This window comes from Zootermopsis nevadensis, unplaced genomic scaffold (assembly GCF_977971745.1).
Source record: "Zootermopsis nevadensis isolate Lab colony 2312 unplaced genomic scaffold, Znev_1.0 Znev_ptg000006l, whole genome shotgun sequence".
NCBI classification, from domain to species: Eukaryota; Metazoa; Arthropoda; class Insecta; order Blattodea; family Termopsidae; genus Zootermopsis; species Zootermopsis nevadensis.
The window spans coordinates 4,924,529-4,996,617 of NW_028259138.1; the positions used below are offsets into that span (position 1 = coordinate 4,924,529).

Sequence of the window (72,089 nt, forward strand, 5' to 3'; positions counted from 1 at the left end):
TTGCAAGCACACGTAGACATTTGTGTTCAATGCATTTTCGATTTCTTGTGGTATTTCGAAGATCATTGCGGACAAATATCCATGGCTTGAGTGGGATTCGAACCTACGTTCCCAACGACCTAGCGGCAGAGGCCCACTCCTCAGACAGCACGGCCAGTAAGGACCCCATTTCTAATATTATAATAATAAAAATTAATTTTATCTAATTCATTTGACTACAGGTTAGCGACAATCTGTGCCACTATACGCAAGATCCACACAAAGTATAACTCAACGGGCAATCTCAAAACACGGAAGGAGCAGAACGAGCTGCAAAGTTCACGAGATGTCGCCGTCAAAGACGAACGCAGTCCTCTGAAGGGAACGGTAAAAGAGCTAGATTTGAAAATGCAGTACACTCAAGAAACCCAAGGGTAGAACAATATTCATTTAGAAGATTAACTTTCTAGAATTTTTCCTTCCTCTTTAGCAGAAACTTTCTAGATTCATCACCGAAAAAAATTACAAGAGACATGAAGTTTTGGATCTGCAGCTTTCAAAAACTACCGAAACGTCTGAAATGTTCGAGGAATTCAGAACACAGATCATAATCTTAGGTGATCAGCTACTAGCTGAAATAATGCCGATCGAAATAAAGTTCATTCAAGCAAATAATTAGCGTTCGGAAATGAAAGACTAAATGACAATTTATGAAGAAGGTAAATAGAAATAAGAAATTACTATTAATAGTCAGATTTCAGAAAACCACAGTCTAAAAGCCGAAGTGCAGGACCTGGAGAGGAAGCTCGATGTTGACTACGCTGCCATGATTAAGGAGCAATTTGCAGGCATGAAGGAGCAGTTGCTGGGTCAAACAATGGACATTCAGTTTCATTACGTCAGTGTGAACAACGACTGTCTTCAATTGCGAGACGAAATCAGCATTTACGAAGGAGCCAAACGTCAGTTGGAACATGAAATTTAAAACCAGATTGAAAACCTCACTGATCAGAGTCAAAGCTTAATTTTCGAGTTCCCATTTACGTGCCTTCGAAAAGGAAATCAGACAACGTACTGATAACTTTGAACAGCCAATTTGATTTGATATAGATCTCGTGGAGAACACGTTCAGTTGTGTAAATCGTGAGCTGCAGTTTCTGGTCCATAAGATTTCATACGAAGAGTACATTTAGCTACTTGCGATGTGGAAGAACGGCTTGGCATGTTATCTTCAGTTTTGACCGTGAAACACCGACGAGGCAGGAAGTGGCTGAATTTTTATAACGTCAGAAAACTATTTCAGTATAATCTCTCCTCGCCCACTTTGCTAAGGTGCGTTTTAAATATTTTTGTTTTAACATTACACTTTGTCAGACGGATCCTTAATCAGTGTTATGTTCCTGTAATTCTAAATGACAACTTCGTCATCTACGGCTAATCTGTTAGAAGTTGGAGTTCTTATCACAGAATATCTGCAATTACCTACGTGTCAGTAGGATGGCGATACAGTATTAAAATTCAGAATTTCAAGGGTGTGTTTGGCGTTGGGGGTGTCAGTCGCTAGAAGGTGTAATTTTGCACAGTGATTGCAAGTATTTGTGCTTAGAATTCATTATCTCACCAGGTTATTTAATCGTACCACAGACACATGGATCAAACAGAAGCAAAAATAAGTGTACTGGTCCACACTTATTTGCGGATCAGAATGTCACTTTGTGACGAAAACATTTATTAACTATGATGTAAACAAAATACTCAGGTCTATCAATGTATTGGGACTGCAATATTTATCAACTAGATCGTACCCAATAGGTAATAAAGTATGGACATAGCAAAGTTTTCCAGCTATTTCAGATATTTTAGCTCAGTCTTGAACTGAAAACATTGAATTTCACTGTCCTCAAGTGCCCCACCGGCCGGTTTGACGTAAATTCTTTTACTTTAATAATCGTGTGAACAAACAAAGAGATATGAAAATTTACATCGGCTGAAATATTAGTAAACGTTGCTTATTGATCAATTTAACTGATTTATAACACACGACCAGTAACTAATAACTTTGCCTCCCTGTGATTGTCTTATGAACGCCAGAATATAGAGGGGCCTATAACTCCCGTTCCTTACTTATGGGTTAGTGTGGCGTCTCTCAACCCCTGTTAAGCGTACAATTGGTGGTACGCTAGCCAATGTTGAGTAGTACACGAACTAATTAAGAAAATCAAAAGATAACACTATCATAACTTATTTTCACACGAACACATTTGATCAGTGATACATTTAATGTGTTAAATTAGAATTAGTGGTATGCCAGACACAAAGGGTGCCAACACCTTTGTTAGTCAATATCGTGTTCGATTAACGACTCTATTTTTCATGTCGCTTTGTGTGTGTCATGCGGCCGATAGTTCATAATTTTAAAGATTACGAGGTGAAAGGTATGTTATTGTACGGTTCATTGGCTTTACCAACTTAGACACTTCATGCTTCAAATCATAACTACTTTTTAATCTAAGGATTCTGAATATTGCAAATTCTTTTATATACTTAGCTTATATGTTGTGTAATTGTTTTCAGGGAAAGGAAATATACGATGAATGTTTAATCACGTTAGTCGATGTGATAAGTGTTGGAACAGCCTTTCTACCGGTGAGAAAGAGTTGCTGTTAACTATGGCAGAAGAGTTGCAGAGCGCATTGGAAGAAGGGAAGAAAGAACTACCTCAATTGGAGGTGTTTCATATGATTAACGAATGAAGTGGTGCCCACTGCTTGCAAACATTCCAGAATGTCCCCGTGCGTGCCTCAAGGTCGATCGACGAAGAACTCTGTGGCTCCCGGAGAAGAAGTTACTGAGGACAATTTCCATCTCGCAAAAGCAAAGCTGTCCCACTATACGCCGTGTAGGTCGTATTGGGGTGGGGGAGGTGGTATATAACTCCTACTCATTCGTAAACTGTATACTAGATGGTGGTGAGTGATCAGCGTCACGCCCTGGCCGCTATTTACCACTGGCATAAAATCCCCCGCTTCCCATGGGAATGGAGGCTGGTTCGTACTCCAGAACCGGTCTCTACGGTACAGGAAAAATCATCTACCCCCGTCGGAGATCGAACAACGGGTGTCCAATCACTGATGTAATGAGCTACGCCGGCTCATTATATCCATTAATGATAAACAGACATTCGGTTTTAAGAGGCAATGTAGATTCAATGTTTTAAATTAAATTTTAATTGTAATTCGGGAAGAAATTAACATGCCTAAAACTACACACTCGGATGGTCATTATTATGAAGCCTGAACTTCTAATTCAATTCCATAAATCCGTTCAGTATTACCGTCTTAGTTCAGCTACGATTGTGATTAATTTACTGTCTGATTATCCATATTTTATTTTTATTCATATTTATTAACTTACATTTTGTTGCCTCCTTCATTTCCACTCACTTCAAGAGTCATAAATTCTAGGTTTTCACGATGAGGATTTTGAAGTTAGCCTCCTAAATGTCTGCCGACGTTTCAGTAGATCCGACTTTCTTCAGAAAAATAGGCGTTGACGGAATGAAAGTGAGGGGGTGGTTAGGGCGAGGGAGGGACCGCAGCACTGTTCAATGCGGTAATGATGGGCCGGGGATTGGACAGGTCCTTTATTGTTATGCTTTTCTTTTCATTATTTACAAAGATTTTTATAATCATAATAGCGCAACACCAGTTACTAATTTGAATGTAAGTGGTCTAACGATACAAATTATATGTTTTGCTAAGATAATTTGACCATACGATATATTTTGTTATTATTTTGTTAATTTGAATTTATTTTAGTTTCTCTTCAAAATTGTGACGGCGTAGCTCAGCCAGTATACTTACTGGCTGCGGACTGATCATCCGGGGTTCGATCACAGACAGGGATAGGGGAATTTTCCTAAAACCTCTGCGCCTATACCGGGTCTAGGGTCCACACATCCTCTTATTGGGTATCGGTGTCCTTTCCCAGGGGTAAAGCGCGGCCGTAGCGTGATGCTTACCACTAACCCAAGCCTAGTGTCTAGGTGAAAAATGAGTAGGAGCTATACCACCTCTCCCCCCAAGCAACTACATGGCGCATAGTGGGACAGCTTTACTTCACCTTACTTTACTTTACTTCATATTTGTTACATTGTGTTTGGTTTGGAGCGTGTTACTGGGACGGACAGTTCTATTTCATGGCATAGAAAGAGTAGGAGCGATACCTCCACTCCTCCCAAGTGTCTGCATTGGCGTGTAGCGGGACGCTTTACTCACTTACCCAATTGTTTAAGGGACACAGAAGTGCGAGGTCCTTCAGTGCCTGATAGTCTTTGTTTTGACACTGATTTGAAATGACTTGCTGTGAAGTGGATGTAGTCCCACCTGTCGCACTTAGACTTTTGCCTAAATTCAGTTTGAACATTATGGTTCAAGGTCGATCAGCAACGAATTTTACTGGACCATGCATTTAAAGGAATGCGATTGAGACAATTTGAATTAGACATTTAGAGTCAAGAGCTGTATGTAACTGGCTACGTCAGTGGTTTGAATGTAGGTTTGACACTGCAACATACAATATGTCGAGACTGACGCATAATCATATTCTTGTCCGCAACAAATTATAAATTTCAAATATATTCATCTTCTTGATACTGGAGTAAGGCAAAATTTGTGGAGTGTTTCTCAGTGTATTCGAAATCTAATTAAGTAAATGATCACAATTCTGCACGCCAATCATTACTCAGAAATAACGGCACTCTCTATTTGTCGGTTTCTACATGCTGTTTTTACCCTAAGAAGAATCAAGTGCTTACCTAGGAGTTATTATCACTGAGCGGCTGTAGTGGACTACCAAAATTCCGATTATTTTTACAAAAAAATTTATATCATTAAATAACTGAAATTAAACTATAACATGTACAATAAAAGAATTGCGTGTATTTTTCATTCCTCATTCTCACTGAACTTATTGAGAGCAAGCGTTCCAAAAGAGTGTCTTTTATGACATTCCTCATCATCAATACCATCAGTCAGTTTTATTTGATGTACAATAAGAATAATTATAATTATTAATATAAATCAGAGGATGTTATATTTAAAAATCCAAAAACCTTCATACATACAATTAAATAAATTTCTTTGAATATAAATCTAGAGTGGAAATGTGACAAAACTTTAAGCACATAGGGGAGACCAGGTCAGAACGGGGAACTTAATCTTTTTGAGGGATGTGGAAGGGACAATAATAAAAATAAACACGTTGAGGAACCTTGTGTGTTTTCAATGTTTATTTAGTTTATAATGATTCATTGGTTTAGTTCCAAGAGTTACAGGTTTTATAATTATTAATTTTTTTTTACAAGAATATAACTTACACAATTTTGCGCCGTGCCCGGGGCAAGAAGGGTATGGTTGATATATGTTTGAAAAGATGTAAGAAGACACAGAGAATCCAATAATTATGACATAGGATATAAAAATGATTTAGTATACAAAGTAAAATGTCGAAATTTTACACATTTCAAATCTAATTAGGCCTAACACAGTCGGCTCACATGTTCACCTCTTCATCATCGTGACTATCAACACCTGCACATGAGTTATGGGCCCATTTCAAGCAAGACGAATACTTGTCCACTATTCAACAGACTGTGAATTGACATCTCCACAGTATAGGCACTTGTCATTTCATCCTCTTCTTTGGATACCCCATTCTGTCCTTTCCCATTCTTCTCTACCCCATCTTGCCCCGAGCTGTGATTTAGCTGCATTTTTATAGGAGATGAGGGAATTTGAAGGTGTGCAGTTAGGTTGATATTTCAGAACAAAGTCCTATATAGGTGCTCCTCTAACCGTTTCTTGAGCAAAAGTATTAGAGTATTTCACAGGTTGTGTTACTTTGCAAGAAGGGATCGGGGGCCGAGGTATATATCACTCCTGGGATCGTCCTGACAGATCTTGAATTTGGCTGTTGTAGGTGGTGGCCAATTTTGTGTGTAGCCTATTCGCTAAACCTTCAATTTTATTTTTGATCAGTGGCATCCGGTCTGTTCGTTCAGGGTACTACTTAGAGTAACAATTCGCAATTTGGTTAATATTCTGAGGACTTTGTTCTGAAATATCTGAAGTTTGTGTAAATACGTTTTGGTAGCGTAGCCCCAGGCGGGGGATGCATACGTCAGTATAGACCAGAGGAGTGATTTATAAATTATTAACGATAAATTTACATCCATTCTACAGGATTTATTTAGTAAAGGAAATAGCTGCCTCAGTCTCAATTTTGCTGTACGGAAAATGGATGATATGTGGGCCTTTATTGTCAATTTGGAAACTCGTATGATACCCAGATATTTGGTTTCCGTGGTAAAAAATAAGGTTTATCTTTATTTTGGGAACAGTGAGGCGATGTTCGCGTAAAAGTTTGGAAAACACCATCGTGGTACACTTGTCTGTGTTGATCTTAATTTTACATCTCAGAAACAAGGGTTCGAGAAGGCCTATTGCTCTGTTTAATTTCGCTATTGCTATGTCTATCTTTCCTGAGAGAACACTGATATTTGTGTCGCCTGCATAGATTCTGATGGATATGTTCAAATCAAACCCAGTAAAGCAGAAGCTCGTAATTTTTTAAGAATTCAGTCTGTACCGCAAAGAAAATATCTCTTCACCATTTCGATGAATAACTAAAATTCTATTCGCACCTCCATAATTAAATTTCTCGCTGGTTTGCGTCACAGTAGAAAGATGTGTTTGAAAAATATGAACATCTAGAACGTACCTTCTCTTCGTATAAGATGAAGCTTACGGTGAATTTCTGTAAATTTATCACGTCTTCTTTACGTTTGGCAATATTAGCCCTCATAAGCGCTGTTATTTTTATTTCAAAAATAAAATAAAAACTACAATATGATGCCAGAATAAATTCCTTGCGGTTTGGGGTTCTACGCTGCGGCTAGTAAACATATCGCCCTGAAGATGGCGACAGCATGCAACACTGAAACGTCGACAAATTTCTGACAGACAACACGGAGTTTCAAGCTAGAAGACAGTCGTCTTCAGAATGGATTCTTTTGATTCTGTTATGTGTTGTTCTGGTTTTTATTATTGTATTACCGTATTAGACATTAGATATAAATGATAAATGAACAGAGTTGGTGTACTGCATCTTTTCGCTGGTTCAGCACAAACTCTCCATCATGCAAATAGTGAAAGAAATCTACATTTTATGGGAAGAATCGGTTTAGATGAAAAAAGGACATACAGGACACGCTATTTGATATGCAGATTTGGTGTTTATAAACACGGGAAGATTAATATTAATGATCGAGTCGACGATTTTGTTGGCTGAAAATTGTATTGACGACCGAACTCCGAAAATTCACGGGAATATCCGTGCATGGTTTCCCACTCTAAGATTTGAGAGCGTATGTTAAATAGGGTTAAAATTACCCCGAAACTAGAATTGGCATTGAGAAAAATCCACTGAACATTCATTTCTGAACCTTCGTCATATTACGAGGGTGAGTCAAATGAAAACAGTATTTTTTTTAAATTTAATTTATTGAGTGAAAGCGGTACACAACTATATCATTTTTCTACATAGTCTACATTTCGTTCAATACAGGCCCTCCAGCGTTTACGAAGTGTATGGATTCCTCTAGAAAAAAGTTCTGTGGTTGTCTGCGCAATCACTCATCCTCCGCCTGCTGTACCTCTTCATCGGAACGGAACTTCTTTCCTCCCATCGCCTCTTTGAGTGACCCAAACATGTGGTAATCACTTGGGGCTAGGTCTGGTGAGTATGACGAATGTGGAAGACACTCAAAGTGCAAGTCTTGGATTGTTGCAACTGTTGCACCGGCAGTGTGGGTCCGAGCATTATCATGTTGCAAAAGGACACCTCTAGTCAAACGTCCACGTCGCTTTGATCTGACTGCAGGTCGAAGATGATTCTTCAAGATTCTTTACTGATCAAAAAACGAATTACAGAACGTTGTTCTTCTTTCGTGCATGTAACTAGTGGAGCAGCCATCTTCAAACTGGCACTGTGATGGCGTTCTGTTTGTCTGCACTATACTGTCACCTATAGGACACTCTTTATAGCTTTGGTAACATGTCTGCCAACTTATAGGACAATGGCGCGATATTTCGAATTTTTATCTCAGTTTTACGGTTTTCATTTGACTCACCCTCGTACGAGAATTAAATGTCGTGTGGAAACTGTGATTACATGACAGTAGTTTTATAAATCTGTTGGAACTTGTCCGTGTTCAATACAATAAAAAAGAAACCATCTCCAAAACCCCAGGGTATACAATTCCTAATTATATTAGCTAAAATGAAAATACATTGGAAGTTTGGGTTTTCGTTCCTGTATGTAAAATGTTGGTTATGACGCCTTGCGCCGCTGGACATACAGATTCGTCAAAATCCCTCTGGAATAAGTAAACGGCGTGTGCCATCTTTATACGAATCCTTAAGTCATGAACGACGAACTGGGAAGAAATCATAGAGCGACCACAGAGAACTATCACAGCATTATGGAGTCAAAGAGAAACAAACTGGGAAGATGCTACGATATTATCAGAAATAGGACAAGATTGTCTCCTCTCGAATCCATAATATCCCAAACACAATCATTCTGAAAAAGCAACAAAGTCGTTAAAAACCCAAGGATCAACAACTGGACAAAATTCAAAAACCGAGATCAGCAAGTCATGGAAACAAACTCTCCCCATCACACAACGTCATTTGTCGTTATATTTTCTGACATGGTAACAGGGGAGAAGCGGTCTAGTTCTTACAAACTTCAATTACTATTTGTTGCACATTTATACTTAAAATTTGCAAAGTTAGTAATTATGGCTTCAGTTACTACTACTACTATACGGATATGCTAACAACATTTTTTAAAGGCCTATTTATTATTGATTCACCACAAATCTTGTTTATTTAAGAGAATGCGTTTTGTAACAATGAGCCCTGTTATGGTGCTAGTTGGTACAGTGAAGGGAAAAATTATTAAAACACATTGTATTAGTAAACAGAAGGAACAAATCAGACCTTTATTAAGGAATTAATTATAGACAATATACCAATTAAAAAGTAGTTACTGTAATTAACATCAAACGTATGAAATGTTTCATCATACATTAACAGTTTGCCCTAACGAGATTCCTCCAGAGGAGACTTTATCGGCTGCTAAATTAAACGTTTCCAAACTTGTATCATCTCTATTAGTAGCTCCTTTTGTATGTTCGTACCATTTTTCATGATAAAAAGTGATAGTGGAACCACGGTCCCGGAGAATTTGACGTAAATACGTCTTTGTATTTAAATTATATTTAGGCAATAAATACGAGGGTCGCTCATTAAGTAATGCCCCACATTTTTTTTCTCAGCCAATAATGAAGATAGAAAAGTATACTTTTACATGCTTGAGATTTGATGTTTCCCGCGTTCGTGTACGGAGTTTCAAATGATTCCAACCGATAGCGGAGCTGTAGTGAACTGTTAAAATGGCGTCTGTGAACGACTCTCGTTACAAGCAACGAGCTGTAATTGAATTCCTTGTTGCTGAAAAAGAAACGGTGGTGAACATTCATAAACGTTTGTGTGCTGTGTATGGAAGCTGTGCAGTCGATAGGAGCACCGTTGGTCGCTGGGCTAAGAGAGTTAAAGCTTCAGGAAGTGAAGAAACCGAGCTCCGTGATCTGCCGCGCTCTGGGCGTCCTGCCACAGCCACCACTCCAGACATGTTGAACCGCGCGGATGCCATTATTCGTGAGGATCGGCGCATCACAACTCGACAATTGGCCCAACAGCTTTCAGTCAGCAATGGAAGTGTGATTGCAATTATCCAGGCTCTCGCATATTCGAAGGTGTGCGCAAGATGGGTTCCACGAAGTCTCACAGCAGACCACAGGATTCAAAGGAAAACGATTTCTTCTGAATTGTTGGAGCGTTTTGATGCTGAGGGAGAGGTCTTTCTGTCCCGGATCATTACTGGTGACGAAACCTGGATACACCACTTTGAGCCAGAGACAAAAAGGCAGTCAATGGAGTGGCATCATCCTCAATCACCGAGAAAGAAGAAATTCAAGACAACTCCCTCCGCCGGAAAAGTCATGATGACTGTCTTTTGGGACAGTGATGGGGTCATTCTTGTGGATGTGATGCCAAGAGGAGCGACCATCAATTCAGACGCGTACATCAGGACCCTGAAAACCCTCAAGAAGCGTTTTCGACGAGTTCGGCCTCACAAGCATCCAGCAGAAATTTTGCTCCTGCACGACAATGCACGCCCTCACACAAGTCTGAGAACCCGGGAAGAAATCACCAAATTTGGTTGAACGGTGCTGCCCCATCCACCCTCCGACTCCATCTCTTTGGGCCACTTAAAGATGCTATCCGCGGAACAAGATTTGAAGATGACGAGAGCGTTATTCAAGCAGTGAGGACATGGCTACGTGCACAGGACAAGAGCTGGTACCGGCAAGGCATGCATGCACTTGTTCCACGCTGGCGTAAAACCGTACAAGTTGATGGGGACTATGTGGAAAAATAGTATGTGTAAAGGAAACATTGATTTATATTGTCACTAAATTTGAGCCATCTTGAATAAATATGTTCTGAGGAAAAAAATGTGGGGCATTACTTAATGAGCGACCCTCGTACAATGAAAGGAAGTTTACGTATTAGCTTTATTCTAAATATTCCCTTTTTACATGCTTTACAATTGAGTAAATAGTTTGATTAAGACATTGCTTCTTTAACTTGAATTAGTTACGCTTAAGATGGGTCTGTGGTAGCTGAAATATGTTATAAAATTTGTGCACATTAGAGTATCAACATTTCGTGCAAACACCATATCTATACAAGATTTTGATACATTGAGGATTTGACATCAACATTAAGCCAAACGTTTCTTCCATGAATGTGACAAAGCTTTGATTTTCCTCTTTCTTTAAATCAATATTAAAATATTATCGGCATTGTATTAGGATCCTCTGTGGCCACAACTGAAAATATCTTTGTATAATTTCTTAAATTACTCAAAATAAGTTTCTTACAATCATCAATAGGTTTGTGGTTACAAATATACAGAGTCACAATTAAAACTTTTTCACCATTGACCATACACTCTGCCGCACAGATATCACCTCTGTTTTCAGCTGCAGCTATTCAGTTATCTGCTCCATCCTCCTTAGGTAACCATCAACAGATGTGGGGAAGCCCTGGTAGTTGCTCCATGTTTCTCGTACATAGCCACTTTTTGTTCGTCTCGCATAAATTGCGTGATGCATTTATAACCTTCCAAATTCACAGTTTCATTTTTGTGCATCCACGTTTCGGTGAGCGCCAGGATATCGGTATCAGTTATCACTGTATCCGTCGCTATGTCTTGCACATGAGTTTTTAAACTCTGTACGTTTAGAGTAGTCATTTTTAGATCACGAATACCAGCACTCCTTATGAATGCTCTCACCGAAGCAGTCAACGTGGGCAATAAATGTATTTCTAACCGCCTCAGCTCAGTGCGCAAGTCCTCTACCTTCGGGTTGTTTGTTTCTTTGGCATGATAAAACACGAAGTCGTTCTTTATGCTTGTGATGTACAAACCGTCCAACGACGTAACGGGAGAAAGGGCAACGTACACCAACTGATGATTAGACTCTTGTTGCAGTTGAATACAATTTGTTGAAACGTACCACCCTGCGACTTATGAACCGTTAGAGCTCCAGCTTCAACTAACGCTGTTTTTGCCGAATGACCCTTCCGTATAGACGTATTTACGTCAAAAGAAGATAAGTCTAATTCTCTTACAGGAGTTCACAAATGCAGATCAAAACATTAAATGATATGAACAACAATAATATATAGGAATCCCATACCTCAAACTTTGTTCAAATGTAAGAGACCACGATGTCCACCGGCGACGATCAATTTAATCAACACTAAAATGGAGAGAGTGGAGGGCAGTATCACAGATTTCTTAATATTTCTTATATAAGATAAGTACTTGTGATATTCTAAAACGTTTCTAGCAGCACAAAATTATCTACTCTACGACGCACTTCTTCTATAAGCGATTAACAGCAAAGCTCTTTCCGCAATATCGAAAGCAGATTGATGACGGCAGTAGTGAAACACATCATTGTTGAACAAACAGATGACATAACAATTTACACATTGTTGGTATGGATCTTACACATCTTCCTAAAGCTGTTTTTGCCGAATGAAACTTCCGTATAGACGTATTTACGTCAAAAAATAAAATATAGACATTTTCCGACGTAGGTTATTGCAAAAGAAATGGGTCACGCTGGTACACTGTAACAAGGTGCCCATTGTCCAGTGTATAAACTGGCCCCACAGTACGCCATTTTGATTAAACTGTCAAAGCTGTGTGAATATTCGACTAAAGTGAAGAACGAAGTACACGCATTGCTCTTAACATAAAGAGGTTTAGGTAAGAAAATTTTCATCACACGGCTGTGGAAGTGGGTTTAAAGTCAGAAGAGAAATTTTACTTTTTTATTGGTAGAAACATATCCCACGTAATAAACAAGCTACAAGTACCAGATCTTGGTTAGAACTGCGCACAAGGGAGACGAAATAGATAAGAGACTCGTGAGACGCTACTGCAAATGAGTGATTTTTAAACTAAAATATAACTATTTCCCCCTGTAACAACTAGCACCCTTCATCCTATCAAATCAAAATAGGCAACAACACGGATATGTGATTACACTTGGTAGGATTTTAGATTCTCACGGAGACGAGTATGAAGAAAGGCGTCTTCGGGGAAGTTGAGACCTGGTGATTGATGCAGGAAGCACTTCTGAAACGTCGGCATACTTCTATCAGACTGCGCGGCGCAGCAAACCAGAATCTGCTCAGTCATCTTGTGTGGTCACATTTCGTGTAATGTTGTTTTGATGCGTGTTTTGCTATAGAGTGTTTCCTCATTCAAGACATACAGATACGTGTCTAAAGGATGGGTTTATTTCATAAGTTTGTCTTATTCCACAATGAAGACCTAATACGTATTCAGTAACGTGTCCTTGGTTAAACTGGACATTTCTTTACTTGGATTCTGGAGCATTACAGCTCCCTGAAACTAATTTCTGTAATCAAGACACAGCCAGCCAGAGGTATAGAATATCCCAAGTTAAACAACAATAAAAAGGAAAGCCAACACTTCAGGCTAAAATACCCACGCTGCTATTCTGGGGTATATCGTTTCAGCCTTTGAGTTGGAGGCAACAAGTTCCTCCGATCCGTTGGAACCTACGACTATATAACTAATAAACATATCACCTTGATACAGAACCTTCGTTAGCGATCAATAATTAGTTTACATCGATGCTGGTCAAAAGTTCATCACTGCATTCACATAAGCCTAAAGTAGACACTAACATATTGATATGGTTAAATCTAATGCATGGAATCATAAATTGTTTCAATATTTCAATATTTTCCTTCCACTTATTCCCAGAGCTCAGACGATCCGTTCTTCGATATTTGTAATTAAAATTGAAATTTTAACCTGCAGAATGTGCATTACTTGCCCGTCAGATGTAACTCTTTCTTGTGTAATTTAGCAAGCGCACACGACCGGTTTTTCTGCCGCAGCGGTAAACCTACCGCAACCGAATATTCTTCTTGCCTGCGCACACGGACGGTGAAATAAACGCATTGTCTGCGTTTTCTTTTCACTTCGGTGCTGGATTTTATGGAGACAGTTGGCGTGTGCTCTAGGCTGATAAATCGAGGAATGGATATTGTTGATACTGTCGTTGTGTGTGTTTGTTGATAAGGGCAAGGGCAAAGCTAAGAAATAAATTTTGGTTCCTTCCACTCGTAAGGCAAAAATTGTTGAAAGCCCAATTTCACAAATTATATGAAGACCTGTGTATGTATCCAAAAGAATTATTCACATAATTTCTTTTTGACTTAAATACGTCTATAAGGAAGGGTCATTCGGCAAAAATGTGTTATGAAAAAGGGAAACGAAAAAGGGAAACCAAAAAGTGTAAATTCATTGTTATGTTACCTAGGAAACGTCATCTGTTTACTCGGAATTATTGTTACCTAGGAAACGTCATCTGTTTACTTAGCATTGTTATTACCTATAATACATTATATTACCTTAGCTTACCTTACCTTACATTATACATTACAATACATTACTTTACAAGTACATTCAGCTACCACAGACCCATCTTAAGCGTAACTAATTCAAGTTAAATAATCAATGTCTTAATTAAACTTATCTCAATTGTAAAGCATGTATAAAGGAAATATTTAGAATAAAGCCAATATGTAAACTTCCTTTCCGTATAGACGTATTTACGTCAAATTCTCCGGAACCGTGGTTCCACTATCACTTTTTTTGTCAAGTTGGCTCCAATTCGGCATTAGAGCTTCACAGACTTCTATACACACTTTCTCTTTTGTTTTTATCATTGTTCTCCGATATACTCCGATATGGTCGAACTGTACAGTGCCGGCATTTTCTCCAAGATCGGGCAAACAATGGTCGCCGTGCAGCTGTTTCGCCGTTCGTGCGCTCACATACGTAGGGTTCCTTGTGTTTCATTGCCACCGCCAGCCGCTGTGCGGCCACTGCACCGTATCGAAAATGAATCATGTTGAGGCAGAAGAACCGCAGCGGTAAAACTACCGCACGTGCGCATCGCGTCTTTCTGAAAGATTGCGTTCCATCAATGCGGCAGAAAAACCGCTGCGGCCCAAACCGCTCGTGCGCGCAAGGTCTAAAAGTAATTTCAGGAGTTCCTGTTAACGTTGTTCCTTAGTGGCGGTCAATGTAGACGTGCTGTTTACTGATAAATTTAACGTTGCCAATCCACAGCATTTGCAACCGAAAAACTTGATCGAATCTACCGAAACATTTCTTCGACTTCCCCTAATTTAAAACATTTATCTCCAGTGTTCTGCTGAAGTCCCCTCATGAGAATTATAATTCAGATGCTAGATTAAAATACTTAACTGAACGGTCTGCAGCCAAATTTCCTGAAATTGTAAAGGCAAATGCGAGTCCTGTATCTGACCTTCCCTCGTCTCGTAAAACACAGTAAATACTTCTACAAGTGGAAATTTAAATGGTCCATCGCTTTGACGATGGAGGCAGCATGGACCTCTGAAACCAGACTACAAGGCGGTACAACCCAAAAGACAGCCATCCTCGCACCGTCGTTATAAACTGTAATCCTATTGGGCATATAACACGTTCCTATTATCTCCCATCTGAAGTGAATAGTGAGTTCCACATTTATTTAAAGCAACTGTGAAACCCAGGCTTCTAGGACAAATATCACATGCCTTAAAGAAAGAAACGATGCAACAGACTTTCATAAGCATCTGCAGTGAAATGTGTCCACTAGTTGATCAGCTCTTATCTGGCTCAATACAAATCACGAGTTCTTGATGCTTCCTTTAATTAATGAAAATGAGTTATCACCAGGCCCAAAACACTTTTGGTCTGTGATAATGCTTGGAACCTAATCGTGTTCAAGTAATATTTGTTCTCTCGCACTTTCGCCGTTTTGTTACTTTTCATTATATGTCTATGTTGAAATATTAATATTACACCAGACAGGTAGAGGGACGGACTTGGACAGCCCTATTTCTCCGTATATCATTTGCATTGTTCAAATGACACGCAACAAATAAACGTTTAGTTATTTACTCGATGCTATTGTAACTTTGTTTATTGTCAGATTTCAATCGGTTGCTCGGTTAAGCACAAGATCAGTAGTGATACTCGAAATTTGAGTGTCCTTAATATGGATAACGTCGAAGCAAACAGAAATCAAAGTAAAGAAAAACGCGAAAAAAACACAATGATATGGAGATGGGTTCAGCACAGTTATTTAAGAGAAATCAGTGTCAATGTGATTGCAAATTTGTTTGCGTTTGTGTTTGCGTATTGGTGTGTGTTTGATCATGTGTTTGTGTTTTCGTGTTTTCGCGTGTGTGTGTGTGTGTTAGTGTGTCGTGCCGTGTGTACGATTTTCAGTGAATGTAAGTGGGTGTCCCGATAACAATGAATGCAGTTAATCAATTATTGCTACAATTAAGACTCGATAAAATGGCGATGAAATGGACCTTACGCACACCTAATGCAAAGGAAATAGAAGTTACAGAACACACCGATTTAACCACACCATAAGTTCTCAGGACAAGATGCCAGTGATGCGAATTGCGGATGGTAAGTCACAAATCCCCATCGCGACTAATGTCAAAACGAGCGAATATTTGTGTTTAAAACGGCAAAGACGACTGCATTTCATCTTTATCTTTATTTGGAAAATCAGTGTGTTGCTACGAAACTTCGTAACAATGCTTTGTTCATTGCCTCCGCAGGAATTTTATCATATTTTTGCGTCTCTATACCCTAATTTGAAAAAACCTGCATTCATTCTACTCGATCTTTATTCAAGATACATTTCAATATTATTCTCCCGTCTCTATACTGAAGCTTTGTGTAGATTACTCGTCATCTGAATAAGCATTATGAATGTCCTAGCTAAGTCATTTCAATTTATTTAATCTCCCTAATAATATTTGGTGACGAGAGAAAATTGGAAACTTCCGTTTCTTGTAGTTGGATTTCTAATTGTCCAGCTTTATTCACTTTTTCTATTATGTTCGTTATCCTCTCTTGTATTCGTCACTAATTGAGCATTTACGAAGGAACCAAGCGTCAGTTAGAAACCAGATTTAAAAAGTTCTGCTCAGAATCAAAGCTTAAATGCCATGTTCCGTAATATGGGTGGGCGAAATCTTCCCAAATTACTTGCCTTCGAGAAGAAAATCAGACAACGTACTGATGGTCTTGAACAGCAAATTCTATTTGATATAGGTCTCGCAGAGAAGAGTTTCAGTTGTGAAAATCGGAGCTGCATGTGTTGGTCCAAACGCTTTCAGACAAAGAGAACATTTATTTATTTGGGATTTGGAAGAACGGGTTGCCATATTATCTTCAGTTTCGAAAGAGAAACACCGACAGGGCATGAAGTGGCTGAAGTTCTATTCCGTCAGAAAAAAAATGTGAGTATAATCTCTCCTCACCCCCATGGTCAAAATGCGTTTTAAATAATTTTGTGTTGGCATGACGCCTTTTCAGACGGATTCATGAATCAGCGTTATGTTCCTGTACTTCTAAATGATAACTGCTTCCTCTACGGCTAATTTGTTAGAAGTTGGCTTTATTGTTACAGAATGTCTGTAGAAGTGTACTGAGTCACACTTATTTGCGGATCAGTATGTCACTTTGTGTAAAACAGTTATTTACTGTGGTATAAACAAAATACTCAGGTCTAATAATGTGTTGGGACTGCAATATTTATCAACTAGATCGAACCCCATATGTCATAAAATATGGGCATAACAAAGTTTTCCAGGCAATTCAGGTCTTTTAGCTCAGTCATCAGCTGAAAAACTGAATATCAGTGTCCACTAGTCGCCCCTCCCCCACCGGCCGGTTTAACCTAAATTCTTCTATTTTTCCGGTTGTGTGATCATTCAAAGAGATTTGAAATTTTACATCATTTGAAACATTAGTAAATGTTGCTTATTGAGTCATTTTACTGTTTTATAACACATGACCGGTAACTAATTACCGTGCCTAACTGTAATTGTCTTAAGAACGCCAGAATATAGGTTGACCCATAACTCCCGTACGTTACTTATGGCTTAGTCGAGCGTTATTCAACTTCTGACACGCGTAAAATTAGTGGTACCCTAGCCAATGTTGAATGGTACGCAAACTAAGTAAGAAAATCAAAATATGATATTAACATAAATTAGTTTCTCCCAAACATATTTGGTCAGTGATACATTTAATGTGTTAAATTAGAATTGGTGGTATGCCAGACACAAAGGGTGCCAACTCCTTGGTTAGTCAATATCGTGTTCGATTAACGACTCTATTTTTCATATCGCTTTGTGTGTGTCATGCGGCCGATAGTTCATAATTTTTAAGATTACGAGGTGAAAGGTATGTTATTGTACGGTTCATTGGCTTTACCAACTTAAACATTTCATGCTTCAAATCATAACTACTTTTTAATCTAAGGATTCTGAATATTGCAAATTCTTTTATATACTTAGCTAATATGTTGTGTAATTGTTTTCAGGGAAAGGAAATATACGATGAATGTTTAATGGCGTTAGTCGATGTGATAAGTGTTGGAACAGCCTTTCTACCGGTGAGAAAGAGATGCTGTTAACTATGGCGGAAGAGTTGCAGAGCGCATTGGAAGAAGGGAAGAAAGAACTACCTCAATTGGAGCTGTTTCATATGATTAACGAATGAAGTGGTGCCCACTGCTTTAAACATTCCAGAATGTCCCCGTGCGTGCCTCAAGGTCGATCGACGAAGAACTCTGTGGCTCCCGGAGAAGAAGTTACTGAGGACAATTTCCATCACGCAAAAGCAAAGCTGTCCCACTATACGCCGTGTAGGTCGCATTGGGGTTGGGAGGTGGTATATAGCTCCTACTCTTTCGTAAACTGTACACTAGATGGTGGTGAGTGATCAGCGTCACGCCCTGGCCGCGATTTACCACTGGCAAAAGACCCCGCTTCTCATGGGAATGGAGGCAGGTTCGTACCCCAGAACCGGTGTCTACGGTACAGGAAAAATCATCTACCCCCGTCGGAGATCGAACAATGGGTGTCCAGTCACTGATATAATGAGCTACGCCGGCTCATTATATCCATTGATGATAAATAGACATTCTCTTCTCAGAGGCAATGTAGATTCAATAAATTTTAAATTAATTATAATTGTAATTCCTATGGAAATTAGCATTCCTAAAACCACACACTCGGATGGTCATTATTCTGAAGCCTGAACAGCTAATTCAATTCCATAAATTCGTTCAGTATTACCTTTTTAGTTCAGCGACGATTGTGATTAGTTTTTTGTCTGACTATTCTATTTTATTTTATATATATCTATTGACTTACATTTTATTGCCTTATTCAGCTCCACTCACTTCAAGAGTAATAAATTTCAGGTTCTCACTGCGAGGATTATGAAGATAACTCTCTCCTGTGTTCTTGTTCCATATAACCTCCTAGAAGTCTGCCGACGTTTCAGTGGTCTCGTCTTTCTTTCGAAAAGTTGGCGATGACGGAATGAAAGTTACGGAGTAGTTAGGGCAAGGGTCTAACCACAGCTCGGTTAAATGTGTGAAGGGGTTAGGGACGGGGTCTTTATCATTAAGCTTTTTAATTCATAATTTATGAATGCTTTTATTATGATAAATAGCGAAACAAAACTTACAAATTTGACTGTAAGTGGTCTAACAATACAAATTAAATGTTTTTCTGAGATAAAATTGACCATACGATATATTTTGTTATTATTTCGTTAATTTGAATTTATTTAAGTTTCTCTTCAAAATTGTGACGGCGTAACTCAGCCAGTATACTTACTGGCTGCGGACTGATCGTCCGGGGTTCGATCACCGACGGGGGCTGGGGAATTTTCGTAAAACCTCTGCGCCTATACCGGGTCTAGGGTCCACACATCCTCTTATTGGGTATCGGTGTCCTTTCCCAGGGGTAAAGCGCGACCGTAGCGTGATGCTTACCACTAACCCCCGCCTAGTGCCTAGGTGAAAAATGAGTAGGAGCTATACCACCTCTCCCCCCAAGCAACTACATGGCGCATAGTGGGACAGCTTTACTTTGCGTTACTTTACTTCAAAATTGTAACTTTATGTGGTGTTTGGAGCGTATTACCCAAGTGTTTATCAGACACAATTGTGCGAGGAACTTCAGTGCCTGAAAATCTTTGTTTTGACACTGATTGGAAGTGACTTGCTGTGAAGTGGATGTAGTCCCACCTGTCGCAATTAGACTTTTGCTTAAAGTCAGTTTGAACATTATGGTTCAAGGTCGATCAGCAACGAATTTTACTGGAACATGCATTTTAAGGAATATAAATGAAAGAATTTTAAGTAGCCATTTAGAGTCAAGAGCTATATGTAACTGACTACGACACTAGTTTGAATGTCGGTTTGACTCTGCAACAATTTTTAATCAGTGACGTACACATAATCATGTTCTTGTCCGCTACAAATTATAAATATCAACTTTATTCATCTTCTTGATACTGGAGTCAGGCAAAAATCTTTGGAGTGTTTTTCAGTGTATTCGCAGTCTAATTAAGTAAATAAGCAACATTCAGCACGCCATCGATTATTCAGTAATAGCAGCATTCTCTAGTTTTCAGTAGCTACATGCCGTTAACACCCGAAGAAGAATCAAGTGCTTATCAAGGAGTTATTATCACTGAGCGGCTGTAGTGGACTACCATATATCCGATTATTTTTAAAAAATATATTATTGAGCGAATGTTTTTATATCATTAAATAACACGAATTAAACAATAAAATTTACAATAAGACAATTGCGTGTTCTTTTTATTCCATCTTCTTCACTGAACTTATTGAGAGCAAGCGTTCCAAGAGAGTGTAGTTTATGGCATATAATTTCATGAATATCAGCAGTCAGTCTTATTTCATGTATAATAATTATTAATATAAATCAGAAGATATCCTGTTAAAATAACCTAAAAACCTTCAAACCTACAAGTAAATAAATTTCTTTTAATATAAATCTAGAGTTGAAGTGTAACAAACCCTTAAAAATCTTACAGTGTATCTTTTAGTTTCATGTTAACCTATAACACAAATCATTTGACGATAAATATTTTTGAACTAAACGTAACGACATTGAAACTTTATGTCGAATTCGGACAAACAGGATCCATCATTTCAGATGATAAAATTAATGATGCAAATGTTACAGCCCATGTATATATTACAATTTTCTTCGTAGTGACATCTGTTTCAACCCAGTAAAGCAGATGCTCGTAATGTTTAAGAATTCAGTCTGTACCGCAAAGAAAATATCTATTCAGCATTTCGGTGATTAACTAAAATATTATTCACACCTCCATCATTAAATTTCCCGCTGGTTTGATTCACGGTAGAAAGAAGTGCTTAAAAATTTGAACACCTTGAACGTACCCTCTCTTCGCAAAAGATGAAATTCACGATGTGTTTCTGTAAATTTAATCATTCTTCTTTACGTTTGGCAATAATAACAGCCCTCATAAGCACAGTTAATTTTATTTAAAAATAAAATAAAACCTACAGGTATAAAACCAGAATAAATTCGATGTTATTTGAGGTTCTACGCTGCGGCGCGTAAACTTATAGCCCTGATGATGACGACAGCATGTACGTTTGTAACGTCGGTAAATTTCTGCCAGACAACACGGCGCAGCAAACCTAGATGGATACAATTGATGCTGTTACCTGTTGTTCGTAGAAGTTCTGGATTTAACTATTACCATATTACAAAAACTGGTCGATATAGTGAACAGAATTGGTGTACTGCATCGTTTCGCTGGTTCGTAACAACCTCGCCATCTTCCGAATAGTGAAGGAATCAACATTTTATGAGAAGAATTCGGTTAGCGGAATCAAGGGCACAAGGGACTCCCTATTTGATATGCAGATTTGGGTAAATAGATGTTAATAAACATGGGAAATTTAATATTATTTGTAGGGTCGCCGATTTTATTGGCCGAAATTTGTAATGGAGATCGAACTTCGAAAATTCACGGGAATATCCGTGCATGGTTTCCCACTCTAAGATTTGAGAGCGTATGTTAAATAGGGTTAAAATATCCCCGAAACTATAATTGGCATTGAGAATAATAAACAGAACTTTCGTTTCTGAATCTTCTTTATCATACGAGGTGAGATCGGAAAGTTTCAAGACTGTGTCAATAGCGGGCGAACCGGATGTAGTACGAGCGTCTGCCGCTAGGGGGTGCGGCCTACATTCATAGTGAATCAGTGTGCCAGCCGGCATCATCGAATTAGCATTTGTTTCTTAGTTACGGGCGTTTTGGTAGTGCATTACACCGACCCTCCTGCGATTTCGGAATGGCGTGTGCATCAAATTTTGCCAAAGACTCGCACAAAACGGCTACGGAAACCTATGAAATGCTAAAGCAAGCATTTGGGGAGTCTGCAATGGGTCGTGCACAAACTTTTGTGTGGCATTCACGTTTTAAAAATGGCCGAACCTCTGTCGATGATGACGAGCGTTCTGGACGACCATCTTCGAGCACAACGCCCGAAAATGTTACGAAGATTCGGCAGGTCATTCACGAAGATCGACGTCGTACCATCAACGACTTGTGCGACATTGTTGGGATAGGCTATGGGACCTGTCAGCTGATTCTAAAGGAAGAACTCCACATGCGACGCATCATGACAACGCGCCAGCCCACACCGCCCTCAAAGTTCGGCAGATTTTGGCCTCAAACACCATGGCCGTCATCCCGCACCCTCCTTATTCGCCGTGTGACTTCTTCCTCTTCCCAAAGATGAAAATTCAGCTAAAGGGAAGGAGATTTGAGACGATAGAAGAGATTCAGGCAGAATCGCAGATGGTGCTTGACAGGCTGACAAAGAAAGATTTCCAGGGATGCTTCCAGGCTTGGCAGTGGCGCTGGGATCGTTGTGTTCACTCCCAGGGGAACTACTTCGAGGGTGATGGATGAATTTAATACCTGAGATAAGTGTACAGGTTTTTATAGGCGCAGTCTATAAACTTTCCGATCGCACCTCGTACGTGAATTAGATGTCGTGTGAAAACTGTGATTACAAGACAGAAGTTTTATAAATCTTTTGGAACTTGTGCACGCTCCCCCCAATACAGAAAAATATCCCTTCGAATCAACAGGGAATTCACTTTTTAATTATTTATATTAGCTAAAATGAAAATTCATTTGAAGTTGTTAGTTAGTTCAGGTTTTCGTTCTTGCCTTGCGCCGCTTCGTCAAAAAGCGCTCTGGAATAAAAAACGCCGTGACCCATCATTGTGCGCATCCGTAAATCATGAACGACGGACTGGGAAGTAAGCGTATAGCAACCGCACAGAACTATCATAGCATTACGGAGTCAAAAGAGAAAACCCTGGATAGATTCAGCGATAGTATCAGAAATAGGACATGACTGTCTCCTCTCAAATCCATAATATCCCATACCTAATCATTCAGAGAAAGCAATAAAGTTGTTAAATAGCCCAATAATCAAAAACTGGTCAAAATTCTTGTCCGAGATCTCCAGAACATGGAAGCTATTTCTATCCATCACACAATGTCATTTCTGGCTTGGTAGTACCAAACCAAAATAAGAACCTACACGGATATGAGGTTACTCTTGGTAAGAGTTCAGAATTTCATGGCTGTGAGTATGAAGAAAGGTGTCTTTGGGATTGTTGAGACTTGATGATGCAGGCAGGAAGAACTTCTGAAACGTCGGCACGCGCAGCAAACCAGTATCTACTTAGTCTTCTTGTGTGGTCACAATTCGTATAATTTTGTTTTGATGAGTGTTTTCCTATGGACTCTTTTCTTATTCAAGACATACAGATAATTGTCTAAAAAATGGATTTATTTTATCAGTTTCTCTTATTCCACAATGAAGACCTAATAGGTAATCAGTAACGTGTCCTATTTTAAAATGCGAATTTCTTGATTTGGATGTTTGAGCATTACAGCTATCTGAAACTAATTTCCGGAAACAAGACATCGCCAGCCAAAGGTATAGAATAAACGAAGTCAAAGATATATATTAAAAGCACAAGCCAACACTTAGGGCTCAAATATCCTTTCTGCTATTCTGGGGTATAACGCTTCAGCCTTGAAGATGGAAGCAGCAACTTACTCCGAACCGTTAGTACCTACAACTACGCTCAAAATTTCTTCACTGCATCCAGAAGTGTCTAAAGCAGACCCTAAATTATTGATACGGTTAAATCCAATGCATGGAATCATATATTGTTTCAATATTTCAGTAATCTTCTTTCACTTATGCCCTGAACTCAGACGTATCCTTCCTTCAGATTTGTAAATAAAATTGAATTTTTCACTTGCAGAATATATATTATCTGTCCCTCCGATTTTATCCTTCCTTGTGAAATTTAAGAGTAACTTCAGGCGCTCCTGTTAACGTGATTTCCTAGTAGCAGTCAATGTAGTCGTGCAGTTTACTGACAAACGTAACGTTGCCTATGCACAGCATATATGCAACTGAAACACTTGAATGAAACTACTGAAACATTTCTCGGTCTTCCCCTGATTTAAAACGTTAAGTTCAGTGAACTGCTGAAGTCCGCTCATGGGAATTTCAATTCGGATGCTAGATTAAAATACTTAACTGAACGGTCTGCAGCCAATTTTCCTAAAGTTGTAAAGGCAAATGCAGGTCTTGTATCTGACCTTCCCTCGTCTACCAAAACACAGTAAATACTTTGACAAGAGTCAAATGAAATAGCTCATCGCCATGACGATAGAGGCAGCATGGACCACTGAAACATTGGAATAAAGTCTACCAGACTACACGGTGCTACAATCCAAAAGACAGACATCTTCGTACCGCTGTGAAAACCTAAAAGCCTATTTGGCACGTAACAAGCTCCTATTAACTCCCTTGTGAAGTGAATAGTGAGTTCCACATTTATTTAAAGCAACTGTGAAACCCAGGCTTCTAGGACAAATATCACATGCCTTAAAGAAAGAAACGATGCAACAGACTTTCATAAGCATCTGCAGTGAAATGTGTTCACTAGTTGATCAGCTCTTATCTGCTGTCCGGCTTGGGTGACCCTACCATGAGCTGAAGCTCCGGCCGGCAAAGCCCTAAGGTTCATTTGAGCCCGCAAGCCTCACCCGGCAAAAATTATTTGCTTTCGACAAAGTGGTGATGCCTACGGGATGTTGGACAGCCCTATTTCTCTGCATTTCATTCGCATCGTGCAACTGGAGCTCAACAATGGAACGAGTAAACAACTCATCGGAAGCGACAATGCATTGTTGCTTCGGTTGAGTTGTTTACTCGTTGCTATTGTTACTCTGTTTATTGTCAGCTTTCAAGCGGTTATAAGGTTAGACACAAGATTGGTACTGATTTTTGAAATTTTAACTTTGAATATCGTTTATAAAATCAGGCTACACTCGACGGAAACTGTAGGATGTAAGGTAACGCTGGTGTGTAACTTCTTCAAACGCCAATATCTCGAGACCTATGTAAGATAGAGAATATAAACCTACATGTAAATTAAAGAGTAACTAAAGGGCTTTTTCTATGATGTTTACTTTATTCTATAAAGCATATTTTACACATTGTTAAAATAATTACAAAAAAATGTAATAACTATACCCTCGTTCCTTAACTTCAACCGCTTGCCACGTCTAAAGCGTAAAAGTTAGATCTGGCATATTGCGAGTGATATACGTAAATAACCTACCTGACCGCCCGGACCGCGCGAATGGACTGGGGTGCAATACAGGTTTGCCACGAAAGCAAACTCCCGGGGAATCCCGTTGTAAATGACGAGGAGGCAATCTACAAGTGAGTCAAGGAGCTGACCAGCGCCATCCTCGAGGCCAGGGTTCGGTGACCTATCGTCTCAACGAGTGGAGGAACGAACAGTTGAGTGACACCCTGGAATCGTTGTGGAAAATGACAAAGCGGGTGATGCGAATACCTACTCCGTCGCCCCCCTTGCTAGTGCTGGGAGGACTGGCTGTCTCAGACTCCGAGAAGGCGGAAGCCCTGACCGACAACCTTGAGGTCCAGTTTCAGCCGGTGGACGACCTGTCGGACCTGACTGTTATTGACACGGTTGACGAGGCGATGCGAGCAAACGAGTATGCCCCTGCAAGCGAACCGAAATTAACCAGTCCCTTGGATGTCCTTCAGACCATCAAGGGACTCAAGGTATACCGAACAGAGTCCTCAGACATCTTCGACGACGCGCGATAACCTTTGTCACGAAAGTGTTCAACGCGGTCCTCCGCAGGCAGCACTTCTCCTCGGCATGAAAACATGATCGTTTGGTGTCCATACTGAGACCCGGGAGAGACCCAACGCTACCTTCTTCCTACAGACCTATCAGTCTCCTTGACACGGTCGGCAAGCTACACGAGGTGAACGAACGCGGGCCTCTGCGCGACGAGCAGTTTGGGTTCCTACCCAGACATAGCACGACGCTGCAGCTGGCTCGCCTCGTTGGAAAGGTCAACAGGAACTTTGACGAGAGGCGGCTAACCGGCGCGGTTTTCCTGGACGTGGCCAAAGCCTTCGACACGGTCTAGGTCGAAGGGCACCTCTACAAGCTAACTGTCCTCAACATCCCGTCTTATCTGGTGAAAACCATCTCATCCTACCTTTCTTGCCGGACATTCCAAACGTCCTTCTAGTCGGCCATATCCACAAGTCGTGCCATGTGGGCCGGAGTTTTTCAGGGCGGACTCGTGTCCCCAGTGATCTTCAGTCTGTATGTCAACGAAAAGCCAACACCGTCCCACCATGTCGAGTTAGCGTAGTACGCGGATCGCGCGGCCCTCGTAGTAACATCCCTTAGTCAAACGCTTCTCCTTAGGCATCTAGAGACTTACCTCGGTAGACTGGAGCTCTGGCTCAGAGCCTGGAGGATTGCTATCAACGTCTCGAAGAGCACCGCGATTCTCTTCATTAAGACGAAGAGACGCATCGAAATGCCCAGAGCAGTGCAGTTTCTCGGACAGCCGATACAATGGGTCAAAACGGCGCGGTACATAGAGGTCACCCTTGACACCGGGCTTACCTGGTCGGCGCACGTCAACCAGATGGGAAAGTAGGCGGCGCAACGATTGTGTGTGTTAGGCCCGCTCCTTAATGGGAGAAATGGTTTATCCATCACGAACGGTGTGCTTCTCTATAAGCAGCTCATACCTCATAAGATGGATTACGCATGTCTGATCTGGAGGTCAGCTGCCAGCAGCCATGTCAGGAAGCTGCAAGTGTTGCAATCCAAGTGTCTTCGCATTACTACTAACGCGAATTGGTACGTTAGTAACAGGCAAAGTCACGAGGAATTGAGGATCCCTCTCTTTGCCGACCACATCAGAGCACTGACTGAGAGATTTGACTCAAAGTTAGCTGGTGTGGGGAACCCCTTAGTCCGGCAACTCAGGCGGCACTTGTTCCGAACGAGGGCTGACAGAGGTCACCCGAGGGCAACCGAGGTGGACTGATGTTCAGAAGGCCAGCCGAGGCTGTCCCCAAAATACGGCCAAGTCGGCACAACGAGTAGTCTGACAACTCGGCTAATCTGACTAAGGTTTTCCGTGCTTTTCCTCGGTTGTAAGGCGAATGCCAGGGTATAATTTAATAGGGGCACAGCCCGCTACCTCCAATCACGGAGGCCCTCAGACGAAGCGACCCCACCGTCTCAGGGCCCAAACCCCAGAGAAACAACCAACCAAAATCCTTTGAGAAAGGACATGTTGCCCGACGGGATAACCTCTCATCAGCAGCAACAGACCCCAGTTTGAATAGTTGAGCCTCCCACCACAACAAAATCCCCGTTAGCGTAAACAAAACTCCCGTTTTAGTTTTAAGGCTCTGTTTACCATTTCCATCAATGCGTTTCTTACGCAGGAATGGTGTTACCTAGCAAGGGACAATGTCTCAAAGCGCTTGCGCAAGACACCGCCCTTAGTTAGCTTTTTGGCTGGTTGTAGCTGGGCTTACATTCGTATGTAGAGCTACAGAGATTAGGACAGGACAGGAACCGGTGGAGAGCTGCTGCCAACCAACTGCAAGGTTGACAACCTAAATAGTAACCAATTCCGGATGGTAAGTCACAAATCCCCATAGCGACTAAGTTGATTAAGCAATGTCTTAATCAAACTTATCTCAATTGTAAAGCGGGTATAAAGGAAATATTTAGAATAAAGCCATTATATAAACTTCCTTTCCGTATAGACGAATTTACGTCTAATTCTCCGGAACCGTGGTTCCACTATCACTTTTTATTTGGGAATGCAGTCTGTTGCTACGAAACTTCGTAACAATATTTTGTTCATTGACTCCGCGTCTCTACACCCTATTTTGAAAAACCTGCATCCAATCCACACGTTCTCTATTCAATATCCATTTCAATATTATTCTCCCATCTGTGTCTAACTTATCCAAGTGGACTCTTCCCTTCAGACCTTTTACTGAAGCTTTCTGTAGATTACTTATCATCTGAATAAGCACGATACATGTTCTAACGATCTGATTTTAACTCATTTGATCTCCCTAATTATATTCGGTGTCGAGAGAAAATTAGAAACTTCCGTTTCTTGTAATTGGATTTCTAATTGTCCAGCTTTATTCACTTTTTCTATTATGTTCGTTATCCTCTCTTGTATTCGTCATTAAATTTTCTGGTGACGTTCTTCGCTTACCTGTTCAGGATAATGCGAACTTAAAATGATATTGTGTTTATGAAATGAATTTAATGCTTTAAGGTGGGCGTAAGAGTCAAGTAAATCAGCGCAATGACCAGACACAAAATTTGTCGTTGATTAATCCTCTTGCATCTTTTCTTTCCCCACAGATTTAGTCCGATTCTGAGGATAAAGACGGACACACTTCTATGTATGCGATCTTCACTGTCATAAGAGACGGACTCTTATTTTAGATGTATGAATTTCATCAATAATGAAAACCTTAAACGTTTGTACACCTCTTCCAATATTGTCAAGGTGATTAAGTCAAGGAAAATGTGGTGGACTGGGCATGTGGCTCGCATGGATTAGGCAAGAGGTGTTAATCCGGGTATTGGTCAGGAAATCTAATGGAAAGAGTCCGCTGGGGAGACCTAGACGTAGATGAGAGGATAAAGTAAAGCGGCATCTATGGCAGATATTATTTGAAAGCGACTGGAATTGCTGGCCCCGAACAGAGACGGAGGAGGGTTTTTGTTAATTCGGCGTTGAACCATCTGTTACCCTAAGCCATCTAGTTATTTAGTTAGTTAGGTAAATTACGAAATCTATTTATGGGTTAATGTAGCAATTGGTGGACTGACTCTATAAGACCAATAAATTATAGATTGTTCTTCTTATTTTCTGTTTTCAACTTATAAGTACATGACAGAGCAGGCATTTCCAAAACGGTATAGCAGCGCATCCAGAAAGTAGAAAATAAAAAATATATTTCCTTTGAAGACATGATTCTGTGTAACTTCTTCTTGCTCAGAAATATAGGCGCAGGATTGTCCAAAAACGTATATAGTGAAACCTAGAAGGGTCATTTTTGAGACGGAGAGAAATAAAAACGATGAATACGGGAAGACGATACTTGCGGGAAAGCATTAACAATTAAAATAGTGCATTTTTCACTTTTTCATATTCAAATCAATACACACAAAACCTGTTTCAAAGTTACTTATTTTTTCCAAAATAGTTTTTAATGGATGACTTTACATTAGGAGAAACAGATCCTTTTCCATATTCACAGAGCTTTCCTCATCACCTTCATAAATATTGTATTCATAAAAGAACGAATTCTTTTTTACACGAATGCGGCTTGTGCGTCGTCAAACTCTCGCCCATTATGGGCTCTCATTCGTCTTCTCCTTTCTCACTGCTTCCGCTCGTTTCGAGATCGACTCACAACGCATTAATAGTGTCGACCCCGCATGAGGCAAGCTCGCTGCGCGTCATTCGATATTGACCTATCTGTAGATTAATCATTTTAAATTCTAAAATCATTGCGTTAATTTCGTGATCAGTGCGGGAAAATTGTGGGCCAGAACTATGATTTTTGAGATGTTGCTGCAATGAAACGCGAGGAACTCTAGAAGCGAGGAAATGTAACATTATTTTATATTTGACTTATCAGGGACCGAACAAACCAGAATATGCATCCGGGGAAACGATAGTTCAGGGAAAGATGGATAGAGGCTTCACTGTGTATATTTTACATCAGCTTCTTTCGAAATGTTGTTATAAATATTGTTGTCATCCGAGCGACACAAATCAGAGTTGGCAATACTGGTGAGAGAGGAAAAATATTTGCCAGTTTTTCTGATTAGAATTAATCTCTGATTGATTGCAAAATGAAATTATTATGACACATAATTGAGAGTAACATTTTTCTTTTGTAAATATTTCACAGTTCATGCAGAAAACACTTTCAGCTGGAGATAGAGCCCCATCTTCGAAACGTCGTTTTACGCTTTATATTTTATTTACTAGACGATGGTTAACATCGAAGAAAATTTTTATTCAAATGACTTTCAGCTGGTTTCGATCTAGAAGAATGATAGTTTTTAATTAAAGAGTAACCATTAAACAAAGAAACGTCTCCGAAATATCAAATAGAGACTCTGAGAACAACAATAAAAACAATAATAATAATCCGTAGACCCATTTGATGACGATTTGCTTGCATATTAATTATATAGAAACTGAGGATGGAAGTAAAATTCCTAGGTTTACCACACTATTGTCAGTTCTCATTTATATTTTATTGCCTTGTCCTCCACTTCTTCAGCTCTCAAGCGAAAGTCAAAAAGAAAAGTATATGAAAGTCTAAGATTTTCTAAATTATAAACATTTCTTCCTAACTACGGAAAAAATCCATATGTTATTACTCTGATACAATATCAGTCGATTAAAAATCTAGTGCAAAATTCGTCAAAATAATATTGAAATTTGCATCCTTTTCTCTCAAGAAAACACACCATATTACCTATTTTGATGATATTTGGGGAAATCTTTGCCCTTGATTTTTAGAACCGAATAAAGCCCATAAATGGACTCTGAAAACGACATGCAGAGTTATAAATAGGTGGTATGTATAGTTCTGCCTACAACTACCCTATGAAAGGAACACATTTTAGATAAATAAATCATTGTTTATTCTGAGAACCAAAATAAGGAAACAAGAATGTAAGAAAAAAATTAAAAAACGTACTCTATATTACTGAACGCTTAAAAGAATTTACACATACTTACCGCTGAGCCACAGTCTGATTTTGGTCCGAGGCACACGGGTGCCAAGTCAGTGTTTATGCGTAGGATCGAGCAGTGATCGCGAGTCAGTTCAACCAGTGAAGCCAACCTAGCAATCAAAGCAATCGGGTAGAAGGAGCTTCAGGACGGTTTCTCTCTATTATGAACAAGCTCCTACAATCGATACTGAGAACTTCATCATGACGGTAGCCAAGTGCTCTCCAACCTCGTATTTGGTTCGTAGTCAATAAAGCTAGCACGAGAGAACGTCTTGCGTAACAGACCTGGCTTCTATTCTTTGATGACCCGTTCTTGAGATCTGCTACAGTTTGTAAGGGGATGTTTCAATGTAAGGATGTGCAGTAATCACTCTCCACATTGTTTCCAGTCCTGACTTTTCCTCCAACGGGATATTGTAAAAAAGTTAAACTTTCGCCTTATCTGTACTTAGGTCAATTTCTGAATTTAATACTCATTTTTAACGAGGAGTTAACATGAAAGCAACATTTTATGTATGCTCTACAATCAACATAGCCATGCTTGTATAGCAAGGAATGCTAATTTCATATTCCCCAAGAAGGATTTTCTGCATATTCCTAGATAACATCGTAAATCACATGTACTGGCTGCTGAATTTCTAATTATTAAAAATGAGTGTTCTATTTTATAAACAATTTACATAATTATTTTCATGGAGCAGAATTCTTCTTGAAAAGCTAACAGCTTCGTAGTCGCTCAGCTAGTAAAGATATTTCCCGCCCTATATGAAACCAGGCAACTTATTAACGTCAATTTCTTGTCTCTCGGTTACTAAATAAAGTTCCTACCTTTCTTGTGATCTGAATGTTCATTACCGTGTTTAGAAGAGCCAGCATCTGGACTCTGTCCTGAGCCAGATGAATCCAATCCAGTACACATTCGTATATCCTATTTCTTAGCTACATTTTAATACTAACCTCCCTTCTACATTCCTTTCTCTCATACACCTTCAAAATCTATTCCGTAGCATCTAAAATAAAAATATGGTCGAATTAGAACAACCTCGGTCTCTCTGTAATTTTCCCACTTTATGGACTTGGTGCAAATAAAAAAGTGACAGTGGAACCACGGTTCCGGAGAATCTGACGTAAATACGTCTATACGGAAAGGAAGTTTATATATTAGCTTTATTCTAAATATTCCTTTTATACATGCTTTAAAATTGAGTAGATAATTTGATTAAGACATTGATTATTTAACCTGAATTAGTTACGCTTAAGATGGGTCTGTGGTAGCTGAAATATGTTATAAAAATTTGTGCACTTTAGAGTATCAACATTTCGTGCAAACACCATACCTATACAAGATTTTGATCTAGTAGTACTACATTGAGGATTTGACATCAACATTAAGCCAAACGTTTCCTCCATAAATGTGACAAAACTTTGATTTTCCTCCTTCTTTAAAACAATGTTAAAATCTCCTGTCAATATTATCGGCACTGTATTAGGATTTTCTGTGTCTCAAATGACTCAAAATAAGTCTCTTACAATCATCAATAGGTGTACGGTTACAAATATACAGGGTTACAATTAAAACTTTTTCACCATTGACCATACACTCTGGAGTTCATTATTTAATACTTCTATTTTTTACGTTTTCTGTACTGTCTCATATATTCTGCGTTATGGAGTCTTTTAGATTCAATGTCATCCATCTTGTACATAGTATGACGCAACAAATTAACGCAATAATAGATTTCTTACTAATTCTTATATAAGATAAGTACCTGTGATATTCTAAAACATTTTTACCAGCACAAAATTATCTAGTCTACGATGCACTTCTTGTACAAGCGAATCAGAGCTCAACTCTTTCCGCAATATCGAAAGCAGATTGATGACGGCAGTAATGTAACACAACAATGCAGAGTAAACAGATGACGTTTCCTAGGTAACATAACAATACATACAAGCTGACCATTGTTGTCAGTCCATATTTACAAATTGTTGATATTTCCTAGGTAACCATCTTACACATTTTTCGTTACACTTTTTTTGCGGAATGACACTGACCCTTCCATATAGACGAATTTACGTCAAAACAGAATCTAATCCGAAACCTGTAACGCTTAACAGAGAATTGTGATTACAACTACAGATTCGTTTAAAGAATTATTAAATGGCTTTATAAACTGGTTAGGGGTAATTGCATCATTTCCGATTATTAATACTAGGAACTGATGGACAAAGTTACACTAGTCCAGTCCTCATGTTACAAAAGATGGAAGCCTATTCCAAAAGGCGCAAGCAAGATATAAAACATGTTTGTTATCATGTGAATTTAAGCCCCTGGAGGGTCATTCCTGCTGAGTGCGTAACTTGCCACGTGTATGCACCATGGAATTCCTGTCTAGCTCTGCTATCGCCTTGTCCGCCATTCCCAGTAAAATGGTGTCGTTCTGCTGAACATCAGCTCTGGAATGCAACACTCCTCCACTTACCGGGACAAGAAGAAATATTGCCTGGTGAGCTACGAAATTTCTTGGCAGCCCAATATGACTCCCATACATAACGTTTATAACATTCGGGCTGTAAAACTCGACATGACATCTCAGCCTTTGGATACTACCTCGATGCTAACTTCATATCATCATAAACATTTATATACAGGAAGGCAAATATATTCTTGCTACCATTTGGACAAGAATCTTATGTTTTCACGTGTCGTATTTAAAAGATAAACATTAAAATATACAAAAATACAATTTTACGTAATGTTTGGAAGAAGTGTAAAACTTGGTCTTTCGCAATTAGGTAAAAGCATAGATCAAAGATGTTCACTGCAGAGTCAAAAGGGAAATATTCGGAACTAAGAGGGAACATTTCACATTGATGAGCTTTATAATTTGTACTCTATAATATACCGTATTAGGGTAACAAATGGGTAGAACAAGTAGCATACATGGGAGAGACAAGAATTACACATTAAATTTTATTCGAAATACCTTGAAGCCCAAACTTTAGATTAAGGAAGTCAGCTGGGATAGAGTATACTGAATTTATGGGAAATTTCAGGTTATAGCCATGGTGCTATGGAAAGGGATATAAGCCTGAAAATTACAACCGAAGTATGATTGCTACATTACTGCCTGTACTTTCTGTTAACACTAACTTAGCAAAATCACCACTTCAGCCATAAGTTCATGTGTCCGTTTTAATAATATTTATACACATATTTTTTTAAGTCTACAAACATGGTTTGTCACAAGTTACTAAACATTACGTTCCTTTTCCTGAACTTTTAGGACGTACACCCTTTCACACCGCTCCGGGCAAATGTAAGACGTGGAATATTGACCGGCTGATCAAATATTATGGCGTCTCAAAAAAAATTGATAGGCAGTGTCGGACACTGCCGCAGTTATTTTCGTGAAAAGGTCAATCGTGTATAGTATATTGAAATTAAACAAATATTTTGTTTTGAATGGTTTAATTCATTTGCAACTTACATTTATTGAATACAGGATAATGGTATGAGAAGTAGGATACAGATGGCTTTGATATTATTTGAATACCTCTTGCAAATGTCAAATCTATACAAGTTTTCCCTTGCGTGGTTGGTTTGTCCAAATCATTCACTAGTACAAGTTTAAAGAATTCCTAAAGGTATGCACGTAAGAGTTCTAAATTTTCGTCACTAGTGTTGAAATCGCCCATCAATACGAGCGGTAATTCAAAATTTCATCTATCGAACTATACCTTTCTATTACATATGAAGAAAAAATTCATAAATGTTCTTTTATATTATTTTTTCTTAACGAAAATATTAGTTAATAATTAATAGTTTAACTTAACGATATTGTAAATATAATCATTTTTATAAATGATTATTTCTTAATTGGTACACATCCATACTTGACCCAGGCTCGTGAGATGCCGCCTGAGTTGTCAGAGCACGCTTACGTTCCCTATATTCGCGGCAGTACTGCGCGTTGGTTTTGGGTCCGGGCCCGGCGTTTTCGGTGTCATTCTCTTTGGAATTTTATGCTCTAGACATTCGTGCCCGAATTTTGTAATTCTGGTTTTACTTTGCCCTCATATATCGCGACATTTTAAGAAAATCGGGAAATTTTCAAACTTTTTAAAATCCATAGCCTCGTATCTTTTTGAGTTTTGAGATGCACACTTGGAAGGCAGGATGAATTGTAACAAATACACTCCTCTTCAAAACAACACTTGGTTCACTCGGATCGGATAATTAGTCTCTGAGATATGATCCCGTTTATGGACACGTGTCGAATCCGGAAAGTCGAAAATCGTGGGTTCATTTTGCGCGTGCGGGGCTCTTATCTATGGCGTAAAAGTGCCTCTGGTGGTAATAGAGTATACGTAAAGCAGCATTATGTCGATGAATGTAGGCGCAGCTGGCATAATGTTTACATGCCGACAAAAGATGCATCAGCGTCTCTGGTTGCATTCGGCATGCCCTGCAGAGAGTATCTGCTACCCCCACACCCATCACCATTCGGCGGTACACAAGTGTGTTTACCACACCATCTTGGCACGGTAAGATGAAACCCTCGGTTTCAGACTTTAGTCCAGCCGACCGTAGAAAGGCGAACGTCAGGTCTTTTGACAAGCCCACTTTTTCTACATTTTTGAAGAAGGCCCCATGCATGTTTATCTGCATGTTGCTTGAGCAACAAAGTTTGCTCAACATTCTTAACAGTGCCTTGAATTGATCTGACGTCAGTGTCAAGAGGGGCAACTGTTTTCGCCGTCCATCTGAGCTGATGTCAAAGTCAAATCCGAGGTCGTTTGCTGCTCTCTTTGCCGCCAGAAATATAAACGCCCTTACACCCGCAGACTCATGCGAACATACGAATGTCAAGATGGGATCAGAGCTACTAACGATGGAATGAGCTGTGCCCAGAACTATCCTGTTGTGAAGATTCTCCAGACCCAAGAAACCTCTACTGCCAAGATGACGCGGGAGGTATATGCGTTGGACGGAAGATTTGGGGTGAAAACTTCGGTGCATGGTCATCATATTTCTGGTGGCCCTGTCCACATTTTTCAAATCTTTAACTGTCGACTTCATTGCTTCAAATAAAAATAATAATAATAATAATTATTATTATTATTTTTGCAGTATAATTTCATGCTTCCATGTGTCTATCTCGACTTTTGAACCTGTAAGTCTATTGAGTGAGAAAATAAACTGGATAATGCACACACATGTGTGTGTTAAGTTGACGGATAGCAAGACTGGAAACGATTTATCCTAAAACAACAAGATATTTCACGTCAGTATATTAGCAACAGAATATATTAAATTAAATTTCAGTTAATAAGACAAATTGAAGAGAAAGATACTTTCAAATCTTACTGAGAAAATCAAGCATGTTTGTATGATCACAGCACGATACTATATTTAAATTACACATGAGATCATCCAAATTTTAGTCTGAAAGCTTAATGGAATCGTTCCACTTGAGAGATATAGGCGTTGACAGAAGGATAATATTAAAATGGGTGTTAAAGAAATACTGGTTGAGGATCTGAATAAGACTAATCCAGCTTACGCTGGGGACACCTGGTGGGCTTTTGTGAATTTGGTGACGAACGTACTGCTACCATAAAAGACGGGAATTTTCTTGACTAGCTGAACGACTGTGAGCTTATCAAGAAGAGCATATGAACTTATCCATCAGGAATTCATGTGTTCCAAAGTTGTTAAAACGGAACATATGAGATGTGTGGTGGAGTGTATTAGCTTCACTGAAGCTTGAGTTATGATTCACTTACTGTTCAAGAATATCCTAAGTCTTCCACATCTTATGCCCAGTGGCCTGTTACGTTTCAATGTAGAACCTTCCGGAAGATCTTCGCCGATTTGATTGGTAATGAATAATGTGGAATAAGATTCCTGAGAGGGTATTCGAACAACACGGTTTTTTACTTAGCTCTGAAATTCTTTTGTAATTATGCGTTAATTTATTCGTAATATCTAAGTTACTTTTATAGCCCAAGTGACTGTAGTCTGCTGTTCTCGTGAATTTCATTTCTGCCGCCGTGGTTCTACTACCATTTCATTTGCATACAGTCCAAGCTCTGCTGCAGCAAGTTACTTTCAATATGTTATGGACAATTAGGGCATTGTCTTAACAAAATGTGACAATTGTTATGCGAACTGCTTCTTAAATTAATATGCTATCGTTATCTTAATGACCGCAAAAAGCCTACTGGAAACTTCGCAGTTTCGTTCATCTATGATTTTAATTGCAGATCTTGAAATTTCCGGGTCGCCTTTGGCTACATTTGGGCAATAAGGCAGTCTTTCGTTGTAGCAGATACCTGAATTAATCTTCTATATTATTTTTAGTCTGCAAACAACATTCAAACCAAATAATGTTACTTATTTCATGTCAGTATTTTCTCTATTACTTGTTTTGTGCCACTTTGCCGATTCCTCAGATAGAACTACTTATCACGTACTGTGCTGACGTTATTATAGTTTTCTTACTACACGTAACAAAACATTTGTCGCAGTCTGTTGATATAATCAGAGTTGCTAATATTTATCGTACCATCGTAATATGGCACAATTAAGTGTTAGTAAAAATATGTTTTCAGTACATAATGTGGCAGGTTAAAAGACGACAGACACATAGAAATATATAAATATAAAACCGTAAGATGATTAAATAAAATATTACACATTATCTATTAATAGTGAGCATATGTAATGTAGAAATCTAAAAATGAATAAAACATTTTTGATAAATGACGTGTCATAAGTGTTTATATACTATACTGGGTATTTATAGTATATTAGATATTATGGTGCTGCTTATTTGATAGAATCAATATGTATTTATAAAGCTTTGTTTCTCTTCCTGGAGTATAAGTGTTTTTTTTATATTTAGTCTAACTAACAATTTCGCATTGTCTATGAATCCATTTCCACATGGCATTGAAGTAATATAAATTGACGCAAATAGTCGAGATGTATTTAAAATTTCACTTTCCAAAATGATATACTGTTACTAGATAAACAAAATTAGACACTTATTTTTGTTTGCAAGCTCAGCGAATACTTTCTTCTGTCTGGAAGTACCTACATTTTTGAGTAAATATTTTCAATTTTATGTCGGATTAAAATTCTTAACGGAAAACATCAAAATTGAGACCTAAAGTTGACCGTTGACTTCAGCTACATATCCACCATAACTTTTAACTTACACATTTATTTCATGTACTTTAACATACGCGTTATTTGTTTTCCTCAAAACGTGTAGTCACGTATCTCAGATCAACTTCGTAGTAACAATAAGGAGCCAATGGCAAAAGCACACATCACTGGCGCTCTCTTAGAGCAGGCAGTAGAAACTTCGATGTTCCTGAGCCTAAAAATTTGCTTTCTTTATGTAGCAGACGTATTGTTATTCATAAAAATTATTTCTGTTTCCAAGATATTTTTCGAACAGAGATAATAATGAAAATATTTCTCGATTCCCGGCGGTGCCCGAATTTATAACTTGTGTTGGGCAAGGCCGTGGTCTAGGCAACACGGAGTTTTCCTCCGGGGGCTTCCCCGGTTTCTCCGTGGCATCCCAACAATTACTCCATTCACACACAGAAGAAGGCAATGGCAAACCACTTCTGGATCATCTGCCAAGAACGTATATGAACAGGTACCAGTCTGAGAAAAGGATGGAAGGATCCTGTTCATATGGACCTGTCGTCAGACAGAACACTAATAATAATAATAACCTTACCTTACATGACATTAACGCCACTGTGGTCTAGCGGTTAGAACGCTGGCCTTGTAATCCTGGGGTCTCGGGTTCGATTCCCGGCGGTGCCCGAATTTATAACTTGTGTTGGGCAAGGCGGTGGTCTAGGCAACACGGAGTTTTCCTCCGTGGCATCCCAACAATTACTCCATTCACACACAGAAGCAGGCAATGGCAAACCACTTCTGGATCATCTGCCAAGAACGTATATGAACAGGTCCCAGTCCGAGAAAAGGATGGAAGGATCCTGTTCATATGGACCTGTCGTCAGACAGAACACTAAATAAAAATAAATAATTGTGCTAGATAGCTTTCTTCTCTTCCTTCTGTATAATATGAGCTTGTGTGATTGGACATGTATATCATTGTTGAGTAATAATATAATGAATATTAATAACAACAATAATCAGTGCTCATAGGCCTAACCGCTAGTTTATTACTGGTTTTAAATAATTACCCAATATCTAGATTTATTGACTATTTTTTATTTTTTGTTGCAGAGTATATCTGGGCGTTTGCTTCTAAAGTTAGTAAATAAGTATTTTCATTTTGTCGGATGTAATTGTGATTACGAATGATGAATTGGAAATGGTTTAGAAACAGGAGTCACATTTGAAGTTGCTTTTCTGTTTAGGATTTGAGGTTTTCACGGCGGTGAGCCTGAAGATTGCTGTCTTCTGGTTTGTTGCGCCGTGTAGTCTGGTAGATGTTTACCGATTTTTCAAAGGTCTTTGCTACCTCCATCATCACGTACCTCTGAAACGTCTGTGAACATCTACCAGACTACACGGCACAACAACCCAGGAGACAGCAATCTTCTTGTTGTTCTGTTATTTACAAGGCTCCGTGTCAATTTTCAGGCAAAAAAGCGTCAAACTACTGTGCGATTATGAATGATGAGTTTGAAAGTAAGAAATAGAACGGGGTTGTGACCTACTTCAAGATATTGTGTAATCACCTTTCAGGCGTTTTGCTAAATGTTACATCCTTTCAAGAAATTGCAAGATGATTAAAGCTTAAACTGATGCGGGAGAAGATGGTGGCCTATTTTAAGGTAAAATCGCGATATTTATCAGGAGTTTTCGAGAGGATGAGTAGAAAACCCTACAATATTAGCCACTCTCGGACCGATCGAAACCGTGAACCTCACTTAAATGATGGATCGCTAAGCATTGTCCGCCACGCTGCATTTGGTGGCGTACACGGCATGCATAAACATTTTGTTTTTCACGTACAGAGCTGGCTCCAAATGTATTCTAAACTGGCTGTTCCTATGGTATATTTCTTGAAACGTAGTACGCAGTACCAATGTCACCAAAACTCCCTATTTATACAGCGCGTAATGTGTCTCTATGAATCTCATTCTTCCCTAGAAACTTGGTTTGTTAGTGGGTTTTGTCTCACAGAAAATGTTTTTCCTCATTTCGCCATGACCGGGAGGGGGGGGGGGGGGCAAACAACACAGTACGCTTTGTAACATCACCTTAGCTCTGGATTCCAACGGGAAGAGGGTTGTTATAAACCTCTGTTTGTGTGCAAGATTGTGTATTATCTTGGCCCGCCATCCTAGCCTAGGGAAAATTGTGAGGTCCAAGTTGTCGTTTTGTTACGATTCAGTAAACTATTCGCGCTTCAATGGCTAGCTTTTCAGTCTGTAACCACGTGAATATGCGTGTTTCATTTAAATTTTATTCCTCAGTCAGACTGAAAATCCTGATTCTCAATAGAGTTTAGAAACAAATCAGGATTCCCCAAATTCTTCACATGCCACAGAGCATCGAATAGAGTCAATATCGCTTTAGTAACTAAGTTGAATGATATGACCTGTTAGGAATTTACCTGCAACAGATGCACCTGGTCACCAACTGTTATACTACGTTTTTAACAAAGAATTTGTTAAAAATAACCCTTTCTTGCAAAGTTTTCTGAGAACGTGCGTTTATGGGCTTATGATGTTACTGTCTGTCCACTAACAAAGTTAAACGCAACTGTCAACTCTTGGCTTCTTTCAGAAACTGCATATCTCACCGTTAAGTACTACAAGGCTTTTACGATATGATTCAAGTACTGTTCCAAAAAAAAATCTGCTTACCTACTTTATGAGAGGTACTTAAAACCTGACCCTTACATGCACGCACTTTCTTTTCCATTTAAACATTTTTAAATATACCAGAAGTAGTTATCCCACACTAACTTCTAAAATTACACTTCTTTTGATTTCCTTTAACTCTTTTTCCGTGTGAGGATTATTTCTGTAAATTATTTTGTTCAAATTATCAAATAAATTAAAATCACGAATAAGATCAGACAAACGTGCTGGCTATAAGACACGACTTATTACTCGCTAAACAAACATCCAATCCCAATCCGTCAAAAAATCGTCTGCGCTGCTGAGTCCTGATAAAATCATTCGTTCGACCGTGACTCCTCTGTGAGCTGCGTGAACAATTTTCCACGTTGGCATGGCGTACCTAACAGAATTGTTTTCGCGTAGATTAGCATTCTGCTTAGAATTGTGAGCCCGCGAAATTTACGGCGAAAGTTTCTCCGATACTTTATAGCGGAATCACATTTCACACATATTATTCATACACAGATACACACTACTCAGTAGCAATGTAACCATATCCACAAACACAACAATAACTAGAACTTAACATACAGTAGCACTGTTGTGTGCATAATTTTATGGCAAGTGCTGTTAGCGCTTGGCGGTTCATTCATGCAATTTCTGCCGAGAGCCGGGAAGAGACAGTCGCTTTTAAATTTGCCAGCGGACGAACTGTATTTTCACATTCGTTTGGGAGAGAAACCTGTAATCTTAGGTGGAGTAACCGATGTATTGACCGAAATCCAGAGTGACCCTGTGTGTTAAATTTTTAAATGTAATATGAAAGTTTTCTTTTTATACTTTACGTATTCAGATCACTGACCAGCACCTACTCTGAATTATTTCTGTAGAAATTAATCTATCAAGACTCCCTGGATGGAATATCATTCAATTAAGAGGCCTCTTAAAACAAGAAAGCAAAACAATTTTGAAAATTTTTGAGTTGGTGTGAATACTAAAAAGTGACCCAGAGAGCGTGACTAAAAGAAATCTGTTCTAAAATATTGTGACGTGCCTGTCAATTTTTCTAACAGTCTGTCTGAACATTGTTCAGAATCCATGAAAGTATACTTTTGTTGTGCGAATGACGAACGAAATATCCCTTTAACCAAAAGAAAGAAATAAACTGTTTTGCTGCTTCTTCATTCTTCCAACAGCGGACACAAGACAGGATACGAACGGGTAGTAGAAACATGTTGTTCCCTTGTCATTGAATTTGTCTTCCGACTAAACGTATATGCGGGAACGAGACGGAGGAAACCAATGAGTTCTTCACAGCAAATACCAGCGTCAATGGGAGACAGCTGACCGCAGCTCATCCTCAGAGGTCAGCGCTGAAGCATTGGTATTGTCTCTAAGGAATTCGGCAGCTTTATTGTACGGAGCAGAAAAAGATATTGCTGAGATCCTCGAAAACGTGATATTGCACTACACGATTGTGTGATAAAAGCAGTTAAATTTTCCCTTCTTCCAGTTTAATATCACATGAACTCATCCCTCACTCTGCGAAGAACGTAATTCTTATGAAAAAACTACTAAGAAAAAGTTGTCAGTGGAACCACGGTTCCGGAGAATTTTGACGTAAATACGTTTATACGGAAACGAAGTTTTTATATTGGCTTTATTCTAAATATTTCCTTTATACATGCTTTGCAATTGAGATGAGTTCGATTAAGACATTGCTTAATCAACTTGAATTAGTTACGCTTAAGATGGGTCTGTGGTAGCTGAATGTAATATAAAGTAATGTATTTTAATGTAATGTAATGAAATGTAATGTAACGTTTCCTAGGTAACAACAATGCTAAGTAAATAGATGATGTTTCCTAGGTAACAATAATGCTGAGTAAACAGACGACGTTCCCTAGGTAACCATTGTTACACTTTTTCGTTTCCCTTTTTCGTTCCACTTTTTTGCCGAATGACCCTTCCTTATAGACGTATTTACGTCAAAAAATTTGTAAATCGAAAATGAAAGTTTCATTAGTTCAATGTAAAAAATTATGACTGGTTTCCGAATACAAGAAGTGTCACCCAGTATTTTTCACACGTTAGAAAAATATGCGATATAAAAGAAAAATATTGCTTTGTACATTAGTTACTGTACTTGCAGTATAAACATCAGAACTTCCGCAAACAAAGAATAAACGCTAGTCTTGATTTAAAACATTTACTGTAAGTATAACAACCATAATAAGTAAGAATTGGTACAAATATATTATAGGGTTATTTTTAAAATTAAGATTTTAATTAAGAATGTCAATGAGATGGTGTCGAGAATTCGTTACTTACGAAGCGCGCGGTCGACCCTCGGACGAAGGTTGGATCATCGTTGTGGCGAAAATTATGCTAATAAATTTAAAAAATATTTGTAAATTTATGTGGTTCGTTGTAACGAAAATTTGTAAATCGGAAGTGATACGTGTCTTTGCAACTGCGGTTATCAAAATAATATCAGGATTAATTATGTACGCCTACAGGTCAAAATTTTTAAGTGAAAACACAAGTTAAGACATGACTCCGAATGTCCTAGCACCAGTGAATTTCTCAATGAAATTAAAGGTACAGACCTGGAGACACGACCATTTCTCCTGTTACAGCGCATGGCCTTAAAATATTTTAGTCTTTTTTTCCAATAACACTTCGTTTGTGTATTTTATATATTTTGATACAGCGTTGTCAGAGCGTCCAAAAGCAAATAAGTCGTCAAAAAATCAACAGACCCAAAAATTAATTAATCTCTCAAGGTTTGGAATTGAGCTTATAGAGCGGCATAGATTTTGGCTCTTAATTGGTCCATTAGCTGTGAAGTGTATTTGGGGGTGTTACTTCTCGTCACTTTCCCTAACAAATGGGTACAAGCAAACACAACCACGCACTCATGTGCGTACACATACAAGCATACTGCGTACAAACATACAATCAAGAAGGAAAATTATACTGTATACATTTTAATCTTTGCAAGTTTTAACTTTCTTCTGAATTAAAAAACAAATAAGCACTTATGGAATTTTATCTGGACTAATGTCATATTGTGTATGAACTTGGTATCTTTGTGTACAAGGAAAACAACAGATTAAAGGTTAAAACTTTGCATACCGTGTAGTGTATTAGAATATAGAGTGAACAAAACCAACAACTATTAATACTATAATGGACACTATTGCCATACGCGTTTCGACTTCAAGAGGTCATCATTTGACTATATGTATTAATTTCCCTGATGTCACTGATGATGACCTCTTGAGGTCGAAACGCGTATGGCAATAGTGTCCATTATAGTGTTAATAGTTGTTGGTTTTATTCACTCTAGATTAAAGGTGTTTTGAGAATAAAAGTGAAGCAAAATTTTCTTGAGCTGAGAGAGAGAGAGAGATTGAAAAGATTGAGAAACTGGAAGCTTCAAAACTATAGGCCTACATTTCATCAGATATTGGTATGATCAAATCGTGGCAGAAGGAACAGAGAGGTTGTGTGGGAGAGGGGATGATTCATGTACGCATAACATTTTAATAGGGAAATATGAACGGAGGTGCGTGGGGAACGTTCCCAGACACTAACGTAGTTGGGTGGAATAGATCTGAAAGAGATAGGGCGTGACCATATGGGTTGAATTCAAGTGACTCAGGAAAAGATTTTTTGACGGGCTCTTCTGAGCACGGTAATCAACCTGCGGGTTCCGTCAGTCTAATTCGTTGATCAGGCTAGTTTCTCGGCACGGACTCTCCTTCATGGAATTAGTTGTAACGTTTGGATTTGTCGCTGCCCTGCTTCAGTTCTATCAAACTTTCAAATCAATACTTTGCCTTGAAAGGTTCTTATAGCAGTTTAAGTCGGATACAGCAATACGGGGACTCCACAAAGTTCTTATTTAGACATCGTGTAGCAGTTGTTATACTTTAAAATAAATCTTGGAAGAAAAGTATAAACCGTAAAACTATTAAACAAAAACTCCGAAAATAAGAATTAAAAATCAAAAGGTGAACAAAAGAAAATAAAGAGACTATTGGAAAGAAATGTAGGACTTACGATAGATGGAAAGAACAAGAAGGATGCTTTCCTACACATTTGGGGTTACCCTTAACTTTACAGGCAGCCTGACTTGTACCTGGCAAACAGCTATACAAGATGAAGATTTCTGTCTTCTGGGTTGTTGCACCCTGTAGTATGATAGATGTTTACCAACGTTTGAGAGATCATACTGCCTCCGTCATCAGGGCGATTCATGAAGACAGAAATCTTCATACTCACCGCTGTGAAAATCTTACAGCAGCTATACAAGATCTTTATTTCTGTAGTTATATTTTAGCATTTCCATTTTCTAGAGAAACATCACGTTCAAGCGTAAGTTGTAAAACATTTAAGCAAGTTATACAAGTGTAATACGTTATTCAGTTGCTGATGCCATTAACATTAATATCCGCAGTAGAATCGTCTAGGAAAATTGGCCGCAAAAGCTTTAAATCTTAAACATTATAGCCTGTTTATTGTGCCGATAGTCGTGATTTGCTGTTCATAATTGTCAGTCACGTATTAATATTTACATTGCTAGAAAAAGAATTGTCCGAAATTATATATTTAACAATAAACGATGCTCAGATTGCTCATACATGGAACCATTATTTTTTTCCAGCATCAGTCCCGTCTTCCAGTTGCCGTACTGTGTAAACATGTTCACACTTTCAGTTGTCCCAGTGAGGGAACATTTATCGGTAAGCAAACGGAATTAAGATTGAGGTTATTGAGCCAGAACTCGACGTTCACTATTCACGAAATTCGTTGCGGTTGAAAGCCTATCATGCTTGGCCAGACCTGCCTTGCTTGCTTTCCCTTATTCTGTCCATACAGACTTGTAATGGAGCAGACAGTGCAGGAAGACAGAAGAGGAGTCAAATTAACGAGAGCGGTGTGCAGCATGGCCTCGGAAGTGGTAGGGAGCCAGAGAATTACACGGATAAATACATTTTGATATATGAACCTGCAGTGTTGAAACGAAGATGGTTCGTAATAAGGTATTAAGAGGAAGGAAGTACCATCACACGTACAACTGAAACTGCAGATGAACTCCCACCTAATGAATGCACCTTCATCAGGGCACACTAATTTTCCGGCAACTTTATTGTATCACTTGCTGTCGATTTACCAGCAATCTTAATAACTGCCTTTAGAAGAACTTACAACGGTAGTTCAGTCACTTACTACAGAATTATAAATTGTCTATAGTTACCTACATATTATTTTTTCTTGGGTTACTCAACGGAGCTGCCTCATTTTTAGAAAAAAACACTTATTTAGCGTAAAATGATAGTTTAAATTAATAATAAATATTCAGTAGGTAAGGACATCGAAGACGATCGTGGTCTGTTTCAATGTACAATCTCGGAATTTGTCTGGACACACAGAGGCATTACAAATCGTTTCGGTAATTCGTGTACATGCGTCTTGCGCGAAAGTAATGTATCATTTAACGCCACTACAAAGAATGCATGTGTCCTTTATCCTTAGTATAATGTGACCATGACACTGGAATTCGCCATTAAGTAAACTGATTAACCACACGCATGATCTCGAGGTTACGCGGAACACAGATTGGGGATCACCCAGCTCAATTCGTTAGTTCGCGGCCGGGAACTTCCCACCGGAAACAACTATTCGATAGTTTTTCATACTTTCGTAACGTCCGACAGAATACGTGGCCCTTCTAAACATTTTCTCTATGGGGCTTTAAACTTGTTCTACGTATTGCCTACTTTACTTTCCGAAAATTAATTAATTATAACACTTTTAGTGCGGACAAAAGGTAATCAAGGGCGACGTAACTGACGGTGTAACAAATTAACTAGCATAAAACTGAAATTTTAACATCGCCACTGCACACATTTCTGAGCCAGTTCGATCCACCAATGAGTCATGGAGTTTTCACTTTAATGAGATTGTAATTAATTTATTGTTTTGGCCTATCAGTATAATATGTACTGCTGTTTGTCTACTGAAAATAATAATTTGTGTTATGAAACGAAAATAAAACCATAGCAAGTTCAGTGCACAATATTAAAGGAGATAGACACACACAGTGGCACGCACAGTCAGTATTGTGACTTCATAACATTATATCCTCCACCTCACCCCCTGCCCAAGAAAGGAAAATTATGTTAGAAGCTGCAGTAAGTAAAGGGTTCCGCTGTGAGCATCCATTTCAAAGCTCGCATTAAACCAGCATTCTGGGTTTACTTGATGTACTGAGTGGGTTTTGAGGTAGAAATGATCTCGACTGAACAAGTTCAGTTTTCTTCTCAGTATCCTGCTACATAAATACTCATCTGTTTTTTGGAACGTGCAATGTCTAAATAAACCAGAATTTAGCAGATTAAGAGGAACTGCGATTACCTAAAAAATGGGGAAAATATTGACTGAAAGTCACTCTCTAGTTTCAAACACGTCAAGACTATATGCAAACGAATCACTAAATTTTAAACAGATCATCTTGACATGTGTTGTTTTTTCATTGAGGCAGAAACTAAACTTGAAATATCACATATTTTTTAAAAATAATAATTTTGCAAGCTTCGGCTTCAAGCGTGGATAAAGAATTCAAGCCGTGCCGGTACCTTGCTGGTCATCCGACCAGTGACCAGTTTGTTGGGCCACACAATGTACTGCCACAAAGAACTAATCGTCCACTCTGCAGTGTCACACGCAATGTTCTATGCCAGGGGGTGAAACAGATAAAGACGAGTGGGAAGGGGAATCGGGGTGGGCAGTCCTCTAATCCGAGAAATCTGCCCCTCAGTCTCATACACGTTCCCTTACTTCAGTATCTTTTAACCCCCTGGTTCTTCCACTTTCAAGACAATTGCCGCCGGAAAAGGGTGATTGGCCATTGGTAGCAGCTCGGTGGGGAAGTCAAAAACGAAAAGTACATCAGTAAAGACACAGATAACTTCTGCAGTCTGAGTCAGACATTTCACCCACGTCACTTCACGACCAGCGCAGTCAGGATAAAAAGAAGGTTGGGAAGGTGTACTCTTTGGAGTACACTGTGTGCCAGTCCAGGTCCGTGGTTCAATTCCCGAACGGGCTGAAACTTGAGATGAGGGGTAAACCAGGCTTTGGCATACTAATCTGGTTCATACAACGAAGGAGGTGTGATTAGATGATACTTGGTACACCTCACTTCATCAAAATTTGAGTGATTTTATTAAGTTTTGGCTTTGTCCAATGTATCACATTGGGAAAGAGAGTGGCGCCATCCTGGCGTGTGAAAGTCTCTTCCCCCGACATTCGGTTTAGTGACCGTTGGTTTGGGGCGCCCTAGTAGGTGTGAAGTGACGATTGCCAGATGACCGCTGCTCCACTACGACTCGGACCAATGAAATTTGAATGTGGCTGTTCGGCACGTTTCCGACGTCATAAGTGACTTTTTGGGGGACGAATCGGATTGTCATATTCAATTCAAAATTCAAAAACAGTTACGTTGCGGGAATATAAAAAGCGAGGTTGCGTTGGGGCTCGCTCTCTAAAAGTTCGGTTCTTCAAGGCAAGCAGACAGTTTCTCCTCGATTCATCAAATTACAAGTACAAATACAACAGCCGAATCATCGCGCTGCCCAAAAATCAGCATAACTTATTGAAAGGAATTAAAAGGTGGAATATTTCCAAGGTGACTTCGGTGTGGTCTGCAGTTGATCATCCCCACAGATTTCACGTCCTTGGCCCACGGCCGCTCCAACTATCACAGTCCCCGTATAATCCCTGAGAGTCGGACAATCTTGCTCGCCGACAAACCTTACACCAATTATTATTCCTTATATCCTTCAGCTTTATATCAAGCTGTAACCGCAAGGAAACCGGGCACGCTACTGGGTTTGATCCCGGGGCAACCAGAGTAAGAAGAAAAACAGTCAGCGGAAGGGCGGTTGCAACTGACATTACTGACATCACACCATGCAGACCGTTGTTGCAGAAATTGCAGGAATACAGTGATATCCGTATCAGAAAACACAATATATTCATGCATTGTTTGTAGAGTGCATTTATTTTCCTAAATTCCTGGTAGCAGAACGCACACGTCCAACACCGGCGAAATCAAAGCCACAAGACATGATCCTCAGCCAACTCTTGTGACGTGCATTTAGAGGTATTAAATCCGTTTTTACCCGTGAAATAAATTTATCGCACTTTTTTAAAAGCCACACTTTTCATATATTCAAAACTAATTTAACCCACACTAACCTAATCTACTGGACTCAGGAGACACCAACAGCGTTGAGATAGGTAGAGGTGTAAGACAGGGATGCTGCTTATCACCAATTCTTTTTAACCTGTACGGGGAATGGCTTGCCAAGGAAGCTCTGGAGGGAACAGGAGACTTCAAAATTGGAGGAAGAGTGATAAAGACTGTAAAGTATGCAGACGACTTAGTAGTATTGGCGAAGGCAGAGGAGGAATTACAGAACATGATGGACAAGTTAGTGGAAACAGGTAGAGAGTATGGAATGGAAATCAACATTGAAAAATCAAAGGTAATGAGGAAAGCACCGAGAGCAGAACCATTGAACGTTGTAATTGGAAACCAACACATAGAGAATGTGGAGCATTTCAAGTACTTGGGAAGCATAGTCACGACGGACGCCCTATGCACCAAGGAAATAAAAGCAAGGATAGCCATGGCCAAGGCAGCTTTCGTCAAGAAGAGGATACTTCTCACTAGCAAGTTGGGCTTGGAGATGAAGAAGAAACTAGTGAAGTGTTACGTATGGAGTGTCGCGCTGTATGGAGCAGAGACTTGGACACTCAGGAAGAAGGAACAGAAATACCTGGAGAGTTTTGAAATGTGGTGTTGGAGAAGAATAGAGAAGATCAGGTGGACGGATCGAGTGACCAACGAAGAAGTATTGAGGAGAGTCAACGAGCAAAGAAACATTCTGCAGGCGATTACACGAAGGAAAGCTAACTGGCTGGGACATATTATGAAAAGGAATGGGTTACTGAGTGATGTCATCGAAGGCCACGTTGAAGGAAAGCGAGGACTTTGAAGAAGACTGATACAGCTAACCGACGACCTTAAACAAGGAAAGAAGATGACGTTCCAGGAATTAAAGCGAAAAGTCGAGAATAGGGACAACTGGAGAGCTCTTTTTGGGCAGAGCAATGGACCTGTCGTAAGACAGAACACTTAATAATAATAATAACCTAATCTAACCTGTCCCAATCTAACCTAACCTAACGTGATTCCATAAATCCTAGTCTGAAATAATCCAGCCACAATGAAGAGCGGAGAAATATCAGTATCGGAACTGTATTCAGGATATGGAGATTTCTTACAATTAAATTCAACATTTGTTTTTAGTTTCGGAATTCAAGATAAGTGACCCTTCGGCAAAGACAAGCACCATTGCTTTCGTACTCTGCTACTTCTCCGTAGCCTGTATTTACCTCGGCAAAGGAACCACTGTGCTGATAAGGTCACATACAGCGTCGGATTACACGTACGATGCTCAAGTGTCAAGAGAATCGAGACTAATGCAGATCAGCAATATGTAAATAATGGAGTTCTGTCACTGTGACGATGAAGCAATCCTAGCCAAGGATGAAAGAAAGTAACACAGGTCCTGTAGACATTCCTTTTTGCCCGCTACGAACGACGTGTCATGTGCATAGAACATTCTGGCCCCTATTTTTGTTATCTGACAATGATTTCAAACTGTAGGTACATGAAGTACTCTGTACTGTTTGCAGCATACCATTCAACATCTATTCCTTTCATATAGAATATATAGAATTTGCTGAGTAAGATACTGCGTAGATCCTTTACATGTAAACATGTATTTACATGAAGATTTCTGTCTTCTGGGCTGTTGCGCTATGTAGTCTGGTCGATGTTTACCAACGATGTATCGCCCTGATGACGGAGGCAGTATGACGTCTGAAACGTTGGTAAACATCGACCAGACTACACAGAGCAACAACACAGAAGACAGAAATCTTCTTACTCACCTTTGTGAAAACCTCAAATCATACTACATCTATTTGCATGTAAAACACATAATTTGGCTTCTTCTGCGTTGTTACACGGTGTAGTCTGGTACGAGCTTACGTGCGATTATCCTGATGATGGACGCAGCAAGGACTGCTGAAACGTTGGTAAACGTCTGCCAGACAACACGGCGCAACAACCCAGAAGATGGCCATTTTCAGTCTCACGACTGTCACAATCTCAAATCTCTGATAGTAACTTATTGAGAATTGTATCGTATCCGTCACAGAACTCCAAGGAATGCAGTGATCTATACTTCAAGAAATTTAAAAGAACCGCCTGAAATTTATTGTGAATTGTGGTTTAACAGTCAACGTATCAGTTTCTCATTCACGTGACAAAAGGGCGTCGAGCTATCAATCAAACTGCAGAGCTCTTGATGCCTACCACTTCCTGACAGCTCTTGCCATTATATGTTATGGGCAGTCAAGTATTTGGCCACGCCAGTTGGCGACTGTGATGAAGAGATCTGCTCAGCAATCCGTGAAATTACCTCTCAATAAGGCAAATTTACTCCTGCCGTCGCCTCCGTGCTATGTTATACAAATGCACACCTTTATAGAATATACGCGTCTGCGAGGTTTACAATTCAGTATGGCTTTTACTACTTAACATATTGAAAACTATCAAACAGAGCACTCAGTTCTAAATTACATCATAAATTTGAAAAGTACTTTTATCTCGTCCTCTTACACGGTTACTTCTGGCTTTGCCAGGCGCTCGGAGGGAATAATCCCCTCCATAACAAAGAATGTCTTCTTAAATATTAATTTCAGTGCTTTCTTTCCACGGCTCTAAAATTTTCAATATAGCTTCTGCAGCTTAACTCCGCCTACCAGCAGCAGACTACCATTAGCGCCTGGAGATCTTGTCTGTAATTCTGTTAGTACCGACCATATGGGGAAGTGCAAAAGCGACTGGTTACGAGCAAGTTCAAAATCATAAATTTTAAATGCTCAAAGTTGAATATAGCCTCCAAATGTCTAAAGCGGTCTTACCGCAAGTCTTTCGCCCCAAAAACACAGTTTGGCGTAACAAGTTATGGAGGGAAACAGATATGAATCCAATTACTAGCCGCGGGTAACGGAAAGCCGTGTGAAAACTAGAATCGCATTTTTTCGGCCACAAACGTGTGACAATTTTCTTTAAAAATATTTTGTAGAGTATAGAGTTTTCTTGCACTTTAAGTAACCGTTCAATCCCTTGTACATCTCATCAAAATAATCCTTGTTCTTGTGTTCACATTGTTTCTTTGTCGGAATGAGAAAATGTAATAGATATTTTCCTAATTCATTATCACACTGAGTCATCATGAAATCAGGTGGCGGGTGGTCGAAGGTAATATAAATTCTGCCAAGGAGTGGTTGCGTAAGAAATCACAACATAAAAAAGCAATAAAAGAGGGCGCTGGCTTAACACCACTGGTAAGTTTTCCCCTGTTACATAAAGCGGAAATTTGTGACATGATCAAAGACAAGCAGTGTTTGTGAGTGGAGAGTGTAAAAGTCTCCTTCAGATTAATACATTCAAAGAATGGTCCGAATGCCTTAGTTCACACTATCGGATATCTAACCTTCGTACTCATTGCAGTCAGCTTCGTATTTTTATAGGGTTCCTGAAAAGTAGTAATAGGTCGCAGAAAATTACGTAACGAGGAACTGCATAATTTGTTTTCTTACATTGAACACTGTTAGGTTGAGGTTGGAAGAGAAGGCCATCAGATGTGGAGGGTAGCTGCTGATACATAGTACTTTCAGTCGCGGACAGGCAACAAGGGGTGGCACTCACCTTGGGGGTTGGAAGGGGAGCTAGCAAATCCTTGCAGAGAGAAATCAACATTTTATTAAATGTTAAATAAACCCGAATAAAATACATCACTTGGAAGACCTAGCCATAAATGGCAGGTTAATATTAAAATGGATCTTGGGGAAATAGGTTTGGAAGGGTTTGAACTGGATTCATCTGGCCACAAGAGGGACTGGTGGCGGGCGCAGTGGCGAACACAGAAACGATACTTCGAGTTTAATATGAGGTGGGGAATATATTGAGTAGCTCAGGAACTACGGTGCATGGAGTTAGAGCAAATGGAGGATGAGATAAGTGAGACATGAAACATTTATGACGGCGATACGAAATGTTTTCAAAGTTTTATTTTGACAATTTCAGGGGAATGGAACTTGGACAATCGACGACGAAAGAATTAACATACTAAATGCAAGTTACTGACCATGAATGCTTGCTTTGTGCTAACCTGACATCAACAAACGCTTGCACTTCGTAGATCTGCCAACTGGTGCGATGTAGCTGTCTGTATCGTGAATAGTTTGTCCTGACTATGGTCCTTGCATTCACATCATCTGTTCAGGAACATGTTGGTGCTCGTATCGGAACGGCTTTTACTTTTGGGTAGAAAGAACTGGACAGTCGGGGGAATCCTAGAAAGTGTCCCTTTATGAACAAAAGGCGACTGTACGTACAAGTAAGGCTACTGTATCTTTTAGCGTGGAATGGTGTTTGATATGAATGTTTGTAGACTCGCGCATCACATACGCACCGTGAATAAACAGCAAGGGTCAGGAAATAAATCTCGGAGCAAACACCCTTCCCCTACTCTGACTGGACTCCCGACGTCTTCCAAACTTGTGTCAAATTACATCCACTGTTTCCCTTGGCTAACTTCTGGTAGTTCCTTTGTGTTTGTTTCCAAAATTCATGCCACTCTAAAGACATCATCTGTTACTATCACTGGATATAAATGCACCATGATCATTCGTGAAGACGGATCTTCGGTTACTCTTGTTTAGAAAGGAATATGAACTGTTATTTGATGACGCATCACCAGCTGACAGTGTTATACGCGTAGGAAGATGGTTGAAAGGTTTGTTACGAAATTAAGGTCACAAACGTATGAAATCTTCCAACCATGAAGCAGGACTAGGGGGGGGAATTACAAGTGTATAAATGTTTATTCAGAGAATTGTTTCTGTGTATAATTTTCATTACTAAAGTACTTCTGTTCATGAATGTTGACAAACATAGTATCAAAATTGTAATCCATCAACGTGTTTGTAATTTTGACACAAAATTTTTTTTGTATATAAAATGTGTAGACACATTAATTATCTACATTCTGAATTCCACGGTGACCAATTAGTTTATGAAACGGGAAGCTAATTATATATCTAGCTCTTTAACAAACACTTCATGGTTCTTAATATCATCTAACAATTTAATCTTGAGGTTCCTATATTCAGCGATGTCCACCAGTGCCGCTCCCTTGTCGAACGTTAGCGTGGTCATCGTGTTGGTGTTATTGATAGCAAGAAATTATGATGTAATAAAATTGGATACCCGGCAATCACATTACATCAGTTCCCTATGTATTCAGAATCCCTCTCTTGGTTACAATTTGTTGGAGGGTCAAATGATACATTACGGCTGCACTTCGTTATGCATAGAAGCGGGCTAAAGTGGACAGGTTAGGGAGTAGTAGCAGCCTGTTTCCAAACAATTCCATCGTCAAAAAAAAAATGAAACTACAAAAACCAAGCAAAGCATTCCACCTTTTTTTTCCATTTCTCTGCAGCTTACCGCATTTGATTATATCAACCCGGTTGTACGTGGACGTGTGTATGATGTAACAGAAACGGAAACATGAAGTGAGGAAGAGATATGGAGACAGATTTTACATTAGAACGGACCACTACAACGTGTTTTTTTTAAATCCAGTAAACTAAATTTCTTAAGGTTTTTAATTGTAAGTAATACAGTACAAGGCTATTCAGAAAGATTGTCGGGGATTTGTGAATGTTTGTGGGGCAATGCATTAAACATACGACTATTATCATTACACTGGTGAATAGGGAAAACTCAAAGTTTTGTTCTGTACCGCCCGCCATCCAGTTGTTACGCGTTTGGCCCCCAGGTGTCAGCTTTTGCAATATGGCGGCTAACGGTAAGGAGAAGGCATTTTGTACTCTCGAATATCATCAAAGTCTGTCCGTTACCATTGTCCAGCGGCACTTCCACACTAAATTTGGGAAGGATCCGCCCTCCGACAAATCCATTCACAGGTGGTATGCCTGTGTAAAGGAAAAAGCAGTGGGCGTCCCTCCGTGTAGGAAGCGAATGTGGACCAGATCAGAGAAGCTTTCCAATGTAGCCCTAGAAAATCAAGAGAGGCAGCAGGGTACTCGGCATACCGCAACACACAGTTTAGCGTGTGTTACGGAAGCGACTAAGAATGAAGCCATATCGCCTAATGCTGCTTCAAGCTTTAATACCTGATGACCACCACCGAAGGGGGGGGGGGCTTTCTGCACTGCACTGCAACAACTAATGGAAGAAGATGGCTTTTGCGACAGACTGATTTTTAGTGATGAAGCAACCTTTCATTTGTGGGTAAAAGTTAATAAACACAATGTTTGAGTTTGGGGGACGGAAAATCCCCATTGTTACGTTAAACATCAGCGTGACTCCCCCAAAGTGAATGTGTTCTGCGCTGTTTCCAAAATGAAGGTATACGGCCCGTTTTTCTTCGCCGAACAGACAGTAACAGAACCGACTTATCTGGATATGGTCACAGAATGGCTGTTACCCTAGCTGAATGAAGACAGAGCAACAAGATGGCGCCCCACCTCATTTAAATCGGGAAGTCAGGGCTACTTTCTTGGCCACCTCTTTCACCGGACTTAACACCATGTGATTTTTTTTTCTGTGGGGCTACGTGAAGGATCAAGTTTTGTCCCCCCTCTACCTGCGACTATCCTGGATCTGAAGGTGCGTATCAGAGCCGCCATTCTAAACATCACCGCTGACACGCTGGGGCGTGTGTGGGAAGAAATGGACTATCGTGTAGATGTCTGCAGAGTGACAAAAGGAGCACATATTGAGTATTAATAATGCATGTAAAAAACTTTGAAAGTTTTGCTACACAATAAAACAAGATTCGTATTCCTCAATTGTACTACGTGTAGTGATTTCTTAAAACTCCGACAATCTTTTTGAATAACCCTGTACTAACAAGAAATTCCGGAAATAAATTAGATTAATATGTTCCTTCAGATGTATCAAATTCTACAGTGAAATCTGCAGAAACTATAAAATAATAAATATACATAATTTAAATCTCGTTTTCTGTGCATAATTTCCATTGGTCAGATTTCTACCGCATTAAATATTTCAGACACAATTTAAAAGCTGTAGTTATTAACATGTAAATAATATTTTATAAAGGATATGAAGGCATGATTATGCACTTTCTCCTTGCGAAATTTCGCATAGACTGCATAGCCTTGGTGTTTAATTAGGACGTACGAATAGCAAAATACAGACCTACATATCTCGCGGACACCATGTTGTTGGTTTGCTTTCTACAGAGAAAAAAATTGAAAAAGAATTTTAGTTTTTCTTGCACCTTAGTCGTTCGCAAGAACATGATGTTGCTATTTCTGACAGTTGCAAATTAAGAAGCTGAAAAGTAGAATGGCCTCTAGTGACATAAATATCATCCCAAATCTTAAGAAAATTTGTCATTTGGCTGAATTGTTCTGGACATATAGATACAATGATGCCATAAGCCTTTCATCGTTATATAATAAATAACACAGGATCGTATCACTAATTACTGATGTCTGAGGTGAAGGCCAGAGTCTCGGTATCAAAATCAATATTTCCGCTAGAAGGAGAGCTTCATGAAAGTAATTCGCTTAGTACATGCGGGTAGGTGAAACGGGATGAGGGATGTTACTGCACCCTCCAAACTACCTACTGCTCTCCCCCAGACACTTAAATTACAGGTCACCTCACTGAACGATCTCTTCCTTGTCATCTGTGTTGAAAGCGCTGTGTTTGACGCAGAAATCAGCTGATTTATTGAGAGTCTGCAGCCTGGAATAAGACACAATGTCACATTTGGTGTCCTCCTCTATAAATGTGTCCCATGTTGTGTGATACATAACTAAAATTTTCTTGTGTTGGTTTCCCAGATATGTGGATCATTATATTAAATTTAAATAGGACTAACTATTTTCGACAAAACATTTTCAAATTTTCTTCAGAAAACTTCTTAGAATTTTCAGGGATAAAATAGAAGGGTATGTAACACAAGGGAGGAAGTTGACAGGGACTTAGACGGAAATGCTGAAGGAATAGCAACTTAAAGACTCAAGCTTCATTGACAGGTTAGTACAAAGACGATTTCAGTCAGTGTCGCTACCACGTTAAACGTTCGCAAGGTTAGGTTAGGTTGGTGTTATTAAGGCAAGAAATAATAATATAACCGTTATAAATGGTAATATTATTATTTCTAGTTGGACAGCTTTACTTTTACTTTTACCATGATAAATATAGTTACAATGGTAACCACGGCATCTGTGATAGTCAAAGTAACTAGCAACAAAGAACAAGTGCAATGACTGTAATAGATGTGAACATGGGAACCAATACATAAAGGCAACCACAATAGTCAATGTAACCAAGTTAAAAACGGTAACCAACGTAACCATGGTAACCAATATAAACATAAAATTATAGTAACGAATACAAACATGGAAGCCAAGGTAACAAGGAACTGTGTGGCAAGACGAGGCTGGTCTGTGCTGAGGCACGTAATTAGAATCCAATATTGTAAACAACGAACGTGTGTGTTCTGCTACGAACTACACTTTTGCAGTCTTGTTCTTTATCATTTGTTCTCAGTATCTGTGAGTATCGGTACCCGAATTTATAACTTGTGTTGGGCAAGGCCGTGGTCTAGGCAACACGGAGTTTTCCTCCGGGGGCTTCCCCGGTTTCTCCGTGGCATCCATTCACACACAGAAGAAGGCAATGGCAAACCACTTCTCGATCATCTGCCAAGAACGTATATGAACAGGTCCCAGTCCGAGAAAAGGATGGAAGGATCCTGTTCATATTGGACCTGTCGTCAGACAGAACACTAAATAAATAAATAATATCTGTGATGTGAAATCAACAAAGGCATTACTTGTCCAGTTATTATCACTTGGAAAGGGTGGAAAGTATTGTGAATGTTGTGTTCAGCCCCTTTCAGAAAAACCCTTATTTCAGCTTCAGTATCATCCAAGAGCAGTTTATTGTTCTACCATGGGGTCACAGTTTATTTTCCGAACATTTTTCTAAAACTACAACCTTTCTGTCATAGATTCAACTCGATGTTGTATGCAGAAAATTGTTAGAGTGAAGTCTAGTGGAGGCAAATTACCTTATTGACCTTAAGCAAGCAAATTTAATTTTCCATGCAGCTATTGAGGTGGAAGTGGTGGATTTTAAAAACTTATATTTCTATTGTATGCTCAAATAGGCGCATAAGAGTTTTGCACTGCGAGAGCCACCGGACTGCAATAGGCATATGACTGTAGAGGTAAATGTAGGCATTAAATTTATTACTGATGTGACTTCATCATAACAGATGCCTATGATTCGAAACTAATGTTTGTACATTGAATAAAATAATATGCATCAGTCAAGCTGAAAATATCTCTCACTATTGTATGGTCTTAAAAAGGCAAAAAATTTATTCTTGAACTGTATTATCATCCGCGTGGTATGTAAACACTTTCAGAATAGACAGAACGTAAACATCGGCTGCTTCATCCAACTGTAAGGCACAGAATGGACAGCTTTTCATTTTCTGCATGATGGTGGTTTATACATCACTTGATATGCCCTTAATTCCTTGAGACAATGTAACATTTGACAGAGATACTGTAGCAATTGCAATTCTTTTCCGAACACGAGCTGGCCTACGACTTTCATACATTGACCAGACAAACACTGGACTATGGATGGGCTTCTGAAGATTTTGCAACTCATTTATTATCAACTAATGATCGTGTCATTCGAAACTACGACCTGAGATATTGAGAACCTCACTAAACAAACCAATAGTCTCAATTTTCGTCGTCTAATATGAAGATCCACTAATATTAACATTTTGAAACAAAAGAGTTCAAATGACTGCTATATTCATGTCGGCTATGTGGGAAATGGCCTAAAAATGGCTATGTTAATATCAATGAGAACCTTCCTGGACATTGTGTCATGTAGTCTCCTAGAAGTTTACCAACGTACTAAAGTACTGCCTCCAACATAAGGATCGCCTTGATGGTGGAGGCGGCATGAACCTCTGAAACGTCCATCAACAACCCATGCCGTCATCTTCATACTCGCAGCCGAGAGAACCTGAAAATTCAATGGTCATTTTGTTTAAGATTTTTGTGCACCACATGGATATAACAAGATCTTAAACTCTTTCTTTCTCCTCTCATGAAAAACCAAAAAGGTGGAATGTTTAAACCACAAAAAATTGTCACAAATTTAAATGACACGAAGAAGTGCTGTAATGCCATCAGACGACAAAATTTGTAAAGACGAGAATGGTAAAATGGTAGGCCGATGGAATTCCTCAGTATCGTGAACAGGAAGACATGTCCCTTTAGTACTACTAAAATTCCGTAGTTCATAAACTGACGCTGCCTTGCACACGAGAGATCGCAACCTCAAATTAATTATCACAGGTCCGAAAGAGCTGCCGATACACAGAATTCAAAAGCGAAATTTATTAAATTTTTATTTTCGATAAAAATTATATAAGCAAACGGGAAAATATTACATTCTGCAAACAATAGTTTTTCAGAGTTCTCAGAGAAGTGAGATGATTTTTCCAGTGTGTTTATACGCCATACATAATTTTTTTATTAGTACTTCTCTCCTCTCGCATTACATCACACATCAGCGCTGATTCCAACCTTATGACATCGAAATAAATGTTGAAATCAGAAGAGATGGGAAGGTTGTCATACCTAAGAATTAGAATGATGCGTGGCTAATGATTTCGAATGAAGTGTCCTTGGCTTACTTCAAGGTGCTATTAAAGTATTCGCCCGGAGAGAAAGGGGAAAATCTCGGTCAGGTTAGCTCGCCGTTAGGCCAAGACACATGATGGGCGTTACTGCTGCACCAATCTACATGACACGCTAAAGGTCCCAGCTTTCTTAATTAAACAGTGCAAACATTTATAGGAATCGTGTGTCAGTACAATGTTGAATATCTGCTTGAAATTAGGCCAAATTTGACGCCGCAGGCCTACGCGTTACAAAAAATACAGCATAAAACACGATAGCAGGCAATGTATAATACTCGTACATTGATTTGTTTCTTTTAGTACAGAGGAAAGACGAGAGAGCGGAATTTTACTGTGCATCTTGTTTTGTTTTTCGTTAAACTTCACGGTACGAGGCTAACCACGTAAAGTGTGCTGCCATTTGCCAAATTTTAGACCATCTCTATTAGTTCCAGCATGTACCCAGGTATTCGTTTATTGTTTAGTGTTTGTGCTTTTAAAACACTTAAGAAACTTTTCCTGTATACTGTGAGAGCTATCTCGCTACGGGCCAAGGGGCACACAGGGGAGAGTGGGGATAGCTGCATCTCGTCCAGCCATTACTCAGTCACTACACTCACTGAACAACTTGGCTCACTTCTGTGTACTGTAATATGCCGAAAGAAGTTGGTTCTCCCTTGAAGACACACAGGAACAGAGAGGCAGACATTTTATACTGTTTACGAAACAATAAATTCTGGAACTCTTCTGTAGGCTTTGGCCTACAGAAGTGTATAAAACTGTATAACATAATGTTACAAATTTTTGCATACTAAACTGAAGATGTAACAATTCGTAAATGTTATTCAACATTACATTGTAAAACTCCGACAAACGCATTAAGTACAGTCGTTCACAATTAAGAGTAGGTCTACGTATTCTCTTTTTTTGTGACTGTACTGTCGTTGATGGAGTTTGTCTCCTCACACATGGAAGATTACTTGATCTATTTTGATATTTTGTAGGACTTTTTTGAACGAATAATCAGCCTGTCGCAAAGATCTATTAAGAGACCCAATTATTTTTTCACAAACTTCGCGGAATGAAGACAATGAATAGATCGTGTTTGGTGCCCATTCTTTATCCTCCAAACCACCTGACGTTTCGGATGAAATTTGGTATTTTTAGTAACTATACAAAATATATTAGTAGAAGAATGTATTTTTGGTACATAGGCCTAGTGGCAAATTACAAATTCTAATGTACATTAAGCCCAAATGTAAATTTATCAAATAAGTAACAATTTAATTTTAAAATATAAATTCACACTCTTTAATGTTAAAGTTTTCGATACGGTGACTGTGTAGAGAAATGCGAGCGAATCGTTTCTGCTATTATTTAGTGTAATTAATTTCAAAAATATGATTGTACATGCACCAAATGAAAATGAGGAGGATTGATGCCTACTGTGTCAGAAACAACACAACTGGAAAAGAGCTTTTGTTCGTTCCGGACTCGTTTTATAGAAAAATGTATTTTATTGACATGGCATTCAATCAGAGAAATAAATTATTTTTGTGACACCTGTGCATCCTGCCAGAGAAGCAGAACGAAATTCGAAAATATATAAAAATGTTATAGATCTTCTTAAAAATCACTGGATTATACAAATTGTAGCAACAATCTACTCGTTATACTTGTCGACTCTTTCGCTAACAGAAAATTGTGTGAAAATCAACACAGTTGCTCGATTATTTACATGCAAACATTCAGGGCGAAACCAAAAATTAGGCATGGCTGAAAATTCTCGGTCCTGTTTTCTTGCCGAATGTTATTCTGTATCAACTGAACCACATCAGGATAGGGTCCGAACTCTGTATTCCACAGCAACAGAAAATCTCTTGATCAGATATAACTACTACTTAAAGAAGATTTTGTATCACGGTTTCTTAGTTAATATTCTGCCTATATCTCACAGACAGACATTAATGCAGTCTGATCGATGGTTTGAATAATTTAACAAAATGTGCGACATCAAGAAATAATAAATAAATTAACAAATAAACGCGGCAGTAAATGAGAAGTGTCAGAAGTTTAGTTAGATGAAAGAATAAACAATGAAATCCGTTAAGAATACTTTGTTTTTAATGTACTTGAAAACACTACTACGTACTGTGACAGACGGAAGTACTATATTGAATGAATGTCAGGAGACAGATGGCCGAAGGAACAAAGGAAATAAAAACGTATGAAAGGAAGTAAGAGCAAGACCAAGGAGAAGCTGAAAGGAAGAATTTGAAACCGTATATATCTAATCCGTAACAAACAATTAGGAGTCAGTGAACACCCAAATCACGTGTAAAGAGTTTGTCGAACGTCTGACGAGATTTACAGAAATGTTACTTTTGTTACACACTTGGGGGGGGGGGGGGTAGAATTTCATGATTCTTATAGTGAAATATGAGCCTCATTTAACACGTGGACAAGGAGTCGTTCCAGAAAATAAACTAACCTGCACAGCTGTAATTTAGGGCGAGGGGGTTATCTGACTGGATTATATTGTGAAGCAGTTACACGCAGTCCATACCTACATACCCTGTTTTCTATGACCTGTTTTAATATTATCTTCCCATCTGAGTGCAAGTTTTCCAATTATTCTCTTCGCAACAAACTTAGTTTTTTATTGGAAATAAATACTACGCGTTCATTTACATTCTAAATCACCTGGTATGCAGAACGCCCTGTCTTTGTATGTTCCATTGTGAGAATGGAAAATAACTAAGTTTGGTATTAAAGAAGACAAAGCAAGGACGAGTGAGAAATTAAGATCAGCGTAACTGCGGAGTTGGTGGTTTGTAGGTGAAAGCGAGCAAGGAAACCAGAGAGTATGTAACATAAAAACGGATAATCCGAGGGACGGGATTACTAAGACACGCCGGAGTCGGATTTGTTGGACGGGTATGTTGAGGCGTATGTTTCAACAAACAAAATTAATATGACAGTCATTATCTTTAGGGATCCAGCGACTTGGCTGAGCCCGTATTCACGAAATTCTCTAACAAGAGTAGCACTTTCTCCTGGAGAGATAAAGCAGCCGATTATTCTCTGTCACCAACAGGGAAGGGTAAACACTTCAGTAATGAATGGTTCAACAGTCGTCTCCAAAGCCGAAGAAGTGGTTGACAGAAAAGACTAAGCAGGGGTAAACGGCTTCAGTTGCTTTTCTTCCATTATTTCTTCCAAACAGAAAACAATAGTTTTTCCTGCTGTGACAAGTTCAACAAAACTTTTCTGAAAATTAAAGCTCTTACAGGATATAATTTATAATAACAGAATACACATTTAATGAGCGTTTGGACACGGCTTCTCGGATAGTAAATGCTTGTTTCGAAATGTCTGCACATAATAATTTACACTTGTAGTTTGTATGTTCTATACGCAACATCAAAAATCCATAATAGTACTCTGTTGTAAATGTGACAGTTTTATCAACAGACCTGCAGCTTTACCACTCAGACACTTGTGCATTCTATTGAAATTCGCATATTTTTTTTGTAGAAATACATATGTACTTTATAGTCAGTAATTTAACCTTGTATTTCAATTTGTTCCTTTTTAAGAATAATTAAGCATGTGATATTTCAGGTTCTCAAAGGCCGTAATATTTTATGACATAGGCCTTCATTCTGGATCAAAAATAAAGTTCCCGCTTTTATACTGGGATACTGGGAACGATCCGTTCTTCAAGTGCCTGAGCATTGCAGGTTCAAACTTTTCGTTGGCTTTGATCTATAGACATTCGGTAGGACTCCTTGGACGAGGGATCGGCCCGTCGCAAGGCCTCTACCTGTACACAGGATAGCACAACACAGAAAAACGCGGACAAACATTCATGACTTGAGTGGGATTCGAACCCACGGTCCCAGCGACCAAGTGGCAGAAGGCCCACGCCTCAGACCGCGCGGCCACTGCGGACGCCTCCCGCTTTTATAAAACCAGAAATTTCACCATCCTGTTGCTGCCAGTTTAATATTACTCATACATAACACGCCAAATGTTTTGTTTCCTTTAGAGCTTATTTTACAGCCAAATTTTTACACGAATTTCTTATGTTGTCCACGTTTCGCTTATCCCATAAGTTTATTATTTAATCGCACAGGTGATGTTCAAGATAAATCCATGCTCATCATTATTCACTTTTTTCGCTCTTTTGCTATGCCATTGTTTTTAAGTCGTCATGTTTTTTATGTGTTCGAAATCAGTGCTGTTTGATTCTAGAGCTAAGAATAAACTGCTTGGATCCTGCAAATTAGGCCTACATTTGTATCCGCTTATTCCATACAATAATATATGTAGTCAAATACAAATGGAAATGTTGACACGTTTGGTTGTTTGCGAATACAAATGTGACGCAGAGTGGGTATGTAATTCGCTCCCATACAGCATTAAGACACCTGTTGCATATATCTACCTTCTCATATGGAATATGTTTGATTATGAATTCAAAGAACGGTATGAACTAATTTCATGCTTCCACAGCGTTCTTTTGTGTTATTACTTTTCAAAAATGTTTTGCAATGAAGGCATAATTATGAACTCTTGTCTTTCTTGCTACATATTTATGAAGGACAGTTCTCTTCTCACGAAATTTCAGATTTTCACGGCGGTTAACTGGATTTCTGGGTTGTCATGCCATGTGTAATTGTTAGTATACCATAGTTTCAGAGAAACGTGCTGTTTCCGTAAAAAGGGCTGACGTTATCTCCGAAACATTGGTACTTACCTGTAAGTTGTAAAACCCAAGGTCCAACATAGCCATTACTCTCTCTTGTTTATATACGGCATATTAACGTGTGAATTAATTCCGCTCTCTGTTAAATAATTTACACCTAATTGTATATATTTGGGTGTAATTTTTGTATCATACGGAAAGTGTAAATAAGCGAAATTAGTGTAATTTATTTCAGTGAGTAAACAGGCGCAATGGTAATGAGTGTCACTTATATCCAAAGGCCTGATGTTCCAATGCGTAATCAGTTGTCGTTACTGAAATTTGGTTAGTTTTCTGACTCGTCCAGGAAAGTTTCGAGACAGTTGCTCATTTTTAAGTCGGTTCTATATGGATGTGGTTACCTAGACAAAACAGGATTTTCATATGCATTAAACACAAACTAATTATTTCGGATATTAATGAAACAACTTAAAAAATTAATCACATTTCTCCTGTGTGCAAGATGGGATGATCCAATTATTTCCTTTATTCGCATCGTGGAAGAATGACTTAAAGGGACAGGATCTTAGTCCTTTCTTACTTCTGTACCAGCCTCACCATCCCGCGGTAATCCATTTATTACAAAACTCCAGCATTGTTATCACTGAAATAAAATTATTACAACTGGTGCGAAGGAAAAGCAACTAATAACATTTACGTGCATTAAGTTTAAAATTAGTTTCCAGGCGCTCTTACCCAGAAGCTCATAAAACGAATTCCTGATAAGAGATTGTGTCTGTCCGTCCATCCGTTTCCATTCAAGTTTAATTTCCGATCGCAATGAAAGGATATTATTGTAAGATTTGCACTGGAAGGTTTGCGCCAAAAATTGAAGAGCATATTAAATATCTGTTCGTATCAATCTAATTAACACATACGTTACACATATTTGAAATTAAGTTTTATAGAATTTTCGCAAAGTGGGGTATTATACAAAATACGTAGAACGTGATATAAACTGTACATCCTGTTAAATTACACAGTTCTGACGCTGATATCCTATTAGTAGGTAATGAGTTAGCTAAGAGAATAGATTGCGATTTCTTGAAAACAAAGTGATGAGGAGAATATTCGGTCCGAAGGGAAAGGTTCCTTCCATGTTAACAGGAGGGTCGGGGAAATCACATAATGAAGTGCTTCCTAATTCTCTTATACTATGGTGAAATATGCAAAAACCGTTGTAATGAATTTACGAGTTTTGTAAAATATGGTAAATTTCTTTATTGTCTTTAGTTTGTTAGTGAGTTTCCGCTTTAAAATGGTTTGTCCTGTATTTTTAAACTTAACCGCTGTACCGTTCCACAAAGAAAGCAGCAGACTCTAAACTGAAGAATCGCCATTTTTTCTCGAGGATGCACAGGGGCGATATGTTGTCCCCTACCTCAATTCTCTGTTCTGCCTGTAAATCTAACCGTTTGGTGTCCGCAGGGAAGTGCAGCAGTAGGTACACGAAAAACAAAGGCAGAATTCTTTACTCGCCTTCGCGATCTCCCATCCATTTCACCCATAAAACAAAAGATAGAGTGTAGGGAGGGGAAGAGAATCTCGATGCAGTGTCAGCCGAGGGGCGAATAGGGGTTGCAGCATGAATCCTCCCCAATACACACGTGCTACCCTTGATGCAATATACAGAAATCTAAAAAAAAAAAGCACCACTCAGTTACAAGTGGGGTTGAATATGCGAGGGTGTGGATTTAAAATTCCGGATGCAAGGGCATTAAATGCAATTAATAACAAAATATATTAGTACAATCATCCATCCTAACCATACATTAGTTTCATGGGTTTTGTGTACGAAACAGTCTGTAAATCTATAGGTCGTCAGAGTGGAGCAAACAAGATGCGTGTGGCTGGTACAGAACGGTGGGGGATGAGAACGGATACGTTTTTATGCATGTGCAGAAATATTTTTAATACACACATACACACGCGCGCATACAGGATTAATTTACAATGCCTTCGAATGTTTGTCTCTAGTGTTGGTCACCTTTCAAGCTTGGTGTTTAATTACAGCGCTAACGCAATGTGTTTTGTGCATCAGACAACCAAAAGTTAGTTGCTGATTTGATTAAATGAAACCCTTGTAAAAACTCTGATATTGATCACAGGGATGTTCCAAACCGAAGGTATCGGATGAGGCATATGATGAAGGAAACAGAAATAAATGAATTGCGGGAGAACTGAGGTAATAACACCTTCTGCAGTAAGAAAAAAAAGACTGATGTTTTCAAGTAAGTGAAAAGGGTTCTTGTACCGGGCTGCATAAGAAAAAAATTCCAAAAGCATTGAACATTCACCCGTATATGTATGCGTTGTCTGTCTCAACTAACTCATATATTTACATATATATATATATATATATATATATATATATGTGTGTGTGTGTGTGTGTGTGTGTCTGAACTCGTGCAGCGCCTTTTTGTAGAGTCTGTGAACGTGTATTAATGAAAATATATTTCCGTAAATGTACGTTCGTGGATAAGTTTATACGAATATTTGTGTATTTGTTTATGTAAACATATATAAACGTGCGAAAATGTAGGATTTGAGATTTTCACGGCGGTGAGTTAAAGCTTCCACATACGAGCTCCGACACAATTTTCAATAAGCTGAAACTTCTTTAATTTCTGTAACTGTTTGTAGCAATAAAACCACAGTAAATCGTATTCTGTATCAGATGCAAACAAAATAATACGATCGCCATATACTAAAAAAATTTCTATACTGATTTTTTTAGAATATTTTGTGACCGTTTTATAAAACACGAAGAAAATACGTAAATAAAAAATAAGACCATGGCAACAACCCATTAATGTTACCTCACTCATTCACCTTCTGCTGGAGAAATAAAGCGCTTAAGTGAGAATTAAATAGTTTACCTTATTTAAGAAAGAATCACACTGAATATTAAGACACTGGCATTATTTAAATTATCTAAAATGACTATATAAAATTGATCCACGTACTTAAAATACGTGCCTTAAAATTATTACAAAACGTGTGTGCTTGCTACATGCGTTGTCCAGTAAATAAATTATATCGACTTTATCTGGTGACATTTAATAGAAATCAAACTAGGTAACATAACCGTAAGAGGTGGATATTTCGCAGGCATCAAATTACATTAATTAGTTTACGGGATAGATTTCCTTAATTTAGAGTTTTCATTACCTGAGCACATTAAAACGTTTTGTTTTAACACACGTTTATTGTAAAATACAAATAAACGTGGTTTAGATGCCAAAATTTTTCCAGCATATAAGCCTTACTAATGTCTTGAAAAAATTGTACTAACATATAAATTTAGTACATTTACATTGTTAGAAGACGGATTGGTGTTGACCTGTTTTAAGATACTATTCTAGACGGAACTAGAGAAGATAAGAAAACTTTTAGCCGCCCTAAACAAGATTAGAACAGCAGTAATTTCCAGAACTCTTCTTCGTATAGTTATTAACGTATGCAGGCAAACTTTGTACCTCAGTCTATGAATTTCTGTCGATTTATCGTCGTTGAATGACATTGAATATTAAAATTATAAGATGAGTGGGAAATAAGGTATAAAAATGCATGCATATCTTTTGTGTGCAAGGACTAAGTGGAAGAAATCACTTGAAAGGTTACGTTAGACAGTAAAAATTTATCTTAAAGAGACACTTCTAAAAATATAAAAGGATCTGAACTGGCTTAGCACAGAATCTTATAATGGCAAGTTTTTTTTTTTAAATTCATGACGAAACAGCAAAGGGAGTTGTTTAACTAAATAACTTATTTAAAGAACATTCATCCAAAACACAGATAACCAACTACTACACTACAGGAAACTAACTGCTTCTTTTAATTTTGATTGTAATTCGTTGTCCATCCTATCATTAAACGCAATGGTAGAGTCTGAGTTTCTGGCAGCATCGTTAAGTAAGCCGCAAATAAATAAAACATTTACTCTGCACAAATATAACAGACAGATTTCATATAATCTTTGATCGGTGGTCCCCTGGAAATAGGTGTCCAAAGCAAATAAAGAATGGAACGACGAACTTTCTTTAGAATTTCTTCTTCGAAGTGGTGAGATTACTACGGTCCTTCAGTGGATACAAAAATTCCATAAAATATAGAGGATATGACAACCTTCAATGGATGAATTTCCCATCCCTATTACACGCTGTTACCCAATCACCTCGTAACCCTTCATTAGCTTACAGTAATAATGTTTGGTGAAGGCTACACATTCGTTGTCTCAAATTTTCTGTTACATCTTGTCGCCGATATTGAAATTTTCTCGGGGTCCTGTTATTACACGTTCTCAGAACATACAGATGAACTGTCTTTTGGGCTGTTGTCCGTGTAGATTCCATCGTCAGGGTAATCGCCCTCATAATGGAAATAAACACCTCTGAAACGTCGGTAAACATCTACCAGACTACAAAGCACAACGTATCGGAAGACATTCATCTTCATACTCGCCGTCGTGAGAACCTAAAATCTCATCATTCTCAATCTGTTTTCCCCATAATATGAAAGTCGCGCACCACAAATATTCTCGTATTTCTGGTTATGTGAAACAAAACTGCAACCGACAATGGGGACAGGACACAAAATGTACACTGTACTCTAGAGAGTGAATCTCATATTAAAAATTGAACATGGTGGAATTATAATTTATCTGAATATAAACTGAGACCGAGACTGACATCACATCCTGAATCAAGACATGTTTGGAGATCTGATTCCAAGTCACCCGCTTCGGATCGATTCCGGATTTTTATTATCTTCAAACCTAGGGCATGTAATCTCTTCCCCTCCCCCTGCATCTTCCGCAATCCAAGCATATTTGCATGTTCGAAACACCTAGCACCAGCAGTGCCTCTATTGCATTCAGCTTAATTCAGTTCAGCTTAGTGGCCTCCCTCATACGTCTCCATGACGTAGACGGTAAGACGCAAGGGTCAATCTTTGAGCTTGCTTTGCGTCGTACCAACAGCAATGTTCTTTAGTGCCCACAGAAACATCTTATAAATGTTCAGAGGTACGTAGCAAACCATTTATTTGTCAAAGGTTTCATAAACAGAAAAACGGTGATGACGATAATACAGTCTACTTAAAATTTTAACCACCCTTCATCAGTTCTTCGACAGATACTGTTTAAAAACACAGACATCTTTCCCAAACAATATTACAGTAAAAGTTAATAAGCTATGTATGTGGCCAAAACGAGGTTAGTGAAGTTGTGTGTGGGCATGTACAAAGGTTTGGTGTGTACTAGTTCGATTTAATTAATGGACAAATCCTTGGAAACAGAACCTTGTAAAACGTTGATTAAATTTGTTTGGCCTTGTGATCTTTACGCTTAAAATTCATATAGGACGATACTCCATGATGATCAGGAACAAAACATAATTTAGTCTATAGAATTCAGAACATGCGACGATAATCAATTCAATAAGACCGTATTATAATTTCATCAGTAAAGACGGATGATGTCTAAGCAAAATATATTACTTCCTGTGCACGTTTTCTGACAAATGTGACTGAAAGTTTTAGTTCTATCTTAAACTAATCGTATGAGGTAGAATTTGTGAACTTTGCTATTGCTACGTTTAGAAAACACTTTATGGACTCTACTATAACAGTTTCATCGCAGCTTGAATTATTTGAGCCTAGTCTGATAAATTAAAAGCTGATACAGTGATATTTCAAGTCTTCTGGGATGTTACGCAGTATAGTCTGTTAGCAATTGATCAGTATCATACGTGGTTGTTACTTTTCCCCGATTTAATTACGAGAAAGCAATAAAATAAAGACGAAAGTATATTTGCAGCACTGATAAAGGTATCGGATAAAACCAATTACAACCTTTCTTAATTGACACATCGTTGCAAGATGTTCTGTTCAAGAGTAGATCTGTACGCGTATTCGGAACAATCTAGGAATCAGAATTAATAAAAATTCATCTGAAATTATCATCGATATTAGAAAGAAACGGTTCAAGAATTGTTTACGGCTAATCCGGAAACATTTTATTCTGATGAAACCAGAAAATATTTGGATCAGAGCACAAAATAACTATTTAGACCTACTGGTATCTCTGCAGTGTAATAATTTAGAAAATTGTTATAATATATAATAAATATGCCTATAATTCTTTTATTTGTCGTTCTGTATAGCCCATAAATTATTGTGGCCAGCGATAAAAAGAATGAGACGTGCGTAAAACATTAAAGGAGCAAGTACGATGATACATCACACAAAGTTGCACCTTACTCCAGTCCACGTTCCTTACTAACAATGAAATGGTAACTGGAGCCAGCAAAGAAGACTCAGCGAAGCAATAATAAATCTCATAAATCCAGGGATCTTCAAATTACGCGGAGTCTGCAGTTCAACCGGATCAAGGCGAGACTTTCCATAACACGGCTTCAACTGTGATATTTTTATTTCTAACTGAGCTGCTCCTTAAGTCTTCCTTAAGATTAGGAATCTGTAAAGTACATTTAGTTTATGTCTGTTCCGTAATAAACACAGCAAATCTTTCAAAAAGTGGCATTTGAATTGTCAACCCTACGATGGCGTGTATAATGCGTCTACAAATTTCTAACTAAATAACTCCGTGACGTAGGTTTCTTCTTCAGAAGCCGAGTTCCTCTAAATGGCCAAGAGAGTTCCCGCTCTTTATGGACCCAGAATTTTCATTACCGTGAACACAATAACCCACCGCTAGTCCATATTCCGAACCGCATGAATCAAGTGTACAACCCGATATTTTATTACTTTAGGAATAATTTTAATAGCAACTTCCCATTATTGGCCAGGTCTTCGAAGAAGTCTGTCCCCTTCAAATTTTCCTGTGTATGCTTTCATCACTTCTCCCACTCACCCGATTCTCTATGATTTGATTACCCTAACAATCGGGCTACGACGTGAGTTATCGTGAAACATAATCTTTGTCCTCATGTAAGTTGCTGTATATGGTTGTAGACAAAAGTAAGGTCGGTTTATTTTCCGTTACTGTACGATTATGCCTATAGTTCCATGCTAATGCCAACCATGTCTTAGTTTTAGTTAGAGTCTGTGACTGAGCATTATTCTACTGAATTTCAGACTTGAGGATAAAACTATTTAGTATTCTACGGCGACTGTCACTAATATTTCCTATAAAACTCTTACCAATTCTAATTTAGATTCTTTTTGACAGCCACAAATGCCTTCAGACACTTTTCAAAATACAACTTTCTCGTCTTTTATTTAAAATTTTGAAAATCTGCTATTCTTAGTAGAAACTATTTTAAACATTAATGGTTACTTCAATTAATTAATTCTATAAGCTTCGATCAATTTCTTGCTATACCTTTCACTAACTTCCTGAGACATTTTTAATGTTATTCTCAAACTCATCTAACGCGATGTTATAAAGGTCTCGACTAATAACGATTTACTGCATTATTCAGATAATCATTAAGGATGTCTGTGTATGAGGAATCGCTTTATAAAACATCGCAATGTTGAATGAAACAAAGAGCTTGGATGCTAAGCATACATTTTCGTTCTCTCGTAACAAATTATTTAACAAATAATCTGGAACACAATCCCAAATATTCAGTACATCTCAAGCACAGGCCTGCCACTGGAACTTAAAGAAAATTAATTCGCAAACTGTGCTTCAGTTCTGAT

The 72,089-nt window shown here is 38.7% G+C and overlaps 2 protein-coding genes and 1 long non-coding RNA gene across 12 annotated transcripts in view; 2 read left to right on the plus strand and 1 right to left on the minus strand.

Annotated features, from left to right (window-relative positions):
* LOC110827525 (uncharacterized) overlaps positions 1-4,912 on the plus strand; it is an 8,050-nt gene extending 3,138 nt beyond the window's left edge. For 3 of the 10 annotated variants that reach the window (XR_015533818.1, XR_015533820.1, XR_015533817.1), the window contains 3 exons: positions 222-366; positions 470-1,311; positions 2,554-4,912. Coding sequence is in view for 2 of the 10 variants with exons in the window: in XM_087343588.1 (XP_087199714.1) it covers positions 222-366; positions 734-941; positions 2,554-2,573 (373 nt within the window). In the remaining 8 variants the exon portion in view is untranslated. Of the gene's footprint in view, positions 1-221; positions 414-469; positions 1,312-2,553 lie in introns of all 10 variants that reach the window. The other 7 variants (XR_015533816.1, XR_015533815.1, XR_015533821.1 and 4 more) reach the window with 6 other exon arrangements.
* Positions 4,913-15,716: 10,804 nt separating this feature from the next.
* LOC147874719 (uncharacterized) lies at positions 15,717-20,433 on the plus strand. Its single transcript, XM_087343590.1, has 3 exons — positions 15,717-16,218; positions 16,873-17,060; positions 18,149-20,433. The coding sequence occupies exons 1-3, from the start codon at positions 16,194-16,196 to the stop codon at positions 18,239-18,241; spliced, it is 306 nt and encodes a 101-aa protein (XP_087199716.1). The 5' UTR covers positions 15,717-16,193; the 3' UTR covers positions 18,242-20,433.
* Positions 20,434-30,742: 10,309 nt separating this feature from the next.
* LOC110827528 (uncharacterized) lies at positions 30,743-32,760 on the minus strand. The gene is made up of 3 exons (XR_002542378.2): positions 32,651-32,760; positions 31,839-31,891; positions 30,743-30,991 (listed from the first exon to the last, which is right to left on the minus strand). It is a non-coding gene; the product is annotated as an uncharacterized LOC110827528 (long non-coding RNA).
* Positions 32,761-72,089: the final 39,329 nt, after the last annotated feature.

What these genes read in the sequence shown, in the direction of transcription:
- LOC147874719 (XM_087343590.1), top strand. Translation starts at nt 16,194, where the DNA reads ATGCCAGTGATGCGAATTGCGGATG. An exon ending in AGTGATGCGAATTGCGGATG is followed by an intron (nt 16,219 to 16,872) that starts GTAAGTCACAAA and finishes TATTTGATATAG; the next exon opens with GTCTCGCAGAGAAGAGTTTC. An exon ending in TATTCCGTCAGAAAAAAAAT is followed by an intron (nt 17,061 to 18,148) that starts GTGAGTATAATC and finishes AATTGTTTTCAG; the next exon opens with GGAAAGGAAATATACGATGA.